Source organism: Vidua macroura, chromosome 4 (genome assembly GCF_024509145.1).
Source record: "Vidua macroura isolate BioBank_ID:100142 chromosome 4, ASM2450914v1, whole genome shotgun sequence".
NCBI lineage: Eukaryota > Metazoa > Chordata > Aves > Passeriformes > Viduidae > Vidua > Vidua macroura.
In genome coordinates, this window is record NC_071574.1 from 63268769 (window position 1) to 63325224 (window position 56456).

Sequence of the window (56456 nt, forward strand, 5' to 3'; positions counted from 1 at the left end):
AAGTGCGCTTTGGATTTCTTTTCAAAATACTCCTACGAGGAAGAGAGGATGAATATTAAACATGTGCTCCTAATTTAGAGACCTCAATGGCAAGGTCAGAGGGTCTTTAACTTATACAATTTGTATAGTTAGGTTATAACAGGAGTGAGTGTTTCTGATCTTTAACCATATTAAAGGAACAACAAGAAATTTGAATTACATAGAAGTTCACTCCAAAGAATTATACTATTGACTTCAAAGTCACTTATAAGACTTATGAACACACCAAGATGAATTAGAAAAATAGGATTTAGGACTGTATGTAAATTGGAATGCATTGTGATTTTTATAACTAAGAGACACATAGAGATTGAAAGAGATGGCACATAATTACCAAGTATGGATTGGGACAAGACAGAGTGGAAAATATTCTTCTACTCAAGCAGTTAAGTATGCATTTTAATGGTTATGGGCTCATAAATTTAGATTTAGATATCATTCAAATGGCACTTCCATTATCAGCACCATCTAGATCCCCAGAACAGCACTAAAGCATCATTTAACTTTTAATTCTGTGTAATGTCATGTGCCACCCTATTTCTCTGTCATGGCTATGTGGCCTACACAGCACAGAAGAGCCCAGCATCCATGGCTCTGATGACACACATGCTGCCAGGCACAAGTAGGAACAGCCAGGGACCTGCCCTGCATGTATGCCAGGAAATGCAAACAAGCAAGCACAAAAGGACAATTAACTTCATAAAAAGGCAACAAGAATTTCTTTCCTATCGTGAGAAAGAAAAGAGAAGAGTTCAGAATGCAGTAGGTGAGTTTTTGAGCTAACTCTTGATATTCTGTTAAGGACATGATGACTGCATGCTCTGCTGTCCTTTGGGACTTGCAAAACACAATTTGGCCCTCAAGAGAGAAAACAGAGACCCACTGAGTCACCAGTAACATTTGCTGCATTGCTTTGGATTTGTCTTGAGGCACCTCCCTTCCCTTCCAGCTCTGCAGTAAAGCATCATTTCCACCAGACAGAGGTGATTCAGAACCCATGAAATGCTCATTTTTCCAAGTAATGGAGAACTGTTACTGAATGAGTTATCATCTAAACAGCTTTTAGTGCCACATTTGAATTCTGAATGAATTCAAATTCTAGTGAAAGGTGTTCAACAAGTGTCATTGAGCCAAGAAACTTTACTCACTGTTCCCAAGAGGAACACACCCAATACTTGTTGTGAATTTCATTTTTATTCCTAACCTTACTCTCTGCATGACTCTCTTTTCTGGACTATTGAGTTTTGTGGGGAAAGTATCCCATAGTATACCTGTGCTTATCTGAGACAAATAACTTCATCTGTTATATTGTGGCTACAAGACACCAGTTAGCAAAAAACACCTCTCAGACTTATTTGTTTTTTTAATCCTAAATGAATGAGATGCAGGCCGATAAGTTAATTATGAAAGATTCTGTGAACTCATTTTATATGCCAAACTCTCTCCAATAAAGATGGCTGTATTTACCTATTGATATTCACCCTCTCTTCTTATATTGTGTTTGCAGTTTCCAAGTGTGATTACAGAGAAAACAACAGAAATCCAACATATGAAATTTCATACATGAAATTTACAGTACCTCAAAGACTATTTTGTATTTACTATTTACTACTTTGTAATTTGAGAAATTTTTCCCAACCTCTTCCTTGTAACTGTCATTGTAAATAATGAAAATATTCACCTTGCCTACACACTGTGCTCATTTCCTTCAGATCCATGTTTCAGGCCAAACACTTCACTTTTATTAGTCTGCTTCCTTAAAGGGCAAGTTTATATCAAAACAATGACATTTTTCGTATTTTAGATATTGCACTATAAAGCCATTTACATAAACCTTACCTTTTCAAAGTGTGGAAAAATATATGCTACAGCAAAATCTTTCATTTTTCTTATCACAAGACACGTCACATCTTTAGCTATGATGTATACCTTTTTCTTGTCGTAAGTGAGACTGTTGCTGCTTGGAAAATCCAGGCTTGGACCAACTCTGCCCCTATAACAGAGGGAACAACAAAACACTAACTCACTAACTGTAGTGGGGGATTCTGGCTGCTGCCTACTGCATTCAAGAGGTCCTTAATTAGAACACAGCGTGGTGATTTCAACCCTATAGCCTGATGGAGCTCAGTAAATTGTGCCTACTTACACCCAGTTCACAGGATCCCATCAGAAGGCCTGAGGTAGTACCTTGCAGGACTACATGAGTTTTATCCCTTGTGTGAAAAAGAGGGAAAGGGGAACTGCAGGCAGAAGTCAAGGCTGGATGTGTCATATCCAGCAAGTAAGACTTCCAAAGTTTGGTATAGTCTCTGGGTGAGCTATCCTTTTTCTGAAGTCAGCTTAACTCTTTTGAAAGCCAGCTCAACCCGGATTAATTAATTTTAAAGTTACACCTAGTAAAAGTTGTAATTACCTTAGAGCAAAAGTGAGTATTTTCTTAATAAAGATGGAATGCATGAGCAAAATTTACTCTGCACATTATGAAGACGGTGGAGGTGACTAGTTGACAGAGCTCGACAGATGTCCTCTTCCACCTGTCAGTCTTACTGAATACATTTAATAGTAGATTTAAAAAACCCCAAACCTCAAATATTCAGGCTTTGGCAATACTTCCAACTACTATTATAGAGAAGCTGCCAAATCTTTTGTTGAAGCAAATGACAGTGGGGAGCCCAGTAGATCTCCTTTGGATGGAAAGTGTCCTGTACAATGTTCCATAATGCCATGCAGAACAAATGGCTACAAGGACTATGTTCAGTTACTTGTGCCTCTGCTCCAACACCTGCAAAGAGGGATTCATGGCCAAGAGCGTGTTTAACATTACAGCAGAGACCAAACCAAGAGAGGCCAAATTTGATTACCCTTCGGTGGCAGTGGCGACAAACGTCCTTATTACTGCTGACATTAAAGACAACCATGAGGGAAGGCAAAGCGGCTGCCAGCTTTCTGCCCCTGAACTCACAGCGGTCACAAGGCTCAGATGCAACAGATTCGCCTTTGTTCATGCCACGTCGGGCACCCACAGCCTCTGGTGTCCAGCGGATGGCACGGCCCGCCTCACGCCGGGCTCTCCCCGTTCGGGGCGGTGATTTACCAGCAGACGGGCGGCTCTGCCCCGCACGCCCATGAAGGGAGCGGACCCTCCCCACTCGGTCTGTCTGTCGGTCCGTCCGTCCCGCACGGGGTGGAGCCTGCCCGCCCGGGGCTGCTGGCGCTGCTGGAGGCGGCGGGCCCGTCCCACATATAACCCTGCCGCCACCTTCCCACCGCGTCGCGCTCCGCCTGCCCTCGGCGCTCCGTGCCATGGCTCGGCTCCTCAGCCCGGCCAGCTGAGTCCTGGCAGCCGCGTCCTGCGGGGACCGAGCCGGCCGTGACTCCGCGGCCCTGTGCTGCGGCCTGCTGCCCTCCGCCCGCTGCGCCGTCCCGCTCCGCCCGCAAAAGCGCTGCCCGGGGCAGAAGACGCTGTCCTGCCCGAGTGTGCATAAAGCCCGCCTTCCCCTTCCCTCGCCGCGATCGCACCTTCCCGCCTCCTGCCCCGGGGCCGGGCGGGCTCGCACCCCGCGCTCCGCCGCCGCCGTCCCCGCCGAGGATGCGGGTGTCGCTGCTGAGCCCGCTGCTCCTGCTGTCCCTCAGCGCCGGCCCGCACGCCGCGGAGCTCCCGCTCGGCCGCGCCAAGTGCCCGGCCCGCTGCGATGTCTCCACGTGCCCCAGCCCCAGCTGCCCCAGCGGGTACGTCCCCGACCGGTGCGGCTGCTGCCTCATCTGCGCCGCGGGCGAGGGGGACTCCTGCGGCCGCAAGGAGGACCCTCCCTGCGGGGACAGCCTCGACTGCCGCTACCCCATGGGCAAGCGCTTCGCCAAGGGTGTCTGCCAGTGCAAGCTCAGCGCCCAGGTGTGCGGCAGCGACGGCCGGACCTACGACAACATCTGCCAGCTGAAGGCGGTGAGCCGCAAGGCGCTGCAGCACGGGCTGCCCGCCGTCGCCCAGGTCCAGAAGGGAGCCTGTGAATCGGGTAGGAGCATGGTGGGACCTGCCGCGGGGCGGGGGTGGGAGACCTGCCTTCCCGGGTAAAGAAAGCCACGATTTTCAGTGGCCTGGGAAGACTGGGTGGCTCTACGGACTCTAAAAGCCTCACCCATCTGCTAATGACACCTGTGGTATAAGGAATGGATGCTCAGGTACTTTCCGAACAGCAAAACTCCTCGAGGCTCAGTGTGGGTTTGGGAAGGGTTCCCCTGGCAGCACGACCTCGCTGAGGTGCAGGTTGCTGCCGCAGTGCTCCTGGGGCAAGAGACGGACGCCCTCGCCAGGTGGGAGCGAGGTGGGTGGAGGTCGCTCGGCTGCCGGGCAGCGGCCACGTCCTCAGCCCTGGCCTTTTCTGGAGGCAGGGCAGCGGCACAAGCCTGCTCCCGTCCCGCCAGTGCCGCGTTCGCTCAGCGCAGCGGCGGTGACGGCCGCGGTGCTGGGTGGCATCCCCCGTGAGGGTCGCACAGCAGCACAGCCCGGGAACACCTGAACTCCGGGACCGTCCCTGGGGGATTTTGCGGTGTTAATCAGATTGACCCGACAATCGAATCAGAAAACGCCTTAAAAGCCCATCAGGGCAGAAAAATATATTACTGAGTAATAGGTAAGCCACCTAAAACATAGTCTTTTGCCTGGTTTGCTTTCTTCACCAAAGGGTTTTGTAGTCTTGTAGAGCCCTAAGCAGGAAAAAAAAAAAAAAAAAAAAAAAAAAAAAAAAAAAAAAAAAAAAAGAAGTCTGAGAACCTCCTTTATAGTGTAAAATATTGATACTCAAGCTATCAAATGTTCTTGTGGTTGTAGTAAAGTGTTGAGGCCTTTGCTCAGATTCTGTGATATACTATGACACACAACTTCAGGCTTGGTGATTTAACTTTGGAAAGTTTAGTAATCTCTTAAGCTAGTAATTTCCTTTTAGTATTAAATGTGTCTCTTTATGGAAGTGTTAATGCTGGCAATATCTTTCCACATACTTACTGATATATTATCTTAAGGGTTTGCTTCTGCTACATTTTCCCTAGAGTTCCTGAAAAGAGAGAAGTGCTATGCTTAATGGAGTTTTCAAACATGAATTAGCGTTTCTATTATGTCAGGTGAACCACTAACCATCCTGTTTATTCATAGCAAACTGGCCAAAATGATTGGGAGGGTTCAGAAGGAAAAGGGGTACTGTTGCAGCCTTTCTATTAATAGGGGATCTTTCATATATATCCTGATCTTTGGAAAGGATAAACCAGTTCAGAGTGGGAGGATGTTCAAATGATGTTCCTGGAGTTCCTTTCAGAGCCAAGAATTGTTTCAGATGCCAGCCTGAGGCTGCAGTGTTCCATCTCTCCAGTGTTTTGTAGTTATAAATTGTTTTTTGCCTGTACCTTTTCACATCAGCATCTGTTAACTTTAGTGCTCCTAAAACTTGGTTGAAACTGATCCATATGAAATAATCAAAATGTTTAACCAAAATGAGTGAGCTAGCCTGCATCTGAGAGCTTGGTGAGTGCTTGTCATTTGTATATATGACATTTTCCTTAAGGAATCTTCCTGAATCTAATGCTAATAGGCTTAGGAATTTGGAGCTGTGAGGCAGAAGAGCTTTCTTTTTTTAAAGCAAGTATTTTAGTGTTCACTTTATTTTGGCTTTTTTTTTTTTTTTTTTTTTTTTGTCTCAGAAAACCTCAGCTTAGATGAAGCATCTGGTTCTCTGTTAAGATTTAATTTTTTTTTATTCAGTTCTACAGCTGCACAAACTGAAGCTCAAAGAAACCGAGTGTCTTGCCCAAGGTCAGGCTGAGTTGGTGGTTGAGCCAGGAATAGAACTCAACTATGGTATTTTTTTGTTTGGTTGGTGGTTTTTTTTGGTTTTTTTGTTTTTTTTTTTTTTTTTAACAATAATATGCAATGGCTGTAATGAGAGGCTTGGAAGAAAGTTGACAGTTTAAAATTGCTGTCAAATTTCTTTCTCCTGTTCTTGCCTGGCCTCAGATGACTCAGAGTTTGAAGGGATAAGGTAGTTATGAAGTAAATGCAGTTTGACTTTACTATCCATATATTAAAACAATCTCAGATAACAGAAGCTTCACATAGTATGATTAGGGCCCTATTTAGAACATGCACAGACCCAGAGTGGCTCCTGAATTGTCTCCTCCACTCCTTTTTCAGTTGCTTATGTTGATGCTGAGTTGGATTCTGGCTGTGAAAAGCCCAGACAGGCTGAGAAACTTAGCCATGGTTTCCTGGTGACAGCAGTCTGGTGGATAGGGATGCATGAAACATGGGTAGTAAAGGATGCAGGAAGGAAGGGAGGAATGAAGTGGCCAGGGTTACTGAGTGATAATCAAAAAAGTAACAGAATTTAAAATGTTTTGTTCCTTGTTTTAGTCATGGATTGGGTTGAAAAGCATCATGCCAGATTGCAAGTTCTACATGCAGTGGACTAAACGGGGTGTGTACTGCATGGGAGCTCCATAACTGATGCTCTGCAATATGCCAGTGCCCAGGGGTTTCTCAGAGATACTAATAGGAGCAGTCTGCAGAAATCCTGAGCAAAGTTAAACTCCCTGCTACAAATACTGGGGTTTTTAAAAACTTTTTTCAACACTAGATATCTTTATATATGGGAATATATTGTGAAGCAGCTAGTTTTTTTTCTTACCTTCTGTCACTTACTGTGATAACAACAAGCTATTACAAGCTAGCATGTAAATAATGGAAGAAATACTTATGGAATACTTACTTTCTCTAATCAAAGATCTAGTCTTACAGAGCCCTTTTACTCAGGGCAACAAGTGTAAGTTTTAACAATGCCACATATCAATCTACTAACATGTCAGACATCTCACTCAAAAGGATTTACTTGGTCACCTGCCATCTACAGTCAATCTACCTGTTTCTTGAACAAAGGATTGGTTTTGATCTCTCAGTACAACTTAGTACAGTTAAATTCCCTGCAAGGTTTTTTTGCAAATAGTTTCTGTGGAGAGAGTTTAAATGTCAAAAGATTTGTATTTTCTTACCTAAGATATGGAAGCAATTTTTTTTTTTTTAAATACAGGTGCTCTTTTGTCAATGGAACAAGGAAAATGAAAAGCTTAATTAGAAAACCTTTGAGGCTGGACTTGTCATTCACCATTTACTGTCCTCTGCACTGTAAACTTGAATTCACTCTAAGAAAGGGGTCGTGATGTTAAGACTCATCCAAGTCAGTCAGATCTTTGCAAGATAAGAGCCTAAAAGTTCATTTTCCTAAGAGTGCTTGAAACAGTCAATTAATTCATAAGTCATTGCACACAGGTATTTGGAGTGTGCCTGTACATAACCTTGAAGATACAGAGGAACAACTGAGTGCATGATTACTTGCATTTCTGAGAAGTTGGCCCAGTAAGGGATAGAAGTCTCCTGCTGGTATTATTACCATCAAAGCCTTAAAGCTGCCTGCAGCTGTATTTAGGGAAATGCACAAGGTATTAGCTGGAAACACAAACTTTGGTCACATTCCTGTACTGCTTGTTTTCCTTCTGACTGAGTTACTTTTAGTTACTGCAGGTGAGGATGGATAGTGTACAGTATTTGGTATACAATTCAGAGTAGAGCTTTGTAAAAGATAGGTAACAGGAAAAGGATATTCTTGTTGTATCTACTCATGAGGGTCACTTGGAAGGGAGAGATACCAAGCATATAAAGTCAGTGTGGTGTCTGTGCTAAAAGGCTTGTGCCAGCCTGTCTCTGTCTGGCCCTTGTGATTGCTGCATTGCACAAGAAAGCCACTTTGGTGTTGGTTCACCAAATTTTTTTCATCTGTGCACGGTAGACATCCATTGTATAAACAAGTTGCCTGAACCATAATGTGGCATTAAACTCACCAAGGCTTTATGGTCAGTGCACAGCTATGCAACTTGATCTTAATGCTGAATTCATCAGAAAAGCTGCCCATGAACCTATGTTTCCAGCAGATGTTTCTGTTTTTTAAGCAGAGACATTATAATCTTTTATTTGTCTTTCATTTCTTTCCATGAAAGCACAGTAGGGACAGTGTTTATCCCTGGTGATCAGATCTGCCAGGTTGCAGTCCTCCCTTAGACATAATAATTTTGCTGAATGCACAGATCTTTTCTGAAGCTGGTTTTAAAAGGGGGATGGGGAAACAACCTTAAAAGAATGAGTTTCCCAGGCTCACAAATTCTTAATGAATATAAAATTGTGGATTTTAATACAATGTATTGTCTTTAAGAAAGCAGTGAGTGTGATTTGATTTAATTCTACAGGGACTAAGTTGGCACATATTCAGAAATGTTCAGTCTTTTGCAAATGTAAATTGGTCTGGTTTTATTGTCTTCAGTGGGATTGTAACGGTTATTTCTGCTGAATTTTTTTCCAGTTCTCTTCATACTAAGTTAACTCTACAGATTTGTTGGCATTGTTCCTGGTTTACAGCAGTGTTAATGAGATTGATGTGGGTCTATTGTCTCTGCAAGTAAATAAACCACTATTAAATGAACCCACAGCCTGTAGATAACACCACTATCCAGGAAAAAATCTTAAACTGATAATAAGGCTACTCTGAAAGGCACTTAGCTTTAGCCATTTAAATTCAGTGTAGTCGGCACCCATAAAATTTGAAACATAAGATCACATTTTAGAAAATAGGCTGAAAATCTTTAGCTCCAGTTTATGCACTTACATTGAAGTCTGGATTTTGAGTGTTCTGCGAGGGGAGCTGGAGACCTGAAGATCTAATCAGTTAGTTGAAATGATAGGCTCAAAGTTCAAGGCTGCTGAAAATCTGGTGGATTTGTGGCTCTGGAGCAGATTGGGGAAATCTAGTTTTTTTTACTAAGAAATGCATAGACTCATACAGCATAAATTTGGTTTTGTTTCAAATACAACCTGTTTGCAGCACATTTGAAATCTTGCTTATGCAACACATGGCTAATTGGATCAAATTATGGTTTTTTTTTTTGCCAAAATAAATTAGATTTTGTTAGTGTGAGATGATTTTGAACGCTCAGTAATAACATGGAAAATAATGCACGTTATTGAGAGACCTTTGAAAAACTATGTGGCAAATCTCAGAGGGTCAATGGGTCAAAATCTACAAAGGTGCTGTGAGCTCAGAGCTGTTAATATGCTCAGGGCAGCAGAGTTCTGAGGGTTGTGTGGGGCTCCACAAGGCATCAGAAATATGGAGGGGGGAGATACATCTTTAACTTTCTTTTCTAGTAAGGGCAGTAGCAGCAGCTAGTGTCTACCAACTAATGCAGATTAAAGGATAGGTTCTACCTCTACAGTTGTAACACTTGTATTCAGGATGACATTATACAGTATACTCAGTGTTGGATGTTGCTTCCTTCTTCAGTTTCCCAGGCTTCATTTCCTCCCTTTTGAAGTATATTGAGGACTTCTGATGGGAACCATCAGTTTAATAATTTTGCACTAAAATGCTGTTAATAATAACCAACACTTCAGTTCCCTTAAATAGTGCTGTATGTGTGGGAGTAAATGCGAGTGTGTGCTTACATCTTCCACGTCTGTAGTTTGAGTTCCTGGCACATCATATGTGTTTAAAGGTTCTCATCACTGCCAGCTTGCAGAAAATGATTCAAGAAAGATCAGATTCTATGAAGGCATTTCAGCTTTGTAAGTCAGTTTTCACTAGTGTTTGGTCTCCAACAGACAAGAGGAAAAACAGCTTGTCTCTGATCAGCCCAGATCTTCAGGCATGCCTTTCATACAAAACCTGAGTGCCTGTTATTCTCGATCCTCCTTTGTTTCAGATTTCCCTTTAATATTGGTGCAGATTGGATTTTCCTTCAAGTTTGAGCATTCTTGTCTGCTAACCCCAGCAGGGAGGTTCTGGGCTTCTGCTCAGGCAGAGAAATGTTTTCACTGTTGTATGAGAAGAAGATAAACATTGTTTCAGTTTTAGTCTCCTCTCTGTATTGCTGCATTTTATTTTCTTCACCTTTTTTCATGTTGAATTCACTATCTCTTTCAGATACTTTCTCTCTGCCTCCCGAAATCCTACCTGGACAGCCACTGCCACCCATGATGTTTGCCTGGTGGCTAGTCAGGAGTGGTCCAGACCTGAGGTTTTTGGCAGGCATCTTCCTGTGCTTGTGGCCATGTACAGTGCTGTGTCCATTTGGCCTGGGCAGAACAGTTGAGTGCTCAGAAAATGCAAATGGATTTAGTTGCCCTGGCTCACACAGAGCTATGCTGATTTACGCCAGCTGAAAGGCTGCATTCATCCCCAGTTCTTCCCCAGTTCTGTGCTGGTTCATCAGCTGCCTTTCACTGATGCATGGTCATGTCTATTAAGGTAAACATGATGGCAATGTTATATCCTGTCAGTGAACACTTGCTGTGTAGGCAAGTGTTCAAAGTCATGTCAGTAGACTTCAAAGGATATACTGCATAATCAGGCAAGCTGCTTGGGAACTGAAGGTAAGATAACTCTTCAGTGGCCTAGTAAGCAAAATAAATAACAGTATATTATGCTTACATTTGACAGTCCTCTGTGATTCCTGTTTGCCTTGTCTCTTTTAAACTAAGCACTAAAACAAGTACATTCAATTGGCTGGAGGGATTCTTCAGAGTGTGTGAGAATGTACATAGAAATAATGGACTGAACCTAGTCCCGCCAAGCTGTTCCTTTTGTTTATTAGGTATCACATAAATCTAACTTGCTAAGTTTCAGCAGTGTTTCTTTTCATTCAGAAGTAAATCCTGGGTCCAGTAACAGGATAAAGAACTTACAGACTTCTGTGAAGAAACTCCTAATCTTCTTGGTCTGGTTTCTTCAACTCATTTGCTCCCTTTGGTAGATCCCATAGTTAATTTTGAAGCTTCATGCTGTGAACACAAAAGGTTGTTATTTGAGTGTGGTGATACATCCCCTATCATATGCTTCACAAGTGTGTTGGTACGGCTCTGTGTATCAGGGACTGCAGAGAATATGACATTTAGCACAAACAGTGCTATTCCTTTGGGATGTTGTCATGCTAGAATCCAGGATGCTGTGGCATTAGAAACCAGGATGCTGTGGGCTTTCCCTCCCCCTCTTTAAGATCTTAATTTCACACTATTTTATTCACTCTTAATGAATGCTGTATATAGTGCTGTTTAATGTAGTACCATACTGGCTTTTGTCAGACATTTTAGTAATCTATTGCTAGGCCCAGCTGCATGTGACAGCTTAAATGTGAATTTGCAAAAAAATTTAGGTGCAAAGGTTGTAATTTAAAGCAGGTTTCTAATATGTCTATTTAAAAAAAAAACTAGAACTTTAGTTTGAATTGTGACTCCCAAATTCTGCAGCTGTGGAATTCAGCACTTGTCAGACTGCATCTGGAATACTGAATCCAGTTTTGGATCTCTCAGTACAAGAAAGGCATTGACAAACTGGAGTGAGTTCAGAAGGTCATGAGGATGACTGGGAGGAACTGGACATATCTCCTGTGAGGAGAAACTGAGAGTACTGAACTCCCTGTGTGCCACATCCATACAGAGGTGCATAATGGGAGGATGAGAGACAAGGGGCATGAGTTGGAACATGAGCTCAATAAGTTCAGACTTGATGTAAGAAAAACCTATACATCATGGGGGACAGTGAAGCAGTGGGACAAGTTTCTCAGGCAATTTCTGGAGTGTCCATCCTTGGAGTTTTGCAAGTCCCTTTCCTTAAAGCTGATGCAGTTGTGAGCAGGAGGTAGAACTAGAGACCTCCTAAGGTCCTTTCCAGCCTGACCTATCTTATGACCCTTTGTGTCTTAGATAATAACAATTAGTTGTCCTCAGAAAAATGCTCAAGACATGCTTGTAGACTTCCAAAGAAAAGAACTTAGAGCTAAGTGGTGCTGATGTTTAATTTTCTCAGGATCACACAGAATGCTAGGTAAGTTTTGAACAATCTTAATGACTTTGATTCCTTTTCCAGTACTGTTTGGAAACTGTTCTAGTAGGAAAAACAGACCAAGTCAAGGCAGGTTCATCTTTGCTACTTGATTAAAAAAATGTATTGTCTTATTAACATATCCAATTCTTTCTGCTAGTATAGGTCACCTACAGTCCAGCAGCCCAAGATACAAATTCAACTTCATAGCTGATGTGGTGGAAAAGATTGCACCTGCAGTTGTGCACATTGAACTTTTCCTCAGGTAACAATTTCAATTCTTTTAGTTGTGTTGCTTAACAAAGGTCTACAGCGTAGAAACTTCCCTTTTGAATTTGTGAGGTTCACAAAATATTCTAAAACATTACAGCAGACCCATTTCTCCAGAGAAGCACACATCTGTATGTTTTGTTCCTGTTCAGTAGATGTATTCTAATGGGTTTACAGAACTATACAATATATACTGTCTACCCTAAAATAAGTCTATCTCATCTTTGGAGGTCTCTTCAGCCTTCACTAAAATGCTTTGCTTGTTGGACTGTATTTGTCATCTCAATTTAAATACATGCATACATATATATATATATATATATATATTCCGATGCTAAGCTGAAAAATACGTGTACTACATTTCTTGACCAGTGCATCACCAATATTCAGCATGCTGAAACTGGACCTGAGGTGGCAAGAGCAAAACTGAGTGCTCAAAACAACCTGGGAGGTTTAAATATGCGTCCTCAGAGCAACCTGCTGTTAGAACAAATTACTGCAAATATTGCATATACTCTATTATGTGAATACCTTTCTTCATGGAGTCCTCTCAATTTCCACAGATATAAGAATTGATTGGAGAATTTTTGTAGGCTTTTTTAATATACAAAATCAAGACAATCAAGTATATCAGGAGACACACTTTTATGCACATGGTGATTGGTCCTTTGAGAGGATGTTATAGCTGAAGATGTTTAAGATCTTTGCATGTGTAGTTAAGATTGTTTGTTCTTTCCCTACAAGTAAATGTTTGCCCAGCAGCTTGCTGGGTGCTAATTTTGATACTACTTTTTCCTGGGATGGCTTCAATTAGCTGTTTACTTCTAAATAGGTGCTGATTAGCTGTTTACTGCTAAATAGCCCAGAACTTTCAAATAATATTCTAACCAGGACCATATCTTGGAAGAAAGACTTTGTGGGCCTTTTCTCATCTTCTGCTACGCAGACATTTTATGTTCCCCTAACAATCTGAGGTCATTACAGCAGTTGTTCACAGAGAAAATTCATAATGCCTTGAACAGTTTATAGAATCTTTTACCTGTCTGTTTTGCAGCACATGTTGTTTCCCACCAGGTTTTATCCTTTTTTAGTGTTTGTGATTTTTTCTTTCACATTCCTAGTCGTTTTGGTTTCCAGACATGCTTTTTCCACCCAGTCTGCACTTGGGCTTCATGATCCCCTTAGACCTCGTCTCTTCCTTTATGCCTCTGTCCAGTTGCAAGGTTCCTTCTTCCCCTTTTCCCATTAGATGATCAGTTTATTATTTCCCTCTTTCAGTATGTAATCAATAACCTGTGGGATCAGATGTGCTCCTTCTCCTTTCTTTTTTGTCACCTACCCTCTGTGCAAGGAAGTTTATAAAGACAGAATTAGAAAACAAAGGAAAAGGATCCTGCTGATTGTCTGTAAACCTCAGTTCCTATCTCCCTGACTGACTAAAAAGGGATTCTTTCTTTGTAATTTTTAAAAAAATTTGATTCTCAGGGTGGAAGGTGGTAAGTGATGTCTGATATAATCTTCTCTTAAATTGGTTTCCTTTATGACACGAAAATGCTTGCTTTTTGTACAGGCACCCTCTCTTCGGTCGAAATGTCCCCCTTTCCAGTGGATCTGGGTTTATTATGTCTGATTCTGGTTTAATTGTGACTAATGCCCACGTGGTGTCAAGCACAAATGCAATATCAGGGAGACAACAACTGAAGGTACAGCTCCAGAATGGAGATACCTATGAAGCAACCATCAAAGACATTGACAAGAAATCTGACATTGCAACAATAAAGATTCACCCTAAGGTGAGTGACATAAGCAGGAGAATGCCTTCATTTGGGCAGTTTCAGTTTCACTTAGTACAAAGTGATTGACTAGAATATATGTTTAAGGATTCCTTAGAAAGATCTGTGCAAAACAATGTACTGAAATACAAGCCTGGAAAATTTTCATATCTTGGAATTAAATTATTTTGTCTTCTGTGCAAGAAACTGTAAAAAACGAAGAAGAAGAAAAATGCCACTCATTTAATAGTGGCAAAATTGTGCTATCTTTATGTAAATACCCAGGCTAATCTTTCGAAGCTTTGTGCCAGTATGCATGGGCTGCAAGTTGGGAATAATGCAGAGAGAGTGGCAGTCAAGAACTGGTCAATGGTTGGCTTTTATGCTGTTTCTAGGGGAGGCAACAATCTGCTGGAAAACGGAAATTTTGATGCTCTTTTCCCAGTGAAATTGCAAGGAACTACAGATAGCTGTTTGTCTTTGAAGATGGTTTAAAACAGCAACCCTCCTAGCATAAGTTTTGGGTATAGGATAGTGAGTGAGTGGTTCTTTCATTAATGTAATGGAAAATGTTTGTTCCTAACTTTTTACTAGTTTTTGATCTTTGCAATCAGGTTACTTTCAAGTATGAACTAATGCTTATTTCTTTCTCTCTGTTTACTTAAGAAAAAACTACCAGTATTGTTGCTGGGACAGTCTGCTGATCTGAGGCCAGGAGAATTTGTGGTGGCAATTGGAAGTCCATTTGCCTTACAGAACACTGTGACCACAGGTATTGTCAGCACTGCTCAGCGAGATGGCAAAGAGCTGGGCCTGCGGGACTCGGACATGGATTACATCCAGACAGATGCCATTATTAACGTAAGCATGAGGTGTGGGATGAGTTCCACTGCACAGTCTGTCCCCATTATGCAGCATGGAAGTGCCTGCTCTGAGAGATGAATCTAGCAGCTTTGTTTAACGTCAGTGAAACTCTTCTTTTTCAAAACTCTATGCAGTGTCTGTAAGGTGTGTTCAGGCAGTGTTGTGAAGGGCATGATAAATAAAAGTTCTCCCACTGAGGTTGTCTGTGAGGATGCTGCATAGGTCAGATGCTTTGAATTCTGTAAATCTCATGCAGCAACGTGGTTGTATCAATCAGCAGTAAATCAAAACATTTCTCTCTGCTTGCTGAGTTATTCTGGTCAAGGAAGCTGTAGAATAGAGCCAAAATTTCTTTCATCTCTATCCATTAGAAGCACATTGAGAGCATGTATTTCAGTTTAATGACAGCTACCCAGGTAAGAACACAGGGAGAGGTCTGGGGGGTTTTGTTGTTCTTGTTTTCCCTTTGCACACCACATAATTAAAACAAGAATCAAAGTGGAAAATAACATAAAGTTTGGGGTACGGTTTGGAGCTAAGGGTCCTAGCATTGCATGTTATATAGAAATACATTAAAATAATGTTCCTTCAGAGCATCTTGGAGTGATCCAAAGAGCTTAATTGAAGTGCTTGGGTGTGTGTTTAGCTTGTACTGCTTCTAAAAAGAGTGCTGTACACATAGCTGAGGTGGAAAATGGCCTGAAATTTTATACCTTAAATCTGTTACACATTGAAAGGAAAATATTTTCAGGATTTGTTTGTTGGACTTTAATGTCAAATTTGACAAAACAAGAAATAATAGTGTTTTACACACACAGAGTGCTTCACAAATGGTTATTGTCACAGACATGTTGAAAGAAATTTTGTGGGGAGGAAAAAAAGAGGGTAATTATTGTTTGTGTTAAGATATTACATAAAAGTGAACTTTTTCAAAAAGCTTTTGTATGATCTAGAAGCTGAACGGCTCCAGACATTTAATTGGAATTACTTTTCAGCTGTGCAAGGAGACTAAGGAAAACTTAGGCAAGATGGGTTACTTGGGAGCACACACTGAATTGGTGGTGGAGACAGAATTGGAACATGGGATTCTTGACTTCTTGCCTATACACATTTTTCAAGCTCAGTCTCCTTCCTTGTGTATGTACTTAGACATTTGCTGCCCTCCAAAGCTAATGAGCAGGTTTAGACAAGGATAGCAGAGTGTGTCAGATAATGCTGGACCAAAGGAAGAGTGGTAGCAGATGAGGTGAGGAAAACGACACTAAGTTTGAATTGCTTTGGCATCTGGGACTGCAAAATATGAAGATGGTCCCTGGCATAAGGATGCTTTGTGCTTAGCTAATGCACTCGTTTTCTCCTGAGAATGGGAGGAGTTTGAGAATTGGTCTGTTCAGAGCATTCCTGTGGCTCAGCCAAGACTTTCCTGCAGGAATGTGCATGCAGCTGCCTTTCGAGAAATGCTGGGACAGCAGTAACATAGGGCAGGAGAAAACAGGGCCATAAGGTTCTAAATGGAGCTGTATTGCATGTGCTGAAAGTCACATCCTTCAAGCAGGAGACAAGTGAATGAAAGACTATGTGCTGAGCAAGGCTGAACAATCATTATTTTGGTTTCTTTGTGCCAGTCAGACATAAAAATCACGTGTGCAGCCTCAGGTCACTGGAGAGATACAATATAAGGAACTTATCTCTTTGTTTAATTTGAACTTTGAAGCTGTTTTATAAATCTTAATGTCTATTTTATTCTTCTAAGAATCTATAAACTTTGCCCAGTGCTATCTAAGTGTAAACAGTTTGTGTCTCACTTCTCTGTCATACATCACTTAGCTTTTGTTTCTTTTGAGTGGTAAGTTGCTGCTCTTGGCTGTTTTGCAAACCTACTTGAAAACCCTGGCCTCACTCAAAAACAAATTGTTGAGCCAGCTTGAAGATGGACAAGCAACTTCCCCAACTCTCATTTCCTGTGGTCCTGTTGCATGTTTCCTTTAAAGGCATTAGGTATTAGGTAATTTTGGGCTGTTCAGAGCTGCTCTATGCCTTCCCTCGAGAGGCATGTGTGTCTGTGGTTACTAAATCAATCCTTATGTAGTAGCTACCTCATAGCAATATTCTGTGATTAAATATATAAACCACTCTATTTTGCTCCAGGGGAGAATGAGAGACTGACAGTGTTACAGACCAAAGTGATGAGTGAAACAAAAATTGTACAAGCACCTCACTGAAGTATAACTTTAAATAATAATTTATTATTTCAAAACCTTGTTCTGACAGGCTTTAGAAGAATCAAAATACTAGTTTTAGCTATTCAATGTCTTAAACTCAGGGTCTGTCTATTTGGAGTGGCTCCTAACTTAATTCCTGTTTCTGAAAAAAAACCCCAACTATAATCATGAGAGGGGTGGAGGGGTAGGATAAGATCTACTTGTAATCTTCTGTGATTGATATTGGGTCTGTCAGTGCTGCCTAAGAAATTACCTCCTCTGTTCCATTTACTTACAAAAACAGTACTGTTTATAATGAGAATTGCATTTCCAACAGTGGAGTATTAATTTATTGTTCCCTTATGTCATTTTTACAGTATGGCAACTCTGGAGGACCTCTAGTTAATCTGGTAAGTCCATATGACTTGGTTTTGTTGGTTGGTTGGTTTTGTTTCAAGAACTAGTTTAAAGTGGAAGAATGTTCCTTTGGAAAGATTCATAGGTCATTCCAGCTTCCATTCATTTAGCTAATGGTAGGCAGATAGCCTGTAGCTAATGCAGAATATGCAAATTAGATCTCAGTTCACACACCATAGGAAAACATTTCCCCATTGAGCACAGAAAATGTTACATAGCAAAGAGGAATATCAGATCTGGAGGGAGCAGTAATCCTGGTTCACGCTGTGGAACCTGGGATGTGCAACAGAGATGGGACCTGGCTCACCCACACAACTCTTTCAAAGTAGATTGCTTTAAATCAGCATGGGTTTTGCAGGGCAGTGACTTGTGGCTGTAGTGGTACTAGTGACTCCACTGCCCACTTGGCAGAGAGAATGTCTTGCTGGGTGGTGGGATGGACCTTGGATGAACACACTGTACTGCAATCTCTCTGGCCATCACAGTTAAATGTGAAATGGATCATGAATCAAAGCCCAGATCCTCCCTTATAAGTACTGTTTATTTCTTGAGTGATTACAACACTCTAAAATTTCTTACACTATTTTTTAACATGAAATGCTAGGCAGGGAGCTGAATCCTGTACTTAGGAACAAATTTAATTGGGTGTTGTCTCTCAACAGGATGGTGAAGTGATTGGGATTAACACCTTGAAGGTCACAGCTGGAATTTCTTTTGCTATTCCTTCAGACCGTATCACTCAGTTTCTCACAGAGTCACATGACAAACAAAGTAAAGGTAAGATCTACAAGAAACAGGGACATCTTCCAATTGTTATCCTGATCCAGGTGAAGTGCCAAAATGCATGGATGTGGAATCCTACTAGTGAATGGAGCAGCATCTTTCTCCATTATAGAGCATCACAGACTGGGAAATAGAAAACAATCTCACAGAAATGGGAGAGACTTTTTATTACTCACACCCCCAAAGAGCAGACAGTGTGTATATAAATATGGGAAATAGGGCCTCTGAGAATAGTGAGGACACAGATGAATCATCACTGTCTCAAATGATCTTGAGAACAGATTGCTTAAGGAGAACTTGACAATTTGTTTAAGGAGTTTTATTCTCCTCTTTCCATGTATTGTCCAAGCAAAAATATTAAGGTATACTGTAGAAAATGAGGTAAAAACCTTTTTAAGCACCTGTACACAGGTGGGATGTAGTCCACAGAACCTGACCTATATGTTATCATGGTCATGCATGTCAGTGGTATATAATCAGATATCGTGACAGACTCTCAGGCCCTGGTGGAAGAAGACCTGTTACTAATTCATGAAGAAATATGTGGGAAGATGGGAGAGAGGCAGAAAGAAAGGCCTGTGCACCAGAGAGCATATAAATCTAAGTATATTGGCAATGACAACTGCAGTACTTTAGCCTTTTTTTACGTGCCTGCACCTTATCTGTCACCCTATTCTAGATGTCATACTATAGGCTGCACAGCCAAATCTGATCTCGTAATGCTGCATCCAGGCCAAATCTTCCTTATTCTTTCATTTGCCAATTTATCTGTCCACACCCTACTACTAATCTTTTACCATGAGTGTTGGCTGCTGCTGCTGCTTCTCTTGAATCTTTTTGTTCTTAAACTTGTCTTCTGAGTTCATCCAGTTCTGATGCCAGGGTTGTTTCCCTACACCAGTGTCCTCTCAGATACTGTTATTTCAAAAACTTCCACAGTCAGCAGTTTTAAAGTAATGCATCTGCTTGTATGAGAGCATCACAAACCTGATGGGTCCCCTCTTCTGTGTTTTGCTGAATTCCACAAATTGTATTTTTTTCACTGTTGATTTGAGGGAAGGGGGAGGAGTAGTTGAAAAAATGTTGCTAATTATATGCTGAGAAGTGCATTTCAAAGTAGCTGACATAATTTTGTTTCAGTCAACATGTCAAAAAAACTTATGTATTCGCCCTGGTTACTAACTTATTGTTGGTTTCTGAAACAAACAGGTGTCTCATTAGTGATGTTACTCTTTAGAACCAAACTGCTCATCCCAATCCAGGGAGAAGCAATGACTCAGCCTGCAGGCCTGGACTAGAGGCATGAACTCAGGCCTTGTGCAGAGCCCACCATCTCCTGGGAACTGGGGCTGGAAAGTCAGTGAAACTTAGAGATGTCACCACTGAAATCAGTCACCTTGCTCCTTCAGGCACCTTTACCTCCACAGCATGATGAGCCCAGCTAAGGGCCCAGAGACCTTTGCCCATGGAAGAACCCTAGGAAAAAACTGAGAAAGATTCAAGTTTATACCATGATTGTAACATATAGATTTTTATTTTTAATCATGTCACACAATTCCCTAACCAAAAGGATTCACACTTTCTCTTAGTGTCACTGTGACTGTCACTGCTTCAAATATCCAGGGGCACAGGAAATTTTATTTATTTTTCAATTTTTTTTTGCTTTTGCTTCTCTGAAGTACATCTTATCATTTTGCTATGGCAGAACAATAATTTAAAGCCCTTAATGCATAGAGAAAGTTTCTAGGAGATATTTTCACCACATATTTGGGACTTAGTTTGCATTCTTTAGGCCTTTAGTAATAGTTCGCAGGTTTGTTGTATAGTTGCTATTTTTTAGCATAATGAATTTATGTAAGCAGAATTTTAGGGCTGTTTTTATCATACTTTCTTTTCTTCCAGTTATGTTTCAGTACTTTCATTGGGATCCTCCCTAATGGTACAATTAGGTCATAGAAAGACGTTTATGGGTATTACCATTTTGGTCTTTATATTGTATTGCCTGAAGATAACACTCCCTTAGGATATCACTCTTGCCAAATTTACTCTGGCATAGTAGATACTTAATTGTGTAATAAGCTTAAGTCTTTTGAATCTCAGTTGACCAGATAGCTGTTTATATAGAAGGCATATATTTTTTTAAATCTCATCTATTATATATAAAACTTCTAATATCTGTTCTATTGAAGAACAGGTGTGGAGAGCAGAGAAAAAGTAGAGGATGTCATTTGAATGAAGAATTTGCACTAATTATGTTATCTGTACATTCTATATTACCTAATGCATTGTTAATGTATAATAGCACCTAATATATTTTTGACCAAAGATTTGCCACAGCCTTCATAGAGATGTTTGTCTGTTGAAAGGTCTGAAAGCCTTTGCTAATTTTGGGGTTACCAGTAAAAAGGTTAATGTCCTTTTATAGTTAGGAAGTCTTAAATTGCTACATGAAGTTAAGTGTCTCCATCTGTAGCTCAGTTTTAACCAGCTGTGTATTCTTTGTTTATGTCTGGAAGTTAACTACATGCTTAAGCATTGACTGATTTTTATGTTTTTTTAGGTTTTTTTTTTTAGGAATTTCTCCATTTCAGTCTTTGCTCTATCTATTCCTAGTTTAGACTTGAGCAGAACAGTAAAACTAGAAAGTCTTTTAGATGCTTTAAAGTGGAAGTCAGTAAGTCGGCAATTTGAAAAAAATATTAAAGGGAAAATCCATCCTGAAAGGTCAGGATGGTCTCTAACAGTGTCCGCAGAGAAGTGAATAGACCTTGTTTCAGATGGGCAAGGGGAAATGGGGAAGTTCTGCATTGACCACAGCCAACATATCATTTACATGAAGCCTCATTTTACATCCCCAGGGCCTTGTATTAGTTGTGTTGAATCAATATTCTTACCTTTGTATTTGAATGATTATTACTCATAATAATTACCACAAATCAGGAAGGTAGCTGAGGAGCCTTGCCGAGCATAGATTCACACCAATGATTAAATTCAGCTATGCAGTTTATATGAAAGGGACACTGCACACAGTCCAGCATTATAGGTTTGAGCTGTTTTCATGTTTTCTGTTTGGCAGTAGAATCTTTCATAAATGTTTTCAGGGCTGTTCATGTAATCTACAAGATGAGCTAGGTGCAAAAGGAATTAGCAGAAGAGTAGTTTTGCCTGGTACTTGAATAAGAAGTGCAGGATCAATTTCTTCACTTGGAAGTTCTGGTGATATCCTGGCCCCAATGGAATCTGCTGCATTGGGTGTAATTTTGTACCACAGTTACTCAAGCCCATAGAAATTTGAGTACGTGACCCCTTAATTTGGATTTATCAGGTTTTTTTTGCTACAGTTTATAAGTCATAAACATTTCTGCCTTCAATTGGTGTTTATCTGTCTGGTTTGTATCTCTATTGTTGCAAGCATCAATAAATAAAGTTTAACAGTAAGGCAAGTGCTTTCCTTACTGTGGAACAGAAATTTCTGGGAATAGTGAACTGCTTCTAGATACTTGGGGTCAGCTGCTTTTGACTTTCTATTAACACTAAGCAGATTTAAGTTTAAACTTGTGGTTGAGCCTGGTTTGCTTGACTTTGTACCTCTAGAATGAGTGTTTAATCTGGCCTGGTGTTTACAAAAATGAGATTTGAGTCTTTCTCTTCTGTGCTGCGCTCCAGCTTCAGGCCACAATGGTTTCACATTTGCTAAACCTGATTCTTTTAACATATGAACCTTGTTTTCACTACTGCTGGGACTGCACCCTTGCGATGTGCTCCTTAGATTTATGACATCACTTTATTCCAGATCTCCTAATTATTTTTTCTTTTCCCTCACGATGGCATAAATTGCCAGAATGACAGGTTTTGAGACTTGCCATTCACAGAGTAGATGTAATATGGCAGTGTTAGTTCACGGTGCCACATACTGTCACTGCCAATGTAACTTAGCCCCAGCATCACTGTGCCTATACTTTGGGAATGATAAAATAGTACTCGTGGTTGTCTGTGCCTGTTCAGTCTCTGCTGATACTTCAAATATGGACAATTATATTCCCACTAATCATGGTTGTTGAAAACTTTGGTTTTTGTTGAAGGTGTTTGATAAATTCAGTGGAATGGACTTCTGTGAAACAAAAGGACTGAATTTTTTTTTACTTGTATTCTGAGGCACAAAATGTCTGGAGAGGGGAAAGAGAGGAGTGTATACTCTGCTGCTAAAGTAACCCGTGGCTCATAGCTTTTAGTTTTACTTTATACAATAGCCTGCTACTCTTATAGTATGAATTGCTATTTGCAGTATGGCAAACTTACTGCAGAGAGAGGGCAGAAGGCCTTTTTTGAATTTCAGTGTGTGTGAATAGGAGTGAAATAATAGTTTGACCTGCCCAAAGTTGAAGGTAGAATTAGAATTTTGGTTAGGAATAAGTCTATAGTTGCAAGATTTATTTTTTTCCCTAATGCTTTATGTTTACATGTAATCTCCAGCCACTGGAGAAATAATTCCCTTTATCACTAGTGTCATTTCTCCTGTGGTTTTCCATTCTTGCTGTTCTGTTTCTTCCAAGTCAATTTCTTTTGTCTCTTCATTTTCATTTTTCATCATGTAAACATTTCTAACTCAGGCTCCAGATTATCTTTGTGTTTCTGCAAATTTCTGCCTCACAGGCAATGAACAGCATCAAATTGTTTAATTCAAAGAGAAAACTGTCACCACAGATGCTGTCACTGATCTTATGAAAGGAATTTCATTGTTTAACTGTCCACATTGCATGGACAAGGGGATTATTTTCAGGTGGGAGAATTATCATGTCTGAATATTTTTAAAAAGTGAAAAATTACATTTCTGCCATGGGGACTGGAGGAGTGCCATGAGCTTGTTCATGGTCATGCCCAAAGCTCTTCAGACTTCAAATGTGAGAAACTGAACTTCTTGACACTCTTACTATAGCTGATTTTGATCTTGCAAGTTTTACTTTAAAATAGAGGAGAGCCAAACATTTCAGGGCAAAGTAGGGATAGATGACAGTTATGGATGCCAGATTTTTCAGAGTGTAGTAAATCCAATGTTTAGTAGTCAACATTTTCAGTGATCCCAATGGGAATATTTGACATGTGTAATATTCAGAACTAAGTCCTTTGCTTGGGAGTTTTTTTTTCTTGGAAAGAATAAGAGCTAGAGAAGACTGTGTACATCTCCTTTTTCCTCATATGAGAACCTGGAGAAACTCAGAGATCTTGTGAAGTCGTTGTGCTGGAACAAGCAAGGGGAAATATTGTTTCATGCCGGATGTAACTGAGTACTGCAGCACTCACTGTAGGAAGTCATCAAACTGTATTTTTTTCATAAGCCAGCTGTGCAATAACATGACTTACTAAAAGCCAACTTCAGAAATCTGGTGTTCTTCCTAAAGGAGTGATTTCTCACCATTTAAAATTCCAGAGAGTCCTGGCAAATCATAGAATTATAGAATAGTTTCTATTGGAAGGGACCTTTAAAGGTCATCTAGTCCAACCCCTCTGCACTGCTCAGGGACACCTTTCATTGCATCCAACCTGACCTCCTTGAGTGTTGACAGCTGGGGCATCTACCACTTCTCTAGGCAGCATGTTCCAATGTGTTACTACACTCATTGTAAGAAATTCTTTCCGATACCTACTGCTAATCTGCCCTCTTTTAGTTTGAAACCATTACCTTTTGTCCTGTGTTATAAGCCCTCTTTAAATACTGAAAGACCTCATTAAGGTGTCCCTGGAGCCTTCTCTTCTCTAGGCTGAACAACCCCAACTCCCTCAGCCCATCTTCATAGCAGAGGTGCTCCAGCCCTCTGAGTATTTTTGTGATCATTTTGGCAAAGGTCTACATGTTTTGGGTTTTCCTTAAACTTACTTTTTATTTTTTGTGGTAGAAATAAGAAGCCATTTGCATTATAATCAGTGTGAATCTTTTGCTCTTTTTCTGAAAAGTGGAAATTTAGATTTGCTTGGATTCCATTTCTGCATTTTAAGAACAACATCATATGATTAAATTGTCTTGACCAGTTTCAGATTAAATAGTAGTTGGTAATGAAACTTCCCTTTTACCAAATTCATGTGATACTAAATCACAGTAATTTCCTGAATTTCCTGGAGGAAAGACTCTTAGAGAGTGTAAATGAGCCTTCTCTCTTACCCCTAGTTGCAGGGAGAGGGATTGTCATTCTGTACGCCAAAGCTAATTAAAAAAAACCACTTTAGTACAGATGTGCATGACTTGGTTTAGTTTTGTTAAAATCTGATACATTCTGTTTTAATTTTCAGCTCTTCTGAGTCATCAGAGCAATTGTTTTTGTCAGTGTTTGCTTAAATTTTTTAAATATCCTCTGTGTTCCTTTCAGATGGGAAGAAACGTTTCATTGGCATCAGAATGCTGACAATAACACCTGCGTAAGTATCTTAGAAAGGTACACATGATATGTTCATGCAATCAAGATGTGGTCAGCAGTGGTTCAGAACTTCATTCATTTTTCTCTACAAATCTCCAGAGATCCAGAAATGGGCATTGGCTTCTAGGAAGTCTGTGTTCTGAGACCTGGAAATTCTCTAAATACTGATAGTAGTAGATGTCCTGCTAATGGCTGAGGGAAAATAGGAGGAGCCCGAACACAGATTTTGGTTCTTGACAAGGACACCTGGAGTTACACAAGATTTTAGGTGGCATTTAAACAAAATGGTGCTTTCAGGGGACTCTTGAGTGCCAATGACCGATCAGCTGTTTGTTTTATCAGTGCCAGTGGAGGCCATATGGTGTGAGGTTTGGTGCCTAACCATTAGCTAGAAAGAGCTGCTAAAGTACCAAACTAAAGCTTTGTGCCTCCATATTAACAAAGCCAGAAATGGACACCCTCCTCTAGCTCTTTACTGCATTTTCCCTCTTGCATTGCTTTGTGTCTTGCTGTTACCCAGGTATATTCTTGGATAATAAATGAGGGATCTTATGCTGATGTTCTTTCCCCACAGTAGGCATATTTCCAATGTGGCAGTAGACTGCAAAATTAAACAAGACAATTTCCAGCTGGGGTTGTAGTAAAGCCATCTTTTTTTTCCTTGAGTTACTCTCCTGCAGTCTTCCCTGAAGGGTCAGATCCTCAGCTGGAATGAATCAGTGTAATGGCATTAACATCACTGGTGGAGAGAAACTCAGAATGTTTCTCTGCATAATTGTGAACATGATGTGAGAGTTTACTGCTTTTGGAACATCTAAGGAAGCCATGTAAGGTGTCTGCAGACCTGTTTTCAGAAAAAGACCACTTGCCTTGTTGTGTTTGCTTAAATTATTCAATTGTTAGCTTCCTCAGTACTAAATCAAATAAAGAGAAGCTGTGTAGCCATTTTGGCTTGTTTTCCTTCTGTGGGACCCAAATTTTTCATGGCTGACAGCCCAGTAATCCATCCTTGGTTTAAAATCTTCCTTTCTAGAAATGGGTTTTAACCCACATTGTACACAAATCTGAAATGATGTCATCATCTCTGACATGAGAGGATGCTTGTAGAGGCTGTATTTTGCAGCAGGTTCCTGTCTTCTTTCTTTAGAAAGTGATGCACAAAAGTTGCTAAAGACAACTTGAGGAGACTGAAGTTTCCAGCTCTGATCTATCTTCTCTCTGCAGTTATCAAAAACTCTATTGTTCTAGAGAAAGACAAATTAAGAATGACTTGCAAAATAAAAGAAACAGAAAAAGTTAGCAAATTTCTGCCGTGTCACCAGCATTAATTCTTTGGGCAGAAAAACTTTTTGTCCCTGAGAGTGCTCCTGTTCTTGTGCTCATGAGCAAGGCCCTCTGTGCTTCTGCTACAAAGAGCCAAAGTCAGATTCTTGCAGGAGATGTGCAAGGCCAGTAAGTTTAGCATGCTTTGCACAGGTAAGGAGTTTTGCCTCTCTTAAAATCTATGTAATTTGTTTTAATCCAAGTTCAAATCCCCTACATTTTCATCACAAAACAACAGGCAAATGATTGTTAAGATTTTTACTTTTTGTCACAAAAAGTTAAATGAATAAGAATGTTTATATGCTTTTGTAGTGTAATCAAATTTTGTATAACTTTGTTCTTCTTTTAGCTTGGTGGAGGAACTGAAGCACAGTAATGCTGATTTTCCTGATGTCAGAAGTGGAATTTATGTACATGAAGTTGTTCCAAACTCACCTTCTCATAGGTAGGTGGAGCGCATTATTTTCTTCACCACAAATAAACCTCCAAAGGGATACTAGAAGGTAATATTTCTTTTTATATTCAAGTATTTCCTCATACCAGGCTTGATATATATTTAAACAAGTAAAAATTGTGCCTTTTAGGTTTAAAATATTTGTGCTAAGATTCTGCTCACCTCTACAAAAATGAAGCATTTCAGAACTATTTAAATCATGGAATTGTTTAGGTTGGAAATGACCCTTAAGATCATAAATTCAAACCATGAACCCAGAACTACCAAGGCCACCAGTAACCTCTGTCCCTAAGTGCCACTTTTACCCATCTTTTAAATACCTCCAGGGATGGTGACACCACCACTTTGCTGGGCAAGCTCTTGCAGTGTTTGAAAACCCTCTCTGTGAAGGAATTTTTCCTATTATCCAGTCTAGACTTCCCATTGGATAACTTAAGTCAATTTCTTCTTCTCCTGTCACTTGTTACTTGGTAAAAGAGACTGCCACCCACCTCACTACAACATTTGATGACATTATGAAACGCTAACAGTGTGCAAATAAAAAGAACATCCCAAATGCAATGAACTAATTTGAGGAGTTTTGTGAAGTATTTTGAATATTAATAAACAGAAACTTGGCTTAACCTTAAGCAGGAAACAGAATAGCATTCACATAGGGCACTGTCAGAGCTGTTATCTGAGACGGTGCTAAATCTTAAAGGAAGAGGCTGTTCTACAGAACAGTTGCAAAATAAATAAAATATTTCTAAAAATGATTTTAGAAAGATCAAAAGCAAAAGTAATAAAAGCAGCTATTCAGGATTACTTTTGAACAGCAAGAGAGAAATAATTTCCCAATAGTTTAGCTGGTGTACCTGTCTTGAAATTTTGAGGTTTTAGTTTTCAATTCTTGAAATACATATTGGTGGCATAAAAGCATGGTTTTGCAAATGGGCTGAGTGAATCTGTAATAGATAAAAGCCTTTTCTCTTTTTCATTTACTGTAGTTTTGTAGAAGACATGAGAAAATTTTTTTTGTTGTTTAAGAAAAAATCCTCAGTGAAATAACCTGAGCCTTATTTTGCTTTTAGCAAGTGCCACCTGTTGTTATTTCACAGTCGGGAGGCTGGAAGTTTCCTTCAGTGAAGACTAAAACAATTCCAAATTCATTGCATTTGCAAAAGAGGTGGTGAATAGCCTTTGTACTTTTCCTCTGCATCGAGTGCATCCTTACTGCCTTTTTCTTGTCTTTGCAGAGGAGGGATCCAAGATGGAGACATTATTGTGAAAGTCAATGGGCGTCCTTTGCTGACTTCCAGTGACCTGCAGGAGGCTGTGATGAATGAATCACCTCTACTACTTGAAGTTCGACGAGGAAATGATGACTTGCTATTTAACATTGAGCCTGAAGTTGTCATGTAAATAGAATTGAGGGAGCTCTCACCATAATTAAACTCACTTATTCTGGAACACTAGATACCTCCTTTACAGCTACAGTAATTATTCTTCCTGTTGACTAATGACAAGGTGGACTAACTTAATTGCCTGAGCCATTTCTGTACATAGTAGCTAGAATGACTTCAAAGATGCCATTTATAGAAGATTTGAATTTCAAAGAAACTTAAGAACTGTGTTCTGGGGAGGAGGAGAAAAACTGATTTTGGGTAGCTTGTAGAAATGGGTCCTACTTCCTGCAGATGCAGATTTAGTTCTGCATATGGACAGATCCAAATACTACTGGAAGTGAGGAAGTATATAAAAGAGGGAATTATTCTTAAACTGCAATCATGGCTGAAGCAGACACAAGTTATTGCAATGCAAAATTGAGCTTTTTTTCTTTCTTTCCTTTTTATGTAGCTTTTTCAATGTGAACCTATTATTGGCAAAGCTTGTTCTTAGTGCTTCTGTGCTCCATGTCGATGCAGGTAGATGAAATCTGTAAATATTGAAAGAAACAAAAATGGTGTCAGGCTATAGAGTGTTACACCTAGGTCATGCAATTTTTGGAATATAGTAAATGATTCTTATAGAATTAATGCCTTATATATAAATCAAAACGATGTGCTGAACAAAGTTAAGTTTGAGAAAGTGCACATTTTTTTAAGAATTTGATACAAACTTGTTTTGCATTTTTACTGGTAAGCTTTGCTGTAAAATTGTTACACTACTTTTGGCTTTGACTGTGTATGTTTCTACTGTAAGGAGATTAAAGTTTACACAAATAATCTGTTGATGTAAACCTCTTTTTAAACATGTCTTCCCTGCTTCTTCTGTCTGACTGGAATAAGCTCTCCCAAGAGAAAATTTTCTTAGAGAAAATTGGGCCCTGATGTTATGAAAACCCTTTCCATCCCTATTATGTAATTATTCTGCCCTTACTTAGACTATGTTTGGAAATGCTTTGCACACAAATCTTTTATTTACACTGTGTTATTCCATATTTATGGATTGTGCTTTGATGTCAGTTAGAGTATCAAGTTGAGATCCTGTTGTCCTCAGCTCCCTCTCTATGTGACAAGAAGCAGAAGGGAAGAACACCAGCAGAAGGGAAGCAACCCTATTTTACAGCTAGAACATGTGAGAATTCTGGGTAATAAACCCAGGAGAGAAATTGCTAAGAGCTAAATCCAGATCTCCTAGGTACCCCAAACCAAACAAGTATCTTCTCCCTTAGTGAATATTGCTTCATTTCCCAAAGAGCCAGAGGAATGTTTCTATCTGGAGCATTTTCCACATCAAGCTGTGCTTTCTAGACCTGTTTCTTGTGTCTTTGTTACACTGATGCAAAAAGGAATTAAACTTTGGAGCAGTTCTCTTGAGGTTTCTATCCTGCCTAGACTTTCTGGTATACCAGTTCACTCATGTGTGACAAGCCTTGCATCTTCAGGTTTGTACAGTGCCAGACATGCGGAAAAGCACAATCTGTTCCCTCCTTGCTGGCTGACGGGGACTGCAGCTACAAAGCTCAGAGGTGGATGGGGTACCTTCCTCTTAAAAATGAACAGTGTTACTTTCCACCACAGAAATGTGATGTGCCTCTAATGATGGCTTCACCCCCCTGCTGTCACTGACCAAAGAACTGTTTTCAGACCACAAACAAATGATGGTCAATTGTACCTGTTGAATATTCCTTTATGTTAAGATACAGCCTTAGCATCCAGACTTGCAAAAAGCCTACTTTTGTTCTGAACTTAGGGTAGCTGTGGCATGCAGAAGGATGCTTTCATGGCTAAAGTTAAGCCTGTTCATTAATGTGTACCATATTAGTAGCAACATTTTACAGTTTGTGAGGGGTGTCTGTTTGTAAACATTGATTAATACAAAAGAAATCAGAGTATTTCTAAATTGTTGCTAATTTTTCAGGTTTTGGCCAAGAAATTGTTTGCTAAGAAGACCTAGAGAGTGATTAGCTTGTTTTACTGTAAAATAAGGTTTTTGTCTTCCAGTTAACAAATGGCTGATTTTGAAATAAATTGCATAAAAACTCCTAGTACAGCAAGATTGGATAGAGACTGGAAGTGACACAACAGTATTAAAAATTGAAAACACTGTTGTTGATGCTTGCCAAATGCCTTGGCCTTTTAATCAAGTCACTGTGTGGGGAGAGAAAGGCTATTTACTTATTCATCAAAAAATATTGCATTCTACCAGCAGTTCCTAGGTTTTGTAAACTGTCTCTGAAAACCTTGGTGAACTCACACATCACATTCAATGGTCTGCAAGTGCTTCTGCATCGTAGCAGATCTCTCTCTGAGGTAAGAAGGCCAGCTGAGGTGAAAGAAAGCATTGTCATTCCCTTTGGCTGCAGGAGCATCTGTGTCATTTCAGCTGTGGTGTGAGCCTTGTCTGCTGAGATAGGAGTAGACTTTATTAATTTCCACTTGTTCCCCTGACATCAGCCGGAGCTGCAGAGGGTAATTACTCAAAGATAAGGGTCAGCATCTTCTGATGCCAGCAGTTAGCATCAAGTTTATGACCCAAACTTGATATCTCTGTTTCTTGGATAAAAGGAAGTAAAGTGGCAGGTGGTGTCTCTTTAAAACAAAATATTCTGGCAGTCTTTCTGTTGTCAGCAGTTACTGGCTGTGTCTCTAAGGGGGAAAAAAAAGTGATCTTGATTTCTCAAAAGAACTGGACTGACAGCTACAGCTTTTTCAAGTCAAAGTGGTCATTGACCTCATTATTTCTGCAAGGCCTAATCAGCAAAATAAGGAGAGACCACCAGTTACTATAAGAAAGACATGAGTATTTCAGGACACTTCTATGCTGCACCCAGCAAGGTCATCTGTGGTTGCTGCTCAGCCCTGCCCAAGCTAAGCCCTGTGGGGAAGCTCCCTCTCACCTGTCCTGCTTGTCTGTGCCCACTGTGAAGCTGAGCAAGGCAATGACAACTTTTCAGGCTCAATGTTTGGTACAAAACAGGAATGAGGACACACCATACACAATAAAATACCATCCATAAATAGAGGAAGATAGGAAGATAGCTGTTAGGAAGACAAGGTATGGGTGGAGCAGGAAACAGGAAAACAACACACAACAGAAAGAAAATAACCATCTCCTGAGGGAAAAAAAAGAAAAAAGGGTTTATCTGTTAGTTTCTTTTATATAACTAGATGGGCATGACCTTGGGCCAGACTGCTGTACAGCTGCTGAGTACTTGAAGGCCCCTTTCTGCAGGGATAGTACTTTATAACTCTGTAGTCTCAGTACAGGATGGGTAACATCCCAGAATATCAGTGACTCTCCCCAAGAGGAAGCAGTAATGGAGAGAGAGCCTTTGGGCTGTAATCAGTGTGCCACACACTTTGTCATCTTCCCTGAGTCCCACAGAGCTGCTCCAATGGCTGATTATTTACAGTTCCCCCACTAAATGAGTGCTCTAACACATTTGTACCTCTGATACCAGCTAAAAAACATAACTGGGAGGAGAGAGAGGTACTCTGTGTATGCAAACAAGGGACTTTGTGTATGTTTTTACAAGGGAATCCAGAACCTGTCAAGGAACTATACAAGATTCAAGATGTGCATGAGCCTCACGGTTTGCCAAGCTTTTACACTTGCTTATGTGTAAATCACAGCAAGCTCGTGATTTGTAGGCTGTGGCTGCTGTGTTGTCCAGAGCACTCTCATGGTCCAGCAGTTGTATCTGCTGCCACTCCAGGAATTTTGGCCCATGGAGACCTGAAACGGTTTGAAAAGGCAGCAGAAATATGAATTACTGGGGAACACCAGTGTTCACACAGAAAATCAGTGCCAGTCAGCTCTTCTGCACAACCTGCTCTCTGTGTGCTGTTGCGTATATTCTGCACAACCACACTCCAGCCTACAGTCCCTCCTTTCTCTACATGTTCTGGGGCTGCCTGTGCATCAGTTATTCTGTGCAAAGCTCTTCACCACAGCGTCTGCCACAGGGGCTTTCACACCTCTGCATTTTGCCCTCTGCAGCAGCTGTTCTGTTTGCCCTTCTCCCTTTGCACCAGCTATTCCATACCTCCATATATCCCAGACAGCAGCCTCACACTCTTTAAAGTTTCTTTTGACTGCTTGTTTTATGCTTGAGCCTTTGTTGTTTTAGCAGAAATAAGGAAGAAGGAGGAATTTTTATTTCTTTCTTCCCAAGCTCTGGAGTCTGGAGTGCTGTGCTGAGCATTTCAAGTCCATAGCAAAACACGTAGACACTGGGTTGATGAGAAGTTTATTTAACCTCAAGACATTGCAGGGGCAATGCTGCCTCTGTTTAGGCACCACCAGGCAGGAACTGGTGTTTGTAGACATGCAAGGCTGAGGGTGTACCCCAGGGAGAGTGTGTATGGGCAGTATGGGTGTGCTTTCTGTGCCCACATACAGGACTAAAGCCTGAGGATTGCTTTGAAGTAGGGAGAAAATTTTAAAAAGAAAGGAAAAGGGTGTTTACAATATTTTTTATTAATTTTATTCCCTTTATTTACTTGGCTAGCTGTAATCTTCATTTAATTGGACGTGCCCAGAGAAAGCCTCCAAGTCTCTATTTATTCTGATCCTTATTCCAACAGTAGCAGATTATTTTTGCAACTGTTCTGTAAATAGTAGATTTGGTCTCTTATCCAGGGTTTCCCTATGCTTAGGAGATTTTTTTGGTTGGTCCAATTCTCCATCTTCTTTCAATCATTAGAGAAAATGTTATATTGCATTTTCATACTCAAAAGTTACAGTTATATTTACTAGCAGTGAACTAATGCTTAAGGAGAGCAGAACACTGATACAGGAGAGGAATTCAATCTGCAACAATAAAAAAAAAGAAAAAAGAAAAAAAGAAAAGAAAATATATATTTGAGTTTTTTCCTCTTTTGATTTTTATCCTCTGGGGAGAAAGGTCAGACAGTGCTGCCCCATCCTCCCTTCCTCTTCCCCTCCCTTTCTCTCTCCCCCAGAGACTGTGAGAATATGTCAGTATTAAACAGCATTTTCCCTATAAAGATCTCTGGAGAATAACAGAAGCAACTTCTTGCTCTTTCTTTGTTCAACAAACACCAGCCAGGCCTTCACAAACAGCCAACTGAAGCACAGTCAGGAAAAAACAAGTTCTTAAAGACAGCAGTCGCCAAGGAAAATAATTGGGCAGCATGAGGGTTTTGGTGACGTAGCTGCACAGCTGCTGAGTTCAATGACTCTCAATTGCCTTCATCTGAAGTTGTGCTCCACTCTTCAAATGATTTTTACCTCCATTACTATAAATAGCAGGGCAGGATGATTTGCTGCTTGCAGCCCCTGAAGCATCTTGGGGAAAAAACAAAACCACAACCAAAGCCTAACAACTGGACCAACACACAACAAGAAAATAAAAAGCCTTCAAGTGTCTTCTCAGTAAGATCCTAAATGTCAAAGAGAGATTGTGAGGTTATAGAGTAAAATGCTAATGCTTTTGATGATGATTTTCTGACATCTTTGGTGGTCAAGAAGATGTGCAGCACTACAAGAGTAGTGCCAGCTGCTCTGTTCTCCCTCTGTAGGAAGAAGTCCCCCTCAGGGCTAGTGTCACATAGACTGCTGGTCATTTCATCTGAGCTACCTGTCTAGATGCCCCTTAGCATCAAGGGAAATAAACAGTAGCTTTCCTCTTCTCAGAAAGTAGAGGTTCAAAACAAGCCCAAAAGGTTGTATCCTAAAAATATTTACCATAAAGCTTCCTTCCTCTGAAGAGGCCTCAGATAACCCGAACTGATGTACATGACTGCACTGTACAAATCCCAAGTTAGATGAAATTACTTTCAATGGATATAAATAACCTTATAATCATAAAATGGATCCAGAATAATGAAGGTTTCACCTGTGACTACCAGATGAAATTCAATCCTTATTTTGAATGAGTGAAAAAAAGAATCTCAACTTTTTTCCTTGCCCAGCAGAAGGAAGCCCTGAAGTTCTGTGACAAGGGGAGAAATGTACTTTCTGAGTGTAGTAATATGTGATAATTCATGGTATTGTGTAGGTTTATCTACAAGAGCAATGGAGTAGGTTTTTCTACTGAAGGTAGCAAAATGTTGGTTCCTGACTTGTTTGGGTTTTAAGCTCACTCCCCCATGACATGCTCACCTACATAACCTAAAGTTATCAGATAACCTAAAGATATCTGATCTGTGTTTGACATTCATTAATTGCACTTGCCTTTCCAGTTGTTTTGCCACCAAAGCTGTTTCTTTCCTGTCTATAAATCCAGGTGCAAGGAACATAGGAAAATACACCTCAACCAGCAGAAATGCTCCCAAAACCCTTTTCTATGTACATAAAAGTATCTGAGCTTGGAAGTCCAACATGTTGGTAGTCCTTGTGGTTGGACACCAGTGCTCTGTTTGCCCCTGCATGTCACCCACTGCCAGGTGTACATCCTGCTGGAAAACGAGCTATTGCTCACATTAAGGGCATAAAGCTGCCAGTTATGCCTCTGCAGAAAGACTTCAACATCTGAAATATGTTACTCCTCTGGGGTTAAATATTGCCATTCTGACCCATAAATCTTAGAGTGAAATTCCCCTTTTAGAGAAAAGCAGAGAAACCTTTGCAGCAGGTTAAGGGAGCTCTGATGTTTTGAAAAACTCTTTGCAGTTTCTCAGTGGTTTGGGATGTCAGATGTTTTATAAAGAGGAAAGTCAATGGGCGAAATCTGAGAAAGTGATGAGAGGGGCAATGATGAGTATATACCATTGTTTTACATGGCTTTTCCCCCCAAAATATCTGTACACATGGTCTCTGGTTTTGTTTGTTTTATTTTTGAGGTAAATTTTCTGAGTGCTTCTGAGATTTTTGTAAGGAGAAGTTGTGAGCTCTTGCTGATCAATGTATTTAATCTTATCGATATAAGGCTAAGCAACCAAAAGCAGGAACTGAACATAATATGGAGGATCTGCAATGTGTTTGGTTTTTTTTTGGGGGGGGGAGGGGTTAGTTTTTTTGTTTTGAGGGTTTTTTGTGTGTTCTCTTGTTTGTTTTTTGCTTCACATCTGTAGCATCAGCTGCAGAAAAAGACATATGAGTAAATTCTGGCAAATTGAAAAAGAGCAGCCTCTGAAGGCAGCCTGGCAAACTTCTCTGTATCACCACTACCAAGCAAGCTTTACTACAGCTTATTTATGCCATTTAAACAATTTAATATTTGTGTTGAAAATAAAAATACTGATCTTTACACATTCTGAACTGGTTGGCATTACAAATTTTCATTTAATTGGAACAATATTTAAAAAACTTTTGGAACTATTTTGCTTTCAAACATGGTATGTAACACAACATTTATTTTACACATTACTGAGGAAATTTCACCCAGCAGAGTAAGTTGCTAATGCTGACAGCCCTAGTGGTATGGAGTCAGATTCTGGGATGAAAAACTAAGACATAAAGACCCTGTAAAAGATACGTTAAAGTTCATTTGTCAGCTAACAAAGACCTGCCGTGGAATTTGGGTAAGTTTCTGTAATTCTGCTGACTGCTGCAGGCCAGACATACCTTTGCCTTTTTATGTAACTGTGAGAGTTTGCAGCAATTGTAATTAATTACAGCAGCTGGGCAAAAGTTATATCCCCCTGCTTGTTGATACCCACCTCCATCTGTTTGAGAACATAACTTTGCAGGTGATAAATAAGCATAAAATATAGTTTTCTTTTCTCCTGAAAACTGATTCCTGTTTACATTTACTTCTAATATGCAAAAAATTGCTACAGTTATAATCTTGTTTAGGTCCATGAGATTTGAGGGGTAAATGCAAAAAGATGCTTAAGCTTAAGGTGGTCAGTGAGTAGAAAGTTATGCAGTTAAAAAAATCACAGATTTTGAACAGCTCTTAGCACATTTTCATTTTGCATGTGCAGCGTGGGCTTACAGTGATAGATGTACCCTCTGTGAAATCAAGCCTCTGTGGTCTTTTTTATTTTTAGAGAAAAACAAGAGAGGGGATGTCAAAGGGTGAAAAATGAGCTCCCCACCATCCTGCTTTTATTATTAGCATGGAGGAAAATGGAGGAGAAGAGAAAAGCAGTGGTGGCCTGAAGCTCAGCTTGCTCTTGCTGTGGTTCAGAGTGGCTGGATGATACAGAGGTTTATTTAACTGTGTCTTTACACAGTCCCATTCCCATGGGATTTGAGGTCCAGATTCTCCAGAAGATGTAGGTGGTATTTCATGAATACCTTATAGATTACATGATTCGCTGTGTGTGGTACTTTATTTCCTACAGACTGGCCATAAGACAAAATTTATATGTGTGTGGCAGTATCTAACACCACAGCACTGGTTTGTGTCCTGATTTAGGGGAGAAAGCATCAGAATGTAAACATCTTTACTGGAGGAAAAACTTCCCTCAGGCTCATCTCGACACTTCTAATTACAGAGGCACATTTTGAGGTTCATTTATCTCCCTACAAACACATCAGCAGCTCAGACAGAAAAAAAAATAAATTACATCACAGAAGAAGGCAAGAAGAAGGAGATTTTTCACATTTTATATGCCAGCTGTATATAACTAATTTTAAAAATGTGGGTTTTGCTCCATATTAAGCACCTTTAGCTAAAATCACACCATTTTGAGGAACTACTTCATGTTCAGCATTTAAATTTATCCAAAATAGGAAAGATCTGAATGACATTAAGGCTAAATGCTCAGTAATACATAGCAGCAGCTCATTCTTGCTGATAATTCTCCACCTGTCATTGTGCCAACTTTAACAAATAGTAAAAGTTGGCACAATGTTATATTGGCACAATGTTATATTGGTAATAATGTATTGCACAGGATAGATTTGGTTTAGATTGAAATTTTTCCCTAAAAACAGAAAAGAAAAACCAAGCCACTGTAGGACATTTAACTTTCTTTCATGTGTCTGCAGAGATTAGGAGAATTAGAGAAGGGGGTGTTAGTGGCACAGGAGGAGTTTTGGGTTAAACCCAAGACCTAATCCCATGGCTGTAGCAATAGTATTTTGAAAAGTCATTTTTCAGCTGCTATGGTAAATGTTTCTGAAAACAGGAGGAGTTCATAATCTGTTACAACAATGAATCAAAATAACTCTGCTCATTTTCCATGCTAAGTTTCAATAGCTTTGGTAAACACAGAAACAGGAGAGTGGTTGACAATGTAAGGTAACTGAAATCCTGAAAGAGAAAACGGGTAGATTAATTATCTCTGAAACTGATACTCATCTGCTCCTCATTCCAGGCACGGGAGCTGTGTCTGCTTAACAAATAATCTGGCTGTGGGTCCAGCACAAATACACCACAGAATCCTAGGGCCTGATCCTAAAATCTGGGAAAGAAAACATCTTCTTGAAGTTGAGCACGATTAATATATTGGCGAACACTGAAATCTGGTCCATGCTGGAATTTTCATGTTTCCAGTATTAAAAAATCTCTCCAAATCTCTTCAAGTGAGTAATCACAATTTGCCAGTCCAACACGTTTTTCATCTGCCATAGGTAGCAAGTTCACAGCAGCCCTGATCTTATGAGATGAAGACACAGCCCACACTTCTAATGAGTTCCAGGTTATATATACCACAAAATATACATGATGCATTCATATTGTGTGTGCATATGCAGTCTATGCAAGCATAAGATATGAAAAGTAGAAATTAATATAAAAATTGTAAAAGTATTCACCAGGGAAATCACAGATGAATTTTGTGGCTAGCAGACATTAAAAAAATCTGACCAGGAATGAGAATCTCACAGGAATGAGAATCATGTGGCAGGAAGAGGGCAAGGGAGGAGGTGGCTGTGGTAAATAAGCCCTGAATTTATACAGATAACAAATTTTCAGCAACTTAATTGAAAAGTAGTGGGGTTGCAGTTTAAATCTATTCCAGACTGTGATTGATGGTGGACTGGTTGTTTAACTCCTCCTCTGCTTCAATTTCTGCATCTATTAGATGTAACTGGTAGCAAAGCTAACACAAAGCATTCTGAAAACTCAGGAAAATAAGATTATGCTATCAAATTGCAAATTCTGTCTCTATGTGATTTAAAATAACACAGCTCAATGAGCCTGTGTGGTCTGCAAGAAGACAGATGTCTAAATGGACACTGGCTCCTCTCTGATATTCACTCCTCTCTGATATTCAGTGAAGTGTCTTCACTGAAACCTTAGCTCATGGCTGTGAACATGTGCTTTTATAGATGTCTGAATTCAGTGTCTCAGCAGGCTAAAGACAACATGCCCAATTAGTCAGGGTGTTGTCTCTAAGCATCGTCCATTTCATTTGGACTGATTTTTCAGCTGATGGTTTATATCTTAATCAATTTTAATCCTGATAAGTCATCACCTATTCTCCAACACATTTTGTTTTTCTGGGTAAAGTCATACTCTATTTCCCCTTTATCAGAAAGAGTCAGTGCTGGTGGTTTTTGGGTTTTGTTTTCTTTTTAAGTTTTATATATGTTTTCTTTGTGTGTCAAGTCTCAACTAGTCTACTCTCTTAGGGTATTAGGATTCTTGTAATTAGAAGATAGAATAGTAAATATAAAATTAAACTATCCCTTAGAGAATTTCTTCTTTGTTCTTCATAAGTTAGGGCCATGCTTCCTACCAGAGGAAAAACTCAAGGCTAATGTGTCAAAACAAGATAAATCCTGCCTTGCCAGAAGATCTTCACTTGCTTTTACATTCTAAGAGGAAGTGACTGGTGCTTGGGTCAAAACTCAGAGAAGTTAAAGTGCAATGATGCTCTCCAATTTTTATAGGGATTGGAGGAAAAAAAACCCAAATACAAAAATTGTGCCCGTGTTGACATATCTTACCTGCAGAACCACAGCAAACATTTGTCTGAGTCAGGTTTTTTTGAAGGCAGCTTGCCATTATCACCCCCCTACCAACTAACTCAACATTACAAGTAGGAAGAGGAAAAATCCCCATAAACATCTTTGTGCTTTGACAATGTGTTTGGTTCTGGAAGGCCTGAAATATCTGGGAGCTGTTGGGTTGTTTGAATATGATAACCAGCACAGGGTTTTGAGGTGTGCTAGAAGTGGCTAACTAGAAGTTACTTGTCAGCCTCCTTGTAAATCTGTTAGAAAGCAGAATATTCACAGGCTGGCTGATTTTCCCTATTTTTAGGCATGGAATAATATAGTAGTAGGTAGTTTAGAAGTAAGTCAAGTAATCTGTGCACTTTATACAGCATAAACTCATCAGGCAGCTATTTGGTACTGGCAAGGCTTCTGAGAAAGCCAGTTTTGAGGGGGAAAATAGAAGACAAGAATTATTCCATTTTCTTTGATACCTCAAGATGCAAGAAAACATCCAGCCTTGCTGCTACTAAAGCCTTCAGAAAACCTTTTAGAGATCATACTACAGCTGTGTGCTCTGTGCTTCACCACTAAGGTCAGGTTGTCAAATTAAATAACTTCTGTCTTTTTTATCCCTGTCTTTCTACTCCCAGCCTTTGCTTTTTGCCAAGTTGACTTTTCCTAATAAAGGCAGCAGACAATCTTGGGAAAACATCAAGCAAAGAAAAGGAGGATTTATGAACAGAAAAATCCAAGAATTTCTAACTTTTTAACAAGAATTGCTACATTTTTATTATCTATATGAAATATTGTAAAAACCAGGAGGGAGATGTAGTGAGGCAAGATTTATTCATTAGCTTATCATGAAGTGTAGGTAAATAAGAAAGCTTCTTTACATGTTAGAAATCAGTATTTTCCTAAAAATAAGCTTTTTTTTTTTTTTTGAAAAAAAAACATTATCTGATAAATATTGGTGGACTTAATTTTCAGTTGTGACACTGAGAAGCAGTCTGAAAAAGGCAAGGAGTAAATCCAGACACCAGTCAATTCCCTCCATATTTATTGCAAGCACAGACAAGGTATTAGTCTTTGTGGTAAGATACAAGCTGTTGAGATCTGGTCTAAGATCAACAAAGTCCTTTTGTATCTGTCATGAAATAGCTATAATTTTATGTTAAGAGGTGACCTGGATTTGAGCCAAGTGGCCAAGTGGAAAATATACTGCCAGTTTTAGGATCTGTATAAATTACTAAGCTGACTTCTTCTGAAGAAACAAAGCTAAAAGTGTTCAGATCCCTTTCAAACATTGCAAGAATCAAATTACAAATATATATGAAATATAAATACATAAAATCAAATGGAGGGCAACCTAGTTCTTGCCTTGCCTGGCTTGGCCTCTCCTATTCAGTGCTCTCCTATTCTATTTTATGTTTTTCCATTCTGTCCTCACCTGACTTGACCTTACTGTGGTAGTGAATAAAAATGTGACTATGCAGTCACTGGGTGTTATTCACTAATGCTCTTCTCAAGGAATGCATGCAGTTGGTAAAAATAATAGGATTATGTAATGGTCTGCACTTTTTAGCTAAATAAAACAGAGTAAGTTTAACATCTAAGAAAATGTTGTCCTCAAATCAGAGTTTTAGACCAGCTTAGGCGTACCCTGAATTTTAATCATAGATTCAAGGAATCACTAAGGTTGGAAAAGTCCTCCAAGATCTTTGGCATCACTTAAGGTTGTTTCCTCTTGTCCTGTTATCTGGGAGAAGGAGCTGAACCCCACTGGCTACAACCTCCTTTCAGTGGTTTTAGTGAGCAATAGGGTCCCTCCTGAGCCTTCTTTTCTCCAGAGTAAGCACCCCCAGCTCCCACAGCTGCTCCTCATCAGACTTATGCTCCAGACCCTTCACCAGCCCCATCGTCCTCCTCTGGCCACTCTCAGTACCTCAGTGTCTTTGTTATTGTGAGGGGCCCAGAACTGAACACAGAACTGAGATGTGACCTCACCAGTGCTGAGTACAGGAGGGCTAGCATTTACTGAATAGTGGAGGCTTTTAGACTAGAGGGCCAATGCTGCTGTTGAAGTGAGAAATATAAAGCCACAAGTAACTGTAATTACTTGAAAGAGAAAACAGAGCACACAGTCCCACAGAAACAGCCTAGATGTCATATTACTTTTTTCTTGGGTTAATAGAGGGGTATCTCAGGAATCAAAATAATAACCTTCAATTCAAAATACCAGATCTAATGTATAATTAGAATAAGATGCAATAGAAAAATCTTGTTGCAGTCTCTGATATTGTGAGAGTTTGTCAGTGTACCTCTGATGTATAAAGAACTAACAAAAAGCATATTTTCAATACTGATGCAGCAGTAAGATAAAATTTAATCACACCAAAGCCAGTTTCATAACATTTATTTTGGAGCTGGATGTACTGATAGAAACACTCAACTTCAGTATTGCCCCTTGCATCTTATAGCCTGGAGGCACATTTTTTCATACACAAATAATTCTTATGACATCTCTTGCAACACTATCTCATTGTTCAAACAGGAATTGAATATGAAACAGATATCTCTTTTTAACTCTACAAATTGTGGCAACTGTTTTGTTACAGCAGATATTTTGTTCCTCTGGGAGAATCTCCCAATTAGTGGTGGCCTTTTGTAAGAATGCTTTATAAAATTGGCTGAAAACTGAAAAAGTAACCCATAATAACATCATAGCCTTGAATTTTGAGCCTGTACTTACTTCTGCAATTAGATCAGATCTTTTCCCAGTTACTTTTCTAAATCCATTTATGGTGATACAGAAGGTAGTATGACCAATAATGGAAGTTTAAGAAGACTCCAATCGAATAGCTTTAATCCCATTCTCAAGAGCAAGTAATAAAATTCTATCCTTTAGTAAAGAGTTATCAGATCTCACAAAATAACCTTTACAACCCTACTTTCCAGTTCCAAATAAAGTGGATGTAGTTCTGATAAGACTATTATTAGGATTTTCCTTTCTGGGGCATAAATGAATTCAAATTCCCTTTAGAAAACTAAATATTTACTGCTTCATGTACCACAGAGAATTGGGTCTCCTTTCCTACTGTGGACTGGAACTGCTTCAGAGCAACAACTGATCCCTCTCTCTGTGTGCACAGCCTGTAGCCCAGCCACTACTGAACTCTAAATAAGTGCATTGACTCACACACTCACTCTGTCTTAGCGTGGGTTTGTGGTCTGATAGATTTCCCAAAAGCTTTGAGAATTTAGTCCGAGATTTTTTGCCTGCCTGGCATATGGTTTAATGCACAAGCAAGAGTGTTGGAATACACTTTTTTTTTTACTACTTCTCCCTCATCAATAGTAAAAGACTTCACCTGTGAAATTTTCTAACAGGCTGGAGTGCAACAGTGGAGCCACAGAAGTCAGTGAACGTGGGTAGTCATGGACTGAGCAATTCTGGGGTCAGTCCTATGGCTTGCAGGGAAACCCTCACCTCCACCTCAGCTTCCTTGATCTGTTGAAGGCCTTATCCCAGTGTGGGCTCTGAGCAGTGCCTGTCAGACCAGCCCATCCAGCAGATGTGCTGCACTCAGCCATGTGCTTACTCATTAAGAGGAAGAAGGGACAGCAATTGCTTCACTTTTGTACTTACTGGAACTTGGACACTATGGAAAGGTTCAGGGTTTTTCGGTTGGTTTGTTGGTTGTTTTTTTCCATGTCTTCTATTTCTTCCTTTCCACACAGGGCAAGAATTTAGTTCCATTCAGACCAGTTGACCTTTAAGTTCTGAACAGATTCCTCTCATGAATTATAACAAATACATTGTCTAATTGTACTGGAAATAAGAACTGGGATCACTGGATTTTCTTACTCAGTATTCTGTGAGTTCTGTATGATTCCTGCCCCAAGGGAAAAAAACAGAAACCAGACTGGATTATGAGAACTGGGGTCTGAGAAGCTATCTGAAATAAGTCTTAACTGAGATTAGATACAGGCGTCCAGTATTGCAATATTGAAATGCTTCTCAAGTGCCATCAATTCTGAGAAATATCCAAACTTCAACCTACAGCTGCCTCTCTGCCTCTACCCAATGTCAATGCAGCTGTGATAAGACTAGGACAAAAGGTCCCTGTGTAATTGTCAGCTTTAGAGCTCTTTTCCTTCCACTCGACTTTATTTTTATTTGTCGTTAGTCACTGGCCATTTTTAGAGACTTTCACTAAGAGCAGTGCAAGTGAGCTCTGAGTGGAAGAAAGTCTTAAATCAATGTGAAATGCTTTCAGAAAGAGGTGGTATATACATATCCTTTCTTCTTTGTGGGTGGCTCCAGAGAATAATGAGCCTACTTTTTATACAGAGGCAAAAGGGCAAGACAGGAGAAAAAGTTTGACCCAACTGTAAGCATCACTGTAAGCAGCTCAGGGGGAGGAGGGTAATGCAAACACAGCTCCATAAGATGGAAGGCACTTTATTGAAAGCAGCTGGCAAGCAGAGAAATAGGATATTTTGGCACCATCAGAAACTTTATCAAGACTTAGCCATGTAAGGTTGCATTGATTGTTATTTATAGCATCAGCTTAGAGGGGGTATGGAAATTATACCAGGAGCGTCATTAGTATCAGCATGAGACTTGTGTCCAATCTTTCTGCTCTAGTGATTGTATTCATTCCATAGCACAGATAGAGCATGCAGCCAGGGAGAAATCTTCTCAGTGGCTTTCAGCCTGATTGTGGAGGAAAAATGTAAAAATGGAGGGCAACTGCAATACTGACCAGGCAAGACCATTTTTTTCCTGTCTTTTTGTAGAGCCTCAGATGTATACTGCCACCCCTCTCCAACAAAAAGCAGATTTCTGTTTCCTTCACAAATTAAACCATTGGAAAACAGAAAGTTTCTAGAGATAAAGCTTTAAAAATCTGATTTTTATCAGAAGAGAGTATATAATCCACTCGCAGATATGCAAGTTATCTACTGTGTGGCAAAATCTGCCATGAATTGGTTTTAATTGTAAACATCTTATTAATTTGAGAATTTTTCAGTCTTTTGGGAACTTTTTTTCTTTAGCTAGGTCACCTGATCCTGAGCCAAGTCAAAGAGATGGCTGATTGATTGTTTAAACCAAGATGCTGCCAGTTGCTAATGCTGCCTGTATAATACAAATGGCACTATAGGTGTCACAGCTCTGATTTAGGCCTAATTTTCAGGCAGTCTGTATGTGGTGCAGGCTCATTTTGAATATTTGCTATACTCTTTTTTTTTTTTTTTTGCTTCAAAAAGCCCTTTTTCAGGTCGGAGCAGCTGGTGTGTCTGTCCCACTAGATCTTTTCAAGGAAAAGCTGAAAGAGGCTTTGCTTTCAAAGGGTTTGAAGGCCTGGAATGTATATTTGAGGGCTTTGGTACTTAGCTGGTTTGCAGAATGTATCATCAGAGAATTGCAGAATGGGGCAGACAGAACTTGAGGAGTCTCAGTTTATATGAAGAGCAGAACTGCAAAAATGTTATTGAAAAAAAAAATCGTGGCTTGAAGTGTAGAACTTCCCCATGTGCTTACTACTGCTTATTGTCTGCATTTAATAGCATATCCAGATTTTTAAAATTCAGACTCATTTGCAATCTGCCATTATTCTACTAGTTTTATATCAGGTAGATTAAGTGGAAAAAGACGTGCAATAGCACTATATTTTGCAATTCTGTGTTCCTGTGGGAGTCTGTTAATTTTCAAACATTGCAGTTCAGGCTATAACTGAATGACTGGGATAGAAGTTAACAGTCTGATGCTTTTCAGTATTAAGCCTTAGCTGAATTGGATTTAAAGTTGTTGGATTTCTTTAATGCAGGTTTATTTTGCATTCTGTACTGTCCTTAATAGTTTCATTGACTTATTGATGGTGATAAAGCACACGTGAAATACAGCCCTGTCAGTAATTAAAACATCTGATTTAACTCGTCTCCAATTTGGTGCAGGTATTCCTAATTGCTTTACCTCTGAATTTTTCTCCTTTGTGAATGAATTACTCAGGAAAACTTATCCTGACCATCACACTCATATCTGGAGTTCTATTGTGCTCAACCAGTGCATCCATCCAATTTTTTTCTCTCAGACTAAATGACATTTTAGTACTTTTTCTTGTCTTATGCTTTGTCTATTACAGGAAAATCCAGAATGTCTGGGCCATTAATATGTTATTTTCAGGTGAGATTTTTATATGCAAATTCATTTTCTCCTTTTTGATTAAGTTCTGATCTGATCTACCATTGACAATGGTTCCCTTCAAGTCTTTATGAGGACTAATTAGATCTACTACAACTCATGAACATTTAAACTGGCACTTTGAAATTTATTCTTCTTAACTCTTTCCCATTACTGTTAAAAATCAGATGGAGTACAATCCTATATATTTTCAAATGGTGTATTTTTTCTCATTGCCACTGCAGAGATCCTTCTGCATCATTTATCTCCAACACTGCTTCCTCTCCTGGACTTTATTACATTTGCAGACAAACTTGAGGATTCCTAGAGGCACTTTTACTGAGAAATTACCTGCAATGTGCATTTTTCTGTAACTCTGAAAGAATGTCTTTTATTCCCTAGTAGTGTTTTATGGTGTTTCATTTAAGATTGGGCTTCTGCAATCAGAAATTTCCAACCCCACAAAGACCTTTTAAACTTACTCTCTTGTAAGCTGTCAAGAAGTGACTGAAGTTGTGTAATCTTGCATTTTCTGGGCCACAACTGTTGAAAGGAGAATCAGGCTGCTATTCTGAAGTGAGCTATTAAATAATGATAGAGGATTGTATGGTTTCTGGTGACTGCAGACAGACATTAAACATCCTGTGCCTCCCATTTGCATAAACATTGGGTTGGAAATAACTAGGGTCAGTAGTCTTCAAAACGCTCAGTAACCACCTGGCTACCATTAGGGATTAAACATGCAAGGCCAGCTTCAGGGCATGAGTGAGATGTGGGCTCGGGATCGTGCCCAGGCTGTGACCAACACCTGCTCATCACACAGCACTGGCTAAGGGCAGAGGGAGGGGAGCAGAATATCAAAATGACCAATAACACAGGTCAACAGCAGTGTTTTTGTGCCCTGCAAGTCATCACTCCTCCTAGTTCCTCAAAAACTTAGGTGGAACACAGAACCATAAAAGAGGTTTCTGCTTTCCTAGAAGAAAACTGTGTTTCCTACATGAATGCTTCTAAAGCCTCTGTAATGTATTTAAAATTGTTTAAGGATATTCCCTATGCCTAGTACCTGTACCAAAGTTAGAAAAAGCAGCATTCTCCACTGATTTCATGGGAAATGAGAGGTTCCTAATAAAGATTCCAAAGGCTGAGATATGAATATCTCCCTTTGTAACTGTTGTTGGGTACCTATTCAAGTGTGACCAGGGAGAGAGCAGCGTTATGTATTAACCTCTGAGTTCTGAAGTAGGAGTTAGGGATATTAAATAGTTTTAAATATTTGTAGAGATTCCCACAGAGATAATGACAATCAAGGAGAGAATTTGATAAAGTGGGAAGGGGGGAAAATGCTATTAGGCAAATTGGAACTCTAGGGTAATGTGGTGAAAAGAGACAGGCTGAAGAATAGAGGAGTGTCTGGCAAATGTTATATAACTGAAATTATTCTGGCCAGCTTTGGGTAGAGAAGAGCCAAAACCCAGAGCAAAAACCAGGTTCTGGTAAGGACCGCCCAGAATGAAGAATTGGAATGGAAAAAACTTGTGAAGCACTTTCCAACTGTCCCAAATTCCTTTGTCAGTAATGTTAAGTGCTCTTTACGAATTGCCTTGGATGGGGCTGGAGGTGGTGAGGTAGTGTCTAAGCTTCAGCATGTACCTTGCAACTTCCATGCATGAGCAAGATGAACTGGAGGAATGTTGAGTTCCTCAATGTTTCTGCAGAAGGAAAAAAGAAATTCTATTTAATTGCTGACTTTTTTTCAGTTTGCCTACCAGCACTAAGCCATTGTTAGAACACTCAGATCATTTTCTCCAGAAAATACACTACCAGCAGAGCAGCTGTGGTGTTTCAGTGAAGCATCTAAAATTAAATCACATGAAGCCATCTAATTTCTTATTTTCCCATTCCAGTAAAGTCTGTTTTCTGGTTCAAAAACATCTTGAGTGCCCTCAGCTTTTTATGACCTACATTCCATGCATTAGATAGTCTCACCCTGCCCCCACCAACAAGTGACAGACACCCAAGGACAAAATGTCAATAATATTTTCCCAGAAATAGTGATGATGCATGTCTGAGTCAGGGAGAGAGAAACCATGGGTATATAAACAATACAAGCACAGAAAGATGAGAATGATGCAAAGAGAATCTGACAGAGTTTTTTGTGTTCATAGTTTTTCATAAACACTCAGTATATTCAATACTGAAGCAGTGCTATTTTCTTTTCAAAGTATTGGAGGTAAAATAATTGTTGTTTCACCACTTCAAAGGTGTTAGACACTTTCTTTTCCTTCCTATAATTCTCTATTGCATAAAAGGGAAATTATTTTAAACTTGTATAACTCAAGTGTGTGATGATGCAATTCTAATTTTTTACCCGGATACTTATTAATGATGTCTATTGGCATGACATTTATTAGATACATATTCCTGAAATATGTCTGAGTAGTGCTGTTACTGAAGTTTTGAAGAAGAGTGTTGAAGCACAGAGATTTGAAGACAACCCAAAGGAACCCAGAACAACCAACAATGTAATAGGTTGAAGCTGATGGTAGTCCAAAAATACATAGTCTTCTTGAATGTCTAAGCCTCCTTTTGTTTTTTGATCCATATGATTGAGATTTCGTACTTCAAAACATGTAACTTTTTTGATAGTATGAGATTGAAGATTGTGATGCAAATGGATTTGGTGGTAGTGGGTAACCTGTTGATTTTCAGAACAAAAAGGCAGATCATAAAATGCATCGTAGAATGGCTTGAGTTGGAAGGAACTGTAAAGATCTACTTCCAGCCCCCCTGCCACAGACAGTGATGCCTTTCACTAGACCAAGTTGCTCAAAGCTCTAAAGTGTCCTTGAACTCTTCCAGGGATGGGGCACCCATGACTTCTCTGCACAATCTACCCCAGTATCTTGCCACCCTCACAGGAAAGTTCTTGCAAACACCTAAGCTTAACCTACTCTCCTGCAGCCTAAAGCTCCCTGGTCCTGTCACTACAAGCTCCTGTAGCCCCTCTCAATCTTCCTTGTAGGCCCCCTTCAGGTACCAGAAGGCCACAATTAGCTCACCCTGATGCCTTCTCTTCTCCAGGCTGAACAATCCCAAATGTCTTAGCATTTCCTCACAGCCAACAGGTAAATAATGGACTTCAGATGGCACAGAAGGAGCAAAGGTCTTTTTAGCAAAGTATTCTGAACTTTTGAGTAGCCAGTAACACCTTAAATTGGGTAGGAAAATGGCAAATAATCAGTAATATGTAGTCTTTGTATTATTCTACCAGGAAAATATTCCCCAATGACTTAGGGAATTTGAGATTCAGGTTATATCCCTCTATCATTCAGTGATAACTGATGTGGTTGAGGGAGTCCTAATACCACCATTTCTGGTGGTAAGGCATTAGCAACACTTAGGACAGTAACTGGAAAATGTCAATGTGTGTGATAGTTTTTGTCCCTGTAATCCCATTCACACTAAGGAGAAGCAAGTATAGACTGAGTTCGTCCACTTATATTGGCAAAGATCAGTTGCACAGATTTCATCAGAATATGCTGGGTGGCTTCAGTGGCTGGATGAAAAAGTATTAATTTGGAAACACAAAGTACAACAGTCCAGCCAGTGGTTTTCCATGACTCTTTTATACAGAGCTCTTACATCTCCATTTCTGTATCCAAAAAAATCAGTGTTTTGATTCTGTAATGTGTTTTGTAAACATTCTGCTTGTCACACTCTAAATTGTTTTTCTATTTTGAGGGTAAGTTTTTGGTGTCTGGATGTTTCAAACAGGCCAAGTAAATTGAGATACCAAATTTTGTTACATACAGAGATAAGAAATTTAATGGTATAGATCTAGCCCATAGGTTGTTTTCCTAAGAGAATTTTGATGCACCAGCATTTTTAATTAATTGACCCTCTGAGTACAAAGAATAAGTGTGTATGAAAGTACTTGGGTTCCTTTGAAAAGCAGGGGTAAAACTGGACATCTTGGAAAATACATAACACATGTATTAAGCAAGGAGAAGCTTAATGCTAACCAATAGGAAAAACTAAGAATGGTTTTTATGTGTTATGAATACTATTCCTCTCCAGAGCACAGACTCTGGATTCAAGCCTACTGAATGATGTATCCATACATTTTAGAGTTTGGAGGGTCTTCTGTGGCTGGAGATTTACGTCTGGTTTTTGAAAGAATAATGCTTCATGCTTTTCTTTGAAAATAGTACTCCTCAAGACAAGTGATTCCCTTGTTTTATGAGTCTTATGCTTTAAGCTCTTACCAGGCAAGGAGCTGGGCCAGACAGGCACTGAATGAGGGGCATTCAGCCGTGCTTTCATGCCAAATAACAGTGCTCTGGCCCCCTGGGCTGGGCTGGGCTGAACTGGAACTCTCCCTCTCCACTAAGCCAACAGGAACACAAGGTCCAATGGGGAACAAAGCCAGTAGTATGCATCTTGTGGCTGGTGTGAAGGAGGGAGTCTTGTGTTTTGGTCCACTCTAGCACAGATAAAATCTGCACTGAACATTTTTTTAAGAGAATATGGAGGGAAATTTATATTACATACGTGAACAGTTTTCTGTCTTCTTCAAGACCAGCTGTCTCTCCAAAGTGGACCTCTGGGCAAAGCTGGAGAATGGCTTCTGCCAGTATCCCATTTAGGCACAGGGCAGGAAGCATCCAGCCTGAGACATTTGGGCATTGGTACCTTTGTTCTACCAAAGTCCTCTGTTCATGGTCTAAGCTCCTCACTGATGTAGCTGTCAAAGACCCAAATCTGCTCTATTTAAACCAAGGTCTGAATCCAGACCTCCTCTTGCCTGCAGCCTTACTGCAAATCCAGTAAGATATATCTTAAAGCCACTGCTTTAAGATGCAGCCCAAGGACTTCTAAGTTTGGGAAGCATTTCTTCCTCTGAAAATTGATCTCCCCAGATTTCCTTCTTTTCAGAAAGATGAAAATATTTTCTAAGAAAATCCCAAACCAGCAGTGCTGGATTAGAATTCTAACAAGTCACCTTTCTGTCACCCTTGCTGTAGGAAGCCTTGGAGAGCACAGACAGAATATACCCTCCTTTAGCTCAAGTAAGCTTCAACCTTTCTGCTGTAAGCAAGAGGAAGAGTTTAATTCCATGGAGCTGAGTTTTTGGTGTTTGATGCTGACTGAAATGGGTAGCTTTGCTGGCACTGGTGTGACACAGAATGACTGTACAAAGTCAGAGGCCAAACTAAACTGTGGAAAAATCTGCGACTGACTCTTCTTAACCTCAACAGTAGGTGAAATAGAACTGCAATGGCACCTTAGGTTTTTCCAACCACAAACAAATATCTGTGCTTTTTTGGTTCAGTATACCAAATTCAGAAAAAGTATCCAGATTGGTTTGTAATTTTCTTCTTTGGTTTCAAAAAGAAAGAACTGAGCACTGAAATGAACTATGGATCACATAAATTCTGGTATCCAGAATAAAATTTCTTAGATCAGGAACTAAAATAAGGAAATCTCATGTGATGAAAAAGAAAATACACAAGGAACATTTCATATTTTAGGGAATTTTATGTGCCAGCACATGCAGAATAAATTTTAAATGCCACAGGCAAATCTAGAAACTAAAATCAGGCACTGAAATCTTAAGAAACCAATCTTTAAGCACAGGCATTTTCCTTCCATTGATATGAAGCAGCATTTTACACAAACCCACTGTATCATCATTGTACCAAATCAATTAACAAAGGCCTGCCTATTTGTTGTTTTTCTATCAAATAATGATTTTCAGGCTATGAAGCATTCAAATTCCTTTATTGTGTTTTAGGCCATGTCCTAGCTGGAGGTTACTGTAATTATGAGTTAGGTGACCAGATTGTGCAAATGCTCTTTGTCTAGTTCAGTGCAACATCAGTCAGATCTGAGTGTTTTTCACCAAAACCTCACCAGAATTCACACTGAATATGGAAGAGACATTTTTAGGCTTCATTTAGAGATGATGGAGCCATTGGTACAGTTAAACCACCAGAGGACATCAAATTTCTGGCTTAGACAGCAGTGTCATCTTAAACCACTGTACCCATTTCTGACCAGGCCTGATTTCATATTTCTTGTAAAAGAAATAGAGGTATTTCATCATATATCATTGCTGAGCACAGCAGGGTGCTGTCAAGCAGTTCAATAATTTATAGCAGAAATAAATTGACATAACTTATAGAGACCAGCTGTGAAGAAGAAAAATGCATTATAGATCACCAATGGGTTTCACAGCTACTATCTGGCAACAGTGAGGCTTAGGAAGCTGGGTATCAATTGCAGGCTAAAAAAAGTATGTTATGACTCTCAACTTGTCACTTCATGTCTCACCTTGTCCAGCATGTTCCTATGACTGCATTGATTCTTCTGGGCCTCTTATTCCAAGTAATTAATCCAGGCCCACTTTCCATCCCCCAGAAAAGATCTAAATCTTTGTTCACTCATTTTCAGAGTGAAAATGGTCTTCACTGGTCTGTCTTTGCCCCCTCTCCAGTTCTTAGTAGACCATTTCTCCTCTGTGCTTCTTCCCATCAAAGTTCATGTTTCACCTTGATTTTTAATTATTCTATACCAAGAAATCTGACCCCAAAGAGGAAATCTGGAAGATGCCCTATTTCCAACTCTGTGAGACCAGTACTACAGCAGATGTGAGAAGATGAAGGCTGTTCACTGAGGACAGAACTGGGGCTGTTTTGCTTTTAAAACAGAAGCTGTTTCTGCTGAGCCCATTTAATCTATGATATCATAGAAGTTTATCTTGTAAAACTTTGTCTAGATTTGGTGGAAAGAAGTGAAAACATGCTTCATTTAAGAAAGCATAGTTTTGACTGTATTTCCAATGTGTCTTGTAGCACAGTCTTCCAGCTTCTCCAAGAAAATGTCTGTGTACTTTTAACACTGCAAAAGAGATTTAATTTTCTCGGTTTTGTTCTTGAAGAAAGCTGGACAGTTGTGCAATTTTGGCTGACACTTGCCAATAAAATTCAGCCTAAGGCTGTATTTTCTGAGCTACATGTAAAACTGCAGCCCAAACCATTCAGGTCTGGCAAAGCTATATGCTGTTAAACACAGAGCCTTGTAAGTGGAAGTGTTGGTAATGTTTAATAGTAGGCAGTGCTACCAACTCCACCTGTAGGATATCTTAAATCTACTATTAGATCTATAAATAAGAGCATGCTAAAAGTAATATTAAAACAGTAACAAACATGTTTTTATCAAACCTGAAGTTTGATAAAAGTCATGAAAGGTTTTACAGCCTTAAGCTGATATATAAATGTAGGTTCTGATCTCGCAGTATATCCTAAGTGGAGGCAGAAGTCAACACTTTTCAGTTGTGGTGTCAGTATTCCCACAAGACCGTGCTGGCGGGGCTTCACTACCTTGATCTGCTACATAAAATTTCTGTGGGAGTTCCTGTGCTCTGCAGTTCATGACCTGAAATCTCTGCTCCCACTGAAGTTGAATTTCCCTGAGAGAGTATTGAGCAATAACCAGATAAGGACCTCTGTGTGTAGAAACGTTTTTACAGTAATGCTACCTCTGTAGTGCAGTTTGTCATGCTTTTATGATGGAAAACAGGATCAGGGCGCACACGTGGTGGGGGGAGTAGGCAAGCAGTGTAATAATTAACATCTAGCAGACCTAAATTCTTTCTAAGTTGCTGCAAAGCAGCTGTTAAAAGGATTAAAACAAGGAAGAAAAGAGCACAGTTGTTTCAGACAAATAAGTGAACTAATGTCTTCCAAAGTTTATGTTGAATTTGAGGTAGGCAAGAAAATGGAGAATGGAATGAAATGTCAGGGATCAAAATGGGTTTTGTTGGCAGAGAAAGTTTTTTTTTTTTTTTTGTCTCCCTCTTTTTTTACATCTAGAATTCTCAGGGGAAAAAAACAAAAACAAAAACAAACAAAAAAAACCAAACAAAAAAACCAAACAAAAACAAACAAACAAAAAACAAACAACCAAACAAAAAAATAAACCCATGGAGCAAAGAGAATTAATTATCTTGAAATGTCCATAATTGCATAATTGTAACCCAGCTCTCATAGCTACACCACCTTTCTCTTTACACTTCATGATCAGTAAAGATATCCTTCCACCTCTGTGCCCCAGGCCCAAAGAAACCATATAAAGTTGTTTTACCAATTTCAGCTAATTCCCAACCCTCTCATTAGGAATTCATTAGGAATTTCTAATGTCTTGTCTTTTCTGATGTACATTTTCCCTTTCCACCTTATGCTCTTGTGTAACAATTTTGGTTGCTTTAAAGGAATTTATTTTGTCTACTCAAGCTCCTATATTGCTTTTTTTATCTTACTGCACAGACACAGCTACAAGCATCAGCTACAAGGTCACAGCAGAAGCATCAGATTATTGGATCAAAGTGTGTCTGATGAGATTTTGAACATGAGATGCCATAGAGGGAGATGGAAACTAGGGGTTAGCAGCTGAGACTGTTGCTCTTTACTTCTTGCCAGTGTTGGGGGTTTATTCTACAGAATCAAAGTTAGAAAATGAATGAACTCGTCAGCTTTGCTGATAATTATTTTCCTTCCTGAAGAAGTTGTAGACTGTATTTTACACCACCTAAAAGTCTCTCAGATTGCTTATCCTGTGCAACAATGCTCACAGGGACAGAGGGAAGAAGAAATTAATAGCATTAAATAAAAGGTTTGCTAGATAATTTATTGTTACTCTTACTTACATTCCTTATTATATTTAAGAAATTATGAGAAATTTCTAACTGCATTTGATGCAATATGCAAATATTGCAAATGATGCAAATAATTTCTGCCCCTTTGCTCTTCAGGTGCTCTTTTGTGGGGTAATGGGCTGTTTGCCCCAGTGCAGAGAAGGCATCCTCATCTAGATTCAGAATTCCTGCCTCTATGAATCAGATTTTCAGTTGCCTCCACTCCTCTTATCAGTAAAGACAAAGGTGGAAAGAAATCAAGGAGAAACGAGTTTTCAGCAATGGAGAAGCTTAACTACCCCTTTGACTGATGATTACAGAGTGAGACCTCTGAGAACACTATTTTCAAAAAGCTTTTGAAAAAGAGCAGGTTTTAGTCCTTACAACACAACAGAACTGTATTGAACACATGAAGGATGATCATACTAAACCAATTCCCTCTCAGAATGCCAACTTTCCTGAAGGTATTTAGAAGACAAATAACAATAGAAATTAACTATTTTTTTATTCATGCAGATGAATGGAGTTCATGCTTATGAATTCTTGAGGAAAATGAATAAAGACAATTTCATGCTGGCTCCTTGGCATAATAATAAAACAGAAGGTCTGTATTCCTGTACTGAAAAGGGATATGACTATTCCTGAAATCCAGAGTCCTCTCTTCAACCTGTCAGACCTATTTTCCATATTCTCACTGTGCTGGGAATGCTCATTTTTAACACACCTTGGGCTTTGTGCTCTCCTCGAAGTGACATCTCTGGTTAAATGGAGTGGCAGGATTAATACACAGTTGGAATTCAGAATATTTGCTGAATCTGGACTTTATAATAACATGGCATGGAATCTCATTTCAGAAATGAATTAAAAAGGAGTAGGATAACTACACTTTCAAGTAGGCTGGCAAGCAGAGAAGGGACCATAAATCAAGGTTAATGATAATGGCTATGTTCCAGCTTGGAAAGGAAGATGAACATAAGAAGTATTACAAGAATTGGTGCTAGGCCCAGCTTTACTAAAAGCCATTATTTATCATGTTAATGGAAACTAAGAAACACTGAGGTCAGACCTTGCCAAAATCTACAGAAGAGGGAGAAGACATCTTGCCTAGCTTCATCTATCTGAGTCCTACTTGCTGAGAACATTTCAGTTTTCTAAATTTTCTTGAAAAGAAAAGAAGATAACATTCTTCAAAAAGGGAAAAAATTAAGAAGAAGGATGTACTGTCTAGAAGCACCTTTCCACAGATTTAGGAAAAGTCCAGATGACCATATTAGTCACATCACTGAAGTATTTTCAGGATGAATAAATGCTATTAAATGTGGGAAAAGGTTACATTATGTTCTCCACTGGATTTTATTTGGAATGAGATATAAAGCTGGAGAAAGATATTTTGAAATCTTGGTATCAATGTAAAAATTTTAATACAAATCAAGAAGTAAGAAAACATCTTTTAATGTTGAAGAGTTCCAGAATCAAGTGGTTTTGTGCTTCATATGTAAATTTCAGATAGGTATTAAATAATTTAATTAAAATAAAAAAATGCATGTTGAATTTGAAGAGTTAACAGCATTTAATGAGGAATCAATTAGTTAGTTAAAAAAAAAGCATTGGAAGATCAAAAAAAGGGTGGTTTTTTTCCAAATTATGACTAAGAGACAGAAGAAAACCTGCTAAAAGTATTTATTAAAGATGAAAACAGCAAGAGTGATAGTCCAAGGGGCATGAGTAAGGAGAATGAACTCAGTGTAACATTAAGCTGAAAATTAAAACTATTGCTTGATACTATATTTCTTCTGGCTCAGAGTTTGGTTTTGCCAAAAAGAAGATGGAAGCGAAATAACATTGGAGTTGTGCTATTGAAATTATTGGTTTGGTTATTTTTAATTGGTTTTACAAAACAATGAGTGCACGCTGTAGAGAGTGTGTTCCTATGCTACCAATGTTGTGGGCAAATCAGAAATGAAATGAAATATGGATGTGGCCCACTAAACTCAGAATAAAAGATTTTCTATTGATGGTACTTTCGAGTTTTGATAACACTCAAGGAAAACTGAATGAGACAGAAGAAGCAATGAAATCAACTCTCTAATTTAGTGGTTGGGCTGTTTCCCTGAAAGCTGCAAACATGCTCTTCTAATTTTACTGCCTTTCGGAGTTTTGCATCCTATTTCTACTGTATCCATAGTAATTGGACAGGTTGTTTAAACAGGTCTTACAGCAAGGACTGGAACATGAGTCTGCCCTCATACTTTAAACTGAAAATAGAAGGATTATCTCTTGGCCTAGTGAATCTTTTATAACTCCAGCGAAAGCTGGCTGTCTAGAAGGGTGCATGAAGTCATCCTCCAAAAGTTCAATGTTTAGATCCCATTCCTAGGACGTGTGAATTTGATATTCCTTAGGCTAAGAAAACAACTAGAAAGAGGTGTTTCACAGGCTGCATGAGTGCTCTGCCCACTGCATTAACAGATGACAAAAAAACACTACAACTGCCAAAACCTTTGCTGGCATTTCCATGAAGAATCTTACTCAGTAGACATGCTAAAAAAAACTGGAATATATAAGAGAGGTAGGAGAATAATCATAGACTTCTGATGATGTGCTGGGCTTTTCTGTGTTGTCCCTGCTAGAGCTTACGTTGCTGATACTGACTGGGTGCTTAACTTGCTGGTGAAAATGGAGACATTGAGGGGCTACCATTTTGCAGTTGCACAGCCTGTGTCACACATCTGACTTTTTATTGGTGATTCTGAAAAACATAATGTGCTGACAGCAGGATCTGCTTGGGAATTCACTGGAAAAGAATGGTCACAAAGACAATAAAATCGCCAGAGCTGATTTTCAGGAAGCAGGAGTGGAGGATTGGTGTCTCTGCAGGCTGCCTATTTGCACTACATCACCTGTGTT

At 39.5% G+C, this 56456-nt stretch overlaps 1 protein-coding gene across 1 annotated transcript; it reads left to right on the forward strand.

Annotated features, from left to right (window-relative positions):
* The first annotated feature begins 3119 nt into the window (after nt 1-3119).
* On the forward strand, nt 3120-28646 carry HTRA3 (HtrA serine peptidase 3). Its single transcript, XM_053976121.1, has 9 exons — nt 3120-4052; nt 12114-12213; nt 13789-14011; nt 14657-14851; nt 17433-17465; nt 18135-18249; nt 24618-24666; nt 26338-26433; nt 27678-28646. Exons 1-9 carry the CDS (start codon nt 3629-3631, stop codon nt 27841-27843), a joined length of 1401 nt encoding a protein of 466 aa, XP_053832096.1. The 5' UTR covers nt 3120-3628; the 3' UTR covers nt 27844-28646.
* The last annotated feature ends 27810 nt before the right edge of the window (nt 28647-56456 follow it).

Coding starts and splice junctions, on each gene's coding strand:
- HTRA3 (XM_053976121.1), top strand. CDS start 3,629: ATGCGGGTGTCGCTGCTGAGCCCGCTGCTCCTGCTGTCCCTCAGCGCC. Junction 14,852..17,432: donor AGACAGATGCCATTATTAAC/GTAAGCATGAGG, acceptor TCATTTTTACAG/TATGGCAACTCTGGAGGACC. Junction 17,466..18,134: donor GAGGACCTCTAGTTAATCTG/GTAAGTCCATAT, acceptor GTCTCTCAACAG/GATGGTGAAGTGATTGGGAT.